The sequence below is a fragment of the Lathyrus oleraceus genome, chromosome 1 (assembly GCF_024323335.1).
Source record: "Lathyrus oleraceus cultivar Zhongwan6 chromosome 1, CAAS_Psat_ZW6_1.0, whole genome shotgun sequence".
NCBI classification, from domain to species: domain Eukaryota; kingdom Viridiplantae; phylum Streptophyta; class Magnoliopsida; order Fabales; family Fabaceae; genus Lathyrus; species Lathyrus oleraceus.
Genome location: NC_066579.1, coordinates 426906949 through 426979037, shown reverse-complemented (window position 1 = coordinate 426979037; position 72089 = coordinate 426906949). Strand labels below are relative to the sequence as shown.

At 39.1% G+C, this 72089-nt stretch overlaps 4 protein-coding genes and 1 long non-coding RNA gene across 10 annotated transcripts; 3 read left to right on the top strand and 2 right to left on the bottom strand.

Moving 5' to 3' along the window:
* Positions 1 to 9603: 9603 nt before the first annotated feature.
* LOC127079373 (uncharacterized) lies at positions 9604 to 12539 on the bottom strand. Of its 6 annotated transcripts, none has more exons than XR_007787924.1 (7): positions 12173 to 12539; positions 11329 to 11400; positions 10762 to 10903; positions 10593 to 10637; positions 10396 to 10485; positions 9999 to 10084; positions 9604 to 9910 (listed from the first exon to the last, which is right to left on the bottom strand). XR_007787924.1 is itself a non-coding variant. In XM_051019758.1 (7 exons), exons 1-5 carry the CDS (start codon positions 12222 to 12224, stop codon positions 10421 to 10423), a joined length of 390 nt encoding a protein of 129 aa, XP_050875715.1. In that variant the 5' UTR covers positions 12225 to 12539; the 3' UTR covers positions 9604 to 9910; positions 9999 to 10084; positions 10396 to 10420. The 6 variants fall into 6 exon arrangements, 3 of the variants coding, with proteins under 3 accessions (XP_050875715.1, XP_050875719.1, XP_050875726.1); XR_007787926.1 differs by having other exon boundaries at positions 10593 to 10648; positions 10766 to 10903; XM_051019758.1 differs by having other exon boundaries at positions 10593 to 10648; positions 11329 to 11403.
* A 25624-nt stretch (positions 12540 to 38163) lies between these two features.
* Positions 38164 to 39922, top strand: LOC127079362 (uncharacterized). Its single transcript, XM_051019756.1, has one exon. The coding sequence runs from the start codon at positions 38372 to 38374 to the stop codon at positions 39482 to 39484; it is 1113 nt and encodes a 370-aa protein (XP_050875713.1). The 5' UTR covers positions 38164 to 38371; the 3' UTR covers positions 39485 to 39922.
* A 3699-nt stretch (positions 39923 to 43621) lies between these two features.
* On the top strand, positions 43622 to 45374 carry LOC127079354 (uncharacterized). The gene has a single exon (XM_051019750.1). The coding sequence runs from the start codon at positions 43874 to 43876 to the stop codon at positions 45002 to 45004; it is 1131 nt and encodes a 376-aa protein (XP_050875707.1). The 5' UTR covers positions 43622 to 43873; the 3' UTR covers positions 45005 to 45374.
* A 6633-nt stretch (positions 45375 to 52007) lies between these two features.
* On the bottom strand, positions 52008 to 53389 carry LOC127079348 (uncharacterized). Its single transcript, XR_007787919.1, has 3 exons — positions 53217 to 53389; positions 52739 to 53141; positions 52008 to 52312 (listed from the first exon to the last, which is right to left on the bottom strand). It is a non-coding gene; the product is annotated as an uncharacterized LOC127079348 (long non-coding RNA).
* A 2532-nt stretch (positions 53390 to 55921) lies between these two features.
* LOC127079340 (15-cis-phytoene desaturase, chloroplastic/chromoplastic) lies at positions 55922 to 57731 on the top strand. The gene has a single exon (XM_051019740.1). It carries the CDS (start codon positions 56177 to 56179, stop codon positions 57587 to 57589), a length of 1413 nt encoding a protein of 470 aa, XP_050875697.1. The 5' UTR covers positions 55922 to 56176; the 3' UTR covers positions 57590 to 57731.
* The last annotated feature ends 14358 nt before the right edge of the window (positions 57732 to 72089 follow it).

The following is a 72089-nucleotide window of genomic DNA, read 5'->3' as shown; positions in this document are numbered from 1 at the left end:
CAAGACCTTGGGTAGGTATAACTCTTAATTTCTTACTCACAAATCGAAATACTTTTCACACCTCACACCTTTTCAAAACATCTTTTAGAAAATCACCACTTGGTATACATTCATGCTAGAATCATTACCGAGTTATATTTTTCTAAACAACTTTCAAAACTAAACGAGATAACCACTTTGTATACATTCACACAAGAATCATTACAAAGTTAAATTCTCTTTTCAAAACATTTTCTAAACAATTCACAACCACTTTTTCCAGACAAACATAAGTGATCAAGCAATTAAGAGCCCATGGATAACCATGGATACAAAGGGTGCTAACACCTTCCCTTTGTATAATGTACCTCCCGAACCCAAAATCTAATTAAGGTCTTTCCTGTTCTTTTCCACCTTTCCTTATTGGATAAAAGAAAAGTCGGTGGCGACTCTTGCTAACCGCGACATTTGCTTTCCAAAAGCAAAACACACAAAGTCAGTTCACCGTATGACAGAACTGGCGACTCTGCTGGGGAACCTTAAAAAGAGAGGTTACCTTAAAAACAAGATCACTTATTCAAATTGTCTGATTTACTTTTAAGGTATTGCTTGGGTATTTTATGCTTGAGTGAAAGATCCTACACCCGGATCTAGTGTACCTTAGGTAAGTAGCAATAGATCATCGCGACTATCCGGCGTATACTGGAATGGTCAAAATGATGGCTACGGTTAATGCGACACTTTGGATGTCCTGATGTTCCTCATGTTTACTTGAGGAAAAATTTGGCTTCCGCGTGGTGTCATCAAAGCATTAACGAGACCTTTAGAACCCTAATTGACTCATCCTAGCCATTAGAAAGTAGTGAGATAACTGACTTCGGTTCCGACTGGGGTTGGTTGAGACTCGATACTACACTCTTTGAGATTGGACTTTAGGGAAGCTTCGGTCAGCCACTTGGTGTTGCACTGAGGTGGACTTAAAGGAAGGTCAATGATTTGAGATCCTTCTAGAACCCGGTTACTATTCTACGACAGGTTGAACCAACCAAACTTCAGTGGGGAGGGTACTTACCTATGGAACGCATGCAAGCCTTAAAACCTAAGAATGATTGTTGTGTGGCTTGTTTGTGCTTGTTATTTATTTAACATCATAACATCATAACATCATAACATCATAACATCATAACATCATGGCATTGTACTAACCATTTCGAGGACTTAGGGATTTAACTTTGCTCTGTTTTGTAAAAAAAAAAAAAGGAAAAGAAAAGAAAAAAAAGTTTCCTTTTTTGGTAGTTTACGCAAAGTTAAATTCCAAAAGTCCTTGAAAACATTTCATACATTGCATAGCATGACATAACAGGTATTCTAAAGGATCTATGTTCTCACGGTCTTCCTATTGCAAACAGAAAAATGGCTCTCGAACAAGCTGTCAAAGATCTCCAGGCTCAGAATGCTCAACTCCAAGAGATGATCTTGAACTTATCCAAGGGGCAGGAAGAACTGAAGGCTCTCTTGCTCGAGAAGAAGAAAGACCAGAAACCTGTGGGTTACATTAACCCGGGAAGAAGGCGTAAAGGACAGACTGCAGGAGTCAAGATTAGAATTCCGAAGGATCAAGAAGAGGGGATAGATTCAGAAGATGAGAATGCTGATCCTTTCAACCCTGAGGACGACGATGAAGATTATGAAAATAAACAGTACTCTCCAAAAGATGACAAGTATAAGTTGCTGGAAGAACGTATGCTAGCTATGGAGGGTCATGAGGCGCCCGACTTGGATTTCGAAAGCTTAGGTCTGGTCTCTGATGTGGTCATTCCCCGCAAATTCAAGATCCCCGCTTTCACTAAGTATGATGGGGCATCTTGTCCTCAGATGCATCTGAGAGCTTATGTGAGAAAGATTCAGCCGTATACCACTAATAGGAAACTATGGATCCATTTCTTCCAAGAGAGTCTGTCTGGCACACAGTTAGAATGGTACTATCAGCTCAAGAGCTCTGACATCCACACCTGGACTGACTTAGCGACAGCTTTTTACAAGCATTACCAGTATAATTCTGAATTAGCACCTACTCGGCTACAGTTGCAGAATATGACTATGGGATCTAAAGAAGGCTTCAAAGAATATGCTCAGAAATGGAGAGATTTGGCTGGCAGAGTCAAACCCCCTATGACTGATCGAGAATTAGTAGACATGTTCATGAGCACACTGACTGGTCCATTCTACAGCCATCTACTGGGAAGTTCTTCATCAGGTTTCACTGAACTTATATTAACAGGTGAGCATGTGGAACGCGGCATTCGAAATGGAAAGATACAGGCGGCTACCTCTGATCCTCCGGAGACTCCTAATGACATCACTGCCCCTCTGCCTAACCATGACGAGACTGTCAATGCTGTGGAAGATGCTGATAACGATTGTGACTTGGATAGTTGGATTTTCCCAACAATTGGTGACAGACTCAATAATTGGAAGGCTGAAGACACTATCCTGATTTCCTTTAGTCAGGAGTAATTGTTATTGCTTATTTTAATGTATTAAATTTTGTTAAAGGTTTTGTCATTTTTATAAGCATATTCATATTCAATAAATCAATGGACTTTTTGCATTCAAATATTGCGCTCTTTATCTTTCTTGTCATTTTTCAAATAAGCTATGTTTTCTTGCACACACTCACGTAACGAATTGCCGATCCATATCCACTCTGGATCCTGTTGGTAATAATTCTGCTACTGTGCATTATGACATTGAAAATCCGATCTACCAAGCCGAGGATGGAAGTGAGGAAGTTTGTGAAGTACCTGAGAACTTGCCAGACTGTTACTGCAAGAAGGAAAGACCATACAGCCGCAGGAATAATCAATTGAAACTGTGAATCTGGGTACTGAAGTAGACAAGAACATTACTGAGGAAAAATCAAGAGATAATATGGAATGATGAATGTCAAGAAGCTTTTGACAAAATCAAGAAGTATCTCCAAGAACCTCCAATTCTGATGCCACCAGTTGAAGGAAGACCTCTAATCATGTATTTGACCGTGTTAGAAAATTCAATAGGGTGTGTTGGGGCAACATGACGAGTCTGGTCGAAAAGAGCATGCAATATACTACCTTAGCAAAAGGTACCGGCTGTGAAACAAGATACTCACAGCTCGAGAAAGCTTGCTGTGCTTTGGCTTGGGCTGCTCGCCGACTAAGACAGTATATGTTGAATCATACCACTTTATTGATTTCTAAGATGGATCTTATCAAATATACATTTGGAAAACCCGCTCTCTCCAATTTGAACAACAAAATGATTACTGAACTCTGCACGCAGTTCAAAATAAAACACCATAACTCTTCTTCGTACCGGCCAAAGATGAACGGCGCCGTGGAGGCTGCTAATAAGAATATCAAGAAGATCATGCAAAAGATGACAGTAACGTACAAAGACTGGCATGAGATGTTACCGTTTGCTCTTCATGGTTATCGCACTTCAGTACGAACTTCGACAGGGGCAACTCCCTTCTCTTTAGTCTACGGAATGGAAGCCGTCCTACCGGTAGAGGTTCAGATTTCCTCTCTAAGAATCATGAAAGAGACAGGTTTAGACGAGGATGAATGGATTCAGACTCGACTCGATCAGATAAATTTGATTGATGAAAAGAGACTTGCGGCTGTTTGTCATGGGCAGATATATCATAAGCGCATGACCCAGGCATTCAACAAAAAGGTCAAGAGACAGGTGTATCAAGTCGGCGACTTGGTGATCAAGCGTATCATTCTACCACAAGGTGATTCCAGAGGCAAATGGACCCCCACATACGAAGGGCCATTTGTAGTTAAGAAGGTATTCTCTGGTGGAGCCATGATACTCGCTACAATGGATGGCGAAGACTTCCCGCATCCCGTGAACACGGACATAGTTAAAAAATACTACGCATGTACACCCGGCAAGTCGAAAACCTGAAAAGGCGGCTTGGGTAAAAAAGGGTATCCTGGTGGACTGAAAACCTGAAAAGGCGGTCCAGGCAAAAATTAGGGATTAAAGCGTATGACTATGTCCCGTTCTCGGTCAGCTTCACCCAAGTTCAGGGAACTGAACAAGCCAATCACTTCTATTCGACAGCAGGAGATGAGAGGCTTGAAGACATAATGACAGTAGTGGAATTAAAATCGATGGGACTTTTTTCTGCATAGCTTTCTCTTTGTTTCCTTGACAATTTCCTCTTACTAGGATTTCTGTCTCCTTGTACACGAATTGCCTGTTTATAGGCCCTCTTTCAAAATCGATACAATTTTACTTCCAAAGAAATGTTTTTGTTTTACTTCCTCTGTTTTGTTTGCATAAATGTCCATTGATTTAGTTTGAATTAATATATGCATTTGAACATGATTGATGTTTACCGAAAATACAGGCATAAAATAGCAACCACAGTTACTAAAAGACTTTAGGATCGTGGATAAGGTCGAACCATGCTTTCCGATGAATCCGGTTACAAATCCTTTCCCCAACAAAAACCAGTTATTTCCCAGAAGAGGTCGACATCACCAGACAGACTAGTCATCTCTTCTATCCCCATCCAGGCTCTGTTGAGTGTTTCCACCATCAGACAGAAATCAAGTATCCCCAGCTAAGAAAGGGCCATCAATACAAATATCTCCAACCAGAATATTGGGATTTATTTTCCCCTGGCAAAAGTTTCAGACACATAATCCATTCATGCATCATTTCGCATCATATACATGCATATAATGTTCGCATTTATTTCAGACGCATAATTCATTCATTACATCATTTCACAGCATACGCATGCTTACATTGTTCGCATTTAGTTTCATAAGCATAAAACATCTCATGCATCATGACATGGCATAAAGCTAACTTTATTTTTCAGGTTAATTATCCTCCTGATACAGTCAAAGTAAAGATCCATTCAGACAGATATCCTCATCGATTACATTCGAGATTCAGATACATCTTTCAGATATAATCCATGTGAATATTCATTCTAGCTAGCTCTGACATCCTCCTAACGAGGGCATCTTTAAACTCATCCCAGACATTTACTGCAAACACAACAAATATCATCGGATATAACCTAGCTTACGGTTCATTCTGATTCAGCCCAACATAGGATTCCTTCAACTATTTCAAGACGATCTAGCGTACGACCCATTCAAATGTTCATCTCCTCAGATGCTACCCAGTGTACGGTACATTTCTGAAGTGTAGTCTAGCGTACGACTACCCCTTTCATCGTCAGATTCAGCCTAACGGACGACTCATTTTGCTCAGAGACGGTCTAGCGTACGACCCGTTTGGATGTTCATTCCCTCAGATGCTACCTAGCGTACGGTACATTTCTGAAGCGTAGTCTAGCGTATGACTACTTTCTCCTTCAGATACAGCCTAACGTACGGCTCATTCTGCAACTCCAATACGGTCTAGCGTACGACCCATTTGGACCCTCAAATCCTCAGATACTGCCTAGCGTACGGTACATTCCGGGGTGTAGTCTAGCGTACGACTACTTTCTTCTTCAGATACAGCCTAACGTACGGCTCATTCTGCAACTCCAATACGGTCTAGCGTACGACCCATTTGGACCTTCAAATCCTCAGATACTGCCTAGCGTACGGTACATTCCGGGGTGTAGTCTAGCGTACGACTACTTTCTCCTTCAGATACAGCCTAACGTACGACTCATTCTGCAACTCCAATACGGTCTAGCGTACGACCCATTTGGACCTTCAAATCCTCAGATACTGCCTAGCGTACGGTACATTCCGGGGTGTAGTCTAGCGTACGACTACTTTCTTCTTCAGATACAGCCTAACGTACGGCTCATTCTGCAACTCCAATACGGTCTAACGTACGACCCATTTGGATCTTCAACTCAGATACGATCTAGCGTATGATCCATTCTGATTCTACCTTCGTCAGATACAACCTAACGTACGGCTCATTCTGCTACTCCAATACGGTCTAACGTACGACCCATTTGGATCTTCAACTCAGATACGATCTAGCGTATGATCCATTCTGATTCTACCTTCGTCAGATACAGCCTAACGTACGGCTCATTCTGCAACTCCAATACGGTCTAACGTACGACCCATTTGGATCTTCAACTCAGATACGATCTAGCGTATGATCCATTCTGATTCTACCTTCGTCAGTCATCCGCCTAATGAACAATTCACTCTGCTATTCAGATACGGTCTAGTGTATGATCCATTCTGATCTCTTATCCCCAGCAACGTATAACACACCTTGACTCCCCAGCGAAGTCGACAGCCTGATGGATGACTCACTGTACGGTTTAGCGTATGACCCGGTGACTTCGTCTAATGTACAACGCACTCTGAAGCTCTCATCATCAAACTTCCTGGATGGCATCTTAAAGCCCATCTCCATCAAGACTAATTGACAAGTGCAAATTTTTGGGGCATTCTAGTGTTCAATAATCTTCCACCTCCAGACCACGAATGGCATACATGCCATCCTAACTCTCTCGGTTCAAGAATATCGAACAGGGGCAGCTGTCATACCCCAAAATTTGCCCGTTAATCTTACAAAACACTTTTCGAAGCACTCCAACTCATTGTTCAAGACACTGATCTCAAAGGAATAAAAGCCCAGCTCACAAGTGGCCCAATCCAGAAAATGGCCCAAACTGGTATGCTCGCTAGGCGAGCAAATCCTTCGCCTAGCGAACCCTTCGCTACAACGCTCGCCTAACGAAGCTTGCGAACACCAGAAATTCTGGGCTTCATTCTGAGCCCATTAGGTCACAAAAAACCACTATAAATACCAACACTTCAGTCAGGAAAAGGGGACAGAGGAAGACGGACAGAAACCCTGGCATAGAAACCCTGGAGACTAACTCAAAGAATTCCGAGTAAAGAAATCCTGAAGGCCGCTCATCCGCACCGAAGTTACCTCCGCCCAACTCCATCTGATACCAAGAGTGGTCAGTCCCTTCAACATCGCAGCTCAGTTGCAAACAGGTTTGCGCATCACTACTATTTTATGCTTTTAATCGGTAATCTCTACATACATAAGGCATCATGATTAAATTTTCGGATATGTAATTTGATTTCATATGTGAATTTAAGTATGCCTGAATATCCTGAATGTTTGTCCATGCTATTCCTGTAATTAAATTCCATAAAGTTCAGGGTTCCGGAGATCATGCTGCTATCAAACTCAAAACCCGTAGCCGCTCGCTAGCACATCGCTAAGCGAGCCTGTAGCGAGCACTCGCTAAGCCTTCGCTAGGCGAAGCAGGAGCGAACGTGACAGTAGCTGACTTGTCTGTTCTGATTTTTTTTGCTCATCTGACATGTTTTATCATAGTCGTGCATTGTTTATCTGATCCTACTATTGTTGTAATTTCTTTTGTGGTGTAATTCTCGATTGCACCCTGATTTGGTATTCTGACATGTTTGCTGAGTTTTGTAAAGGTTCACATATCCCCGGAAAAGATAGCTTGGTAGGTATTCCACTTTATTTGTGGGATACCCTTGTGGAGATTCACCCTAAATCACTTAACTGACTTTAATGTATTAATTTTAATGTGGAGACCCCCCCCCTAAATTACCTAGCTGATTTTAATGTATTGATTTCATTGTGGAGATTCATCCTAATTACCTAATTGATTGTAAAATATGGCCTTTGAATATGTGATCTTGGACCTCTCTTTGTTGCCCTACGGTATTACGGTATAACGGTCATGTCCCGCGAATGTGGGGATATACTTAGCAAAGACCCTTCGATTAAATCATCATAAAATAAATCATAGTCCCTCGGATGTCGCCTTCGAATATATGATTTTGTCCCTCGATGACCCTTCGGTGTAGTCTACGGTTAAATAATGAGTGTCCCTTCAAATGCTAAGGTATCCTTACAACTGTTGCCTTCAATGACCAATCGATGACCCTACGATGACCCTTACATCCAAAGGATAAAACTACTTATTTCTCAATAATAAGGACGGTTTTACCCTCACAAGGATAGGAAATGCCCATCAAGACCTTGGGTAGGTATAACTCTTAATTGCTTACTCACAAATCGAAATACTTTTCACACCTCACACCTTTTCAAAACATCTTTTAGAAAATCACCACTTGGTATACATTCATGCTAGAATCATTACCGAGTTATATTTTTCTAAACAACTTTCAAAACTAAACGAGATAACCACTTTGTATACATTCACACAAGAATCATTACAAAGTTAAATTCTCTTTTCAAAACATTTTCTAAACAATTCACAACCACTTTTTCCAGACAAACATAAGTGATCAAGCAATTAAGAGCCCATGGATAACCATGGATACAAAGGGTGCTAACACCTTCCCTTTGTATAATGTACCTCCCGAACCCAAAATCTAATTAAGGTCTTTCCTGTTCTTTTCCACCTTTCCTTATTGGATAAAAGAAAAGTCGGTGGCGACTCTTGCTAACCGCGACATTTGCTTTCCAAAAGCAAAACACACAAAGTCAGTTCACCGTATGACAACGTCGAAGACTTTGCAGGTAATATTTTTTTCTCTTGTTCTTAGTGCCACTTCTTTTTCTTCTTTACTTCTTGGCCTTCTTCTGTGTGCATTATTGTTGTTGCTTATTGTTGTACCCCAAAATTTGCCATCATTTTTCCTAGTTTTTTATCCAACCACTTGACTTGGGGATCAGTTGCATACATTAATAAATCATGCATATGCATCATTCATTCCATTTTCTTGGCTTATGGAGCTAGGGTTTGCAAGGTATGACTTGAATTTTCATCAAGGTAGGGGAAGTGAAGCCCTGATTTCTGGATGGTGGAGGTATGGATTCAACAAGGGGCTACCTAAGCCATCCTCAGGGGTATCCAAAACCCTAACTATTAATGGTATGAAAATGGGACCTTTTGGAGCTTTAGTAGGCCTTGTCTCAACTATCAAAACCCTAATTGGGGTGGTCACACATTGAATATTTGTTTGTGAAGCATCATGATTGATTCAAAGACCTTGGTTGAAGGGCATGCCTCGTGAAACCCTAATCAAGTAAGATATGGTCCTAAGGTACCTTATGGCTTGTACTTTCATTTGGATGGCCTCCAAACCCTAGTTTCATCCAAGTATTCACCCATTGGGTGTTTGACATCTTTGCTTGATCAAAGTTCCCCAATAACCTCTTGTTTCTTGGTTAATTCATGTTGCTGCCTTGGTTTTGGTTCCATTCATTTGTGCTTGAGCCCATGGATCCCAACTTAAGTCTTTAGTCCCACAACTTCCATTCTTGCCCCCATTCCATGGCATTTCATCTGGTTATTTCAAGTGCCTAGTCCATGCCTTGCTTGATTTCATCTGGTCAATGTTACTCAAGTCCCTTTCATGACATTGGTGTTTGGTCCATGAATCATTGGTTAGGTCATAGTTCATTGTACATTTTGGTCCTTGCTAAGATCTTGGGTTCATGCTCATTGTCCATTCTAGTTAATTTGGTTCATGTTAATGGTTCATTCAAGTCATATCCTTGTTCATCAGTCATGTTCAATCCATCTTTAAGTCATTCACAATTCATGTCCAAGTCATGGTCAAATCCAAATTCCATTCAAGTTTCAAGTATCATGTTCATGGATAAAGCAAATTCAAGATTCAAAACCTATCAAATTTCATTCAAATGCATCAATCCCATTCATTCCATCATCACAAATGTCTCATTACATACAAAAATGCAAAACATTACATGTTGACCAAATGTTGACTTTGGTCAACAGTTTGACTTTTTGGTCAACAGTTGACCAAAGTCAACTTAAATTCTTTTCTATCCTAAACCACCAATTGTCTAATCCTAGTCCTAATCCCATTTTACACTTCCATCTTGATTTTGTTTTGGCCATTTGCACATGATCTTCAATGCCATCATGCCATGAACTTGGTTTGAGCAAATAAACCTAGCAAAATAAAGCCATGTTGCAACATGTTAGACCATGTCACATGAGGTTATACCAAGGTCAAAATGGAGGCAATGTTGGTAAGCACCTGTAGAACCATTGACAAGTCAAAGTATCCTATGAATCCATACAGACCATGACCAAAGTGTTCATGCAAGCAAGGCAACAACAAACCTGCATCATGGCAATAAAGCCCATCAAATCATTAGCATCATGTACACAATGCAACTCCACACAATAATCCATAACAGGACCACATCAAGGCAATGCATTGAAACTTGAAGTATCATGTTATGGAGTCAAAGTCAGAACAGGTTGTAACCATTCCGCAACATGAATACATGGCTGCAGGAGTACAGTGTAAATCTTGGATCAATTTAAAGCACATCACAATAAAACAATACCAAACATTGGATCTGCAACATCACATTGCAAGCCAACAGACCAAGTCATGGACAAATGCAACATAAAAACCAGTTACAGACCTTGGGATCAACCTGTAGATGGATATCAACTCCTAGCTTCATTCAATCCATTCAACCATGAAAGGCACATCCATTCCAAGTTGTAAACAACTGTACAAAGTTACAAATCATGCATCCATGAGTCAAAGACGATTGCAGCTGACCTGCAATCAAAGCCAAAAGCTCACCTGACAAGCTAGGAGTCATGAACCACTCACCTGAAGCATGCCTTAAACCAATACAATCAGCTTCATGTGGTATACCTGCTACCAAACTAATCGAATGTCATAACCAAGTTGCCAAAAAACCATAATCCAAGTCCAAAACATCAAATGGTCATACACACACATAAAGGACAAACCAAGACCAAGGTTGCAAGGCATTCACCTACAGCAAGATGAGCAATGCAAATTTTCCAGACATCCTGCAGCAGAACCATGAACCAAGTGAAACAAGGCCTCACCTGCAGCAGAGTAAGACCTGTTTGAAATACTAGAGAGTAGACCAAGCATGAGCCTGTAGCCTACAACTACAACCAAAAAATTGAAGTTCAACAAACTTGAACAACAATAGGCTGCAATGCACTAAAGATGGACCTACAATTCAATCAACACATGCTACAGTGAACAGAATACCAAGCATGCCAATCATACATGACGAAAATAATCCAAACATGATTTTAAGCATACATGTTAATGGCCATATGTACAAACCACATGATAATGCCATACCATTTCCAAGCCATTTGTGTTCAAAACCTTCAAAGCCAATCATTCACATGTTTAAGAAAAACAATACACAATGTAATATGTCACACATCATTCATACATCATGCAGTAACAATGCAAGCCTAGTAATCCAAAATAGAACTACACATGGTCAGAATGGCTACACAATGAACTTTAAGGCCAAGGCTCCATGCTTCGACCAAGATAAAAGCTGCAAAACCTTAACTTATTCCCATCGGTGCAAGTAAAACCTGCAGTGAAAAACCAAGCCAAAACCATTCACCAAGCCTTGATTCACCTGCTGCAACCAGATAAGCCATGAAATGCACAATGCAATCCACAAAAAATCAACATCATCATAATGTAACAAGTCACCAACTCAGTCAGTTACATCACTAATCATAACTCAATTTAACTGAGGTTGATTCAGCTCACAAACCTAATGCCATGTTGTTTAACTGAAACTAACCCACTAATCATTACCACGTATTAAAATACCACCTGAAACAGTTTCAATAGGTGACTAACCTAACTCCATGTAATGGTAATTCAAACAGGACACTAGATAAACCAACTCATTAACAACTAAGAGAAAAACCTGCTCAGCAGGTCATCATTCATGATTAAGTTCAATTCCACTTAAACCAACCTGTCATAACCAGTAAAAGAAAAACAAGTTCAAATTCATTAACCATTCCTAACTAACTGAGTCAAACATAACTAACTGAGTTAACTGCTAACTCAGTGAGCCAATTCTAACCAACTCCAAGCCTCATCTAACAGATTCCAAACCTCATTCTAAACCTAACTATAATCCAAACTTCATCCCTGTTTAAATAGGATCATCATCATCATTCTAACACTTTTTGCATCACCTTCAAACTCACTCTCACTCTGCAAAATCTCTCTCTCACCACTCACTCAAAGCTCTTTTCTCCTAAGCCGTTGAAGCTTCAAATTGCTGGAGCTAGACCACTATTCATCACTCCAAATTTCCAGAAGAAAGAAAAAGAAGAAGAAGAAAGAAGGAAGAGAAGATGATGAATTGTGAAGAAGAATCAGAAACTCACCTGACAGTTTTCCGGCCTCCTTCTCCGATGAGTCAATCTCTAATCTTGGCATTTTCGCATTTTTTGGTCACTAGAGTGTAGAGTGTAAGGAGAGGAATCCAAGCCCTAAGGTTGTAGACGTTGAATCACCTTAGTTTCCACTTAATTTGCGTAAAAAGACTTAGGGTTCTTCAATGGGAATCCTTCGATTAAGATTATCCAGGAAAATTTCACTAAACCACCCCCAAATACATCACCAGTGCAGCCTTGCGCGTCTGCTGGTGACTTCAACCTTGGTTTAGGGAATCACCGTCGCCGCCGGCAGCCGCCGGCACGGTGTCTCACGACGGACGACCGGTGGAATGAGAGATGAGTGAGAAAAGGGGTTAACGCGCGCAACTGAACTTGGTTTAAATTGGTTGACTTGCTTGAAGTCAACTTTGAGATTTGGGTTTACCCTTAATGGGCTTAGTTCCATCCAGGCCCATTAAATTATGTTTCACACGCTACCATTTCACATACACCCCCCTGTGAACATTGAGCAAATATGGTAGTGGGCTTAGCGGAAAGCCCATAATTCGTTTTTGCTTATCACTTTGTTTTGTGGGCACACCCCCCTGTAGCCAATAATCTAGTTTTGGGCTTAGTTGAAGCCCACATAGTAGAACTCATTTTCTAACCCCTTCCAGGTGTTACACCTCCTAGCCAATTTTTGTTTTATTTTTTTATTGATTTCTAATTTTGTAATTAGCTTAATCAGATAGATTAGGTTAATTAGATTAATCTTGTGATAGGAATTTAAAATCTTGATTTTTAGAACATTAGGTTAATATAGTTAATTAGATCAAAAATTAGGTTTAATTAGAAATAATTGGATTTTTGATTAAATTTAGAACATAGTGTAATTTCCACACAATAAGTTAAAATCAAGCTTTAGGATTTAATAAATTTTTAGGCCATGGTTAGAATTTGAGTTGTGCTAATATTTGAACACATTTGGTAAATGACCATTTTGCCCTTTAGGGGGAATTTTAGGCATTTTACCCATTTAATAACATGATCCCTTAGGACTAGAACTTGACATTAGGATTAAATCATTTCCTAACAATTGTAAGTTCCCTTAAGGCTTTTATATAAACTTTTGACCGAGACTTTGATTAACAGGTGCATGCTCCCCTAGGATTTTAACATAGGTTTTTCGTCAACCTTAATCAACCAATGCATGATCCCTTAGGATAATTTCTAACAATTACTAACTTCTAGATTAGGATTAGCCTAGTTCCCCAAACAAAAATAAACCCATGATTAAATTGATCAAAAGCAATTTTGATCAATTAAATCCTTTGAACTTGTATAATCCCACAGTCTAATCTGAGTGACTAAAAGACCCTTGGTCACTTAATAAGACTTTTCTTCTAAGTGGTGGAGCTCAAGGCCTCAAGTCAAGATCTTCAATCAAGGCATCCTTAGTCATACCAAGCATCGGATTATACAAGCAATCAAAGGTGGCATCTTCAAGATTTTGTTAAATAAAAATTGGGGTTGTGTGGCATGAGCCTTAAGTAATAGAGAAGGAGTAGGACTGAAGTATTCCTACCCCCATTCCAAGTATCTTTGGGTATGAGACGTATGACCCAGTGCTCATCGTATTCGCCTCTATTCATAGACTTTAACACAATTCTAATCATACGAGTGACAAGTCTCTCTCACTACAAAGTAATGCAACAAGCAAGGACTACATCAACAACTTATCAATCATAATTCAAGTTGTACGACACGAGCCTTAAGCAATGGAGAAGGAATGGGACTGGAGAATTCCTACCCCCATTCTGGATATCTTTGGGTATGGGACGTATGACCCAACGCTCATCGTATTCGCCTTTATTCATAGACTTTAGTGCAATTCGAATCGAACGATTGATAAGGTCTCAATCAATACAAGAAACAACTACAAAGATTCTTTTCTCTCCACTTGAAAGTTAAGACGAGAGTTACATGCCACGAGCCTTAAGTAGTAAAGAAGGAATGAGACTAGAGCTTTCCTACACTCATTCTGGATATCTTTGGGAGCGAGACGTTTAACTCGTTGCTTATCGTATCCACCTTTACTCATAGAATTTAGTGTGATTCTTATCAAATAACTATAAAGTCTATTCCATTCTCTCTTTCACATCATTAAATCATATATTCTTGTCTCCTTAATCACCTTATTTTCAGCCCTAGTGGGTTGAACTACGAAAGCTCTGATTTCCTTATTGCACAATAAGGGTACGTAGGCAGGAGAATTCAGATTCTTCGTGAGCTATCTTATTTATAAATCTACTTTATCTATTGTTACCCAATTTATCAAGCAATCCTTCTTCATTCATTAAATCAATACCATCTTTTTGAGATCAATCATACTTCTCCTTGGACTCCTTGCCTATCCTTTTAGGACGTCTTAAGGACAGTCCATCTCCTAAATCGGGAGTTGTTTGGGGGTTTTGCCCAAACACTTAATTCAGTATTTCTTTTTGGCTTTACCCTATAGTGGTGGCCTGCTAGTCCAAGTATTGGTAAATGCCTACCTTTCTCTTTGATTCAGAGTCTCTCCTTCTTGGATCCAAGATACTATCCTTATTTGATCTCAAACTATTTGTTTCCCCATCAAGTGATATACTATTACTTGTACTACAATACTGCAATCATTCTTTGAATTAGGGTTGTCTTGTGAGTCCCCCTTGCTTAGACAAATGTCTCCCTCTCTCTCTATTGTCGTGGTTCTGAACTACGATTGCTCTGACTTTCTCATTATACAATAAGAATACATAGACACGAGGATACAAATACTTGGCGAGCATACTTCTAATTATTCCTCCTTCGCCTTAGGGAACCATTCATATCGTCCATTATTCATTACCTACCTTCGATCATAAATCGTTCATCCAGTGACATATTATTCCTTTGACATCAAAATACATTTTCTTTGGGATTCCATATATATCCTTTTCAGACGTATAACGAATAGTCCGCATTTCTACCTAGAGTTGTTTGGGCTACAACCTCAAACACTTAATTCCTTCTTTTTTTGGCTATACACCCTACAGGGGCGGCCTGCTGGTCCACATATCGGTTGAAGCTATTTCCCTCTATGGTACAAATCTCATTTCTTTTATGGATTCTAATACACTTTCACCTTGCGATTTCAAACAATACTTCTTCAGTCACTTATCACCGAGTATTCAATTAGGTGACTTTGGTCACCTCATTCTGTTCATCTCCATGATGCACTCATATTCAACCTTCATGCACTCCATATGATATACCAGTAACCTTTGAGCCAAATACACTACCTCTTTGTGTTCCTTCTTGTGTCACCTTGTGAACCAAGAGATGTTTGGGACTGTGCCCAAACACCTATTTCTTCGTCTTTTCGGCTTTACCCTATAGTGGCGGTCCTATTAGCCCACGTACTGGTAATAGCCACCTTACTCTTGGGTTCTTATTTTCACCCTTGTTGGAGCTCAAAACACTATTCTTTGGTTCAGACTATATTTCTATCACACTCCTTCCCATCTTCTGTCTCTAGTTCCTTGAACTACGAAGCTCTGAATTCCTCATTGCACCATGAGGATACATAGGCATGAGGGCCCTAATCCTCACCGAGCACTTTATCTATTTCCTTTTCCTTTTCCCATTCTTTTACGGGTAATCTTTAGATATAACACCTATTCGAGCGAGAACAATCAAAACGGTTCCCATGGAGTACCATGAATGTTTGGGGTGCTAATACCTTCCCATTGCATAACCGACTTCCTTACTGTAACACCTCAAAATTTGCCCTCCTCTCTTGGGACTAGCATTAACATATTGCATTACATTTTTAGGTCATTAGGCATTGCATATTGCATATCATGTGGTTACATTGTGCAAGCTATCCTCTCAAGTCTTGATCAGAAGATGAGGAAGTCAAAGTGCAAGCCTAGGGGTTTTACTGATTGATCACTGGCCATCTGAGGTTTGGGCTGTGAATTAAGGTTTTGTGATTCTCCAAGGATGTTGGACTTCATCTTGATTGCAATGATACATCATCATCATCATGGTTGGATGTCATCAGAAGATTGAAGAAGATTCCTTGAGATTAGGGTTTTGACCACTGGTCGACCCTAATCAGTTGTATTGGGCCAATCAGGGCTGGATCAGGAGATGGGGTTTATGATGGTTATGGGGGTTCATTATATGATTATATTGTGATTATTGAGGCTAGGGTTTCACCCTTGAGCCATTTCAGTTGGAGATTGGGGTTCAATTTGATCTGTGCATTGCCAAATTCATCTATCAGATGAAAAGTCAACTGTGGTCAACTGTACATGATCTGATGGATGTGGAGGTGGAAATGAGTTGGATACACTTCATTCATGTTGGAACAAGTGTTATATGACATCTCAAAGCTTAAAAATGAAGAAAATCAAGTCAGGACAAAAACTGCCAAAAATAGAAAGTGACTTGTAACTGAAGTTTCCAAAAATGGAAAGTTTAAAACCTCAAAAACAGATGTCCAAGGAAGCTTCAAATGAAAAATTGTTCAACATGACAGATGTAGATCTTGTTCTCACCTTTCCAAAAAGTCCAAGAACTTGAAAATCCAATGTGTGGTTTGCAAGATATGGCTCAGTGAATTTCAGAAATGACCCGTAATCAGGAGGCCATAACTACCACATACTTTGTCCAAATTGCAAGTTCTTTATATGCACAAACTCCATTTGACATGTACTTTGAGGGTGCATCATTGGATTTGTTCAAAAATGGCCAAGGCAAAAAGTCACTTTTCAACTGGACAGCTGAATTGGACCAGGGGCAAAATCGTCCAAATGTCAAAATAATTGGAATTTTTGAATGGGACTTTTTCCAACACCTCAGGAATGGCATTTTAAGTGTGTTTGAGTATTCATTTTGTGGTTAATGCACATGGTTTGAGTTTTGGGTTGAAAAATGAAATGTTAAAAATGGATCAATTACCACACACATGTGATTTTGAGAAATACTCCACCAATGGACATGAAACAAGTTTCTACACATTACATATGGCATTTGGGGATTGCTTGAGCTGTCAAAACAGCTGGCACTAGCTGTCATAGTGCATTTACCATTTTACCCTCCATTTGCAAAATTACATTATCACTTAACATGCTAAATTGGTTAATTACATGATTAGTGATGGATTAGTGCAACATATATATTCTAAATCACTTGCTAATCATAACAGAAATCACATTCTCCAAAGTTGGATCTAGAAACTCTCCAAATTCTCTCCATTTTCTCAAGAACAAAAAAACTTCAATTCCAAGTTTCTTCACCAAAACTCAATCAATTTCCATAATTCCTTTTGCATTCATCTTCTCTAATCATTATCTTGGACTGTTTTGGAAAGTTGGAGCATGAAGTGCATCGAATCGCAGCTGTCCAATATCACTCCATCCATGGTGAAATCGAAGTTTGAGCAATAGGAGCGAAATTGAAGGGAGCTGAGCTTCACATCATCTTTCCACGAGCTTGTACCGTTTCTGTTTCAGCAAAACACGCGCTAACTACACTGTTTTCACACGGCCATTCCAGGTATGTTGGATTTTCGATTCTCATGATAGGCTTAATGATTGTATGCGTTAGAAAGGCCTTGCTATGTAGATCATGGATATGTGTTTGGTTTTAGAAATAGTGACCTGTAGGGAGAGAAATCTGGAAATGAAAGTATGAGCATAAACCCTAACTCACTCGATTTGGAAGATATAGGAACTGTTAGGACAAATTGAAGTGATATTCGGATTGTGTGTGGAAAGACGAATCCAACGGCTATAGGCTTGTCCATTTTCGTTAACTTTTGTTGTTCTTCGTTTTTTCAAATTTTCTGGAAAATTCGCGTGAGGAAGAAGATGAAATAGTCGCTTTGATCCAAATTTCAGTTTGAAAATTCAAAAAAAACTGTTTCCCGCCGGCGCCAAAAGATTTACAAAAATGCCATTGATGATTTTTAGTTAATTTCATTTAATTATTAGAAAATATTTAACACATTAAAAAATTCAGAAAAAATAGAAAAAAAATCAGAAAAATATGGAAAAATTGTGTTGACTTTGTCTTTGAGTGTAGGATTTTTTTGACCTATTGGTCAAAGTTGTGCTTGGCAAATATTTTATTTGGCATAGGCTTTTCTAATGTATGTCACATTTTGATACATTTTGGCAATTTGATCATGAAATACTCATATCATAAAATAAATGGCTGAAAATTTTTGTGGTGGTTCTTGACTCATTGAGGATTATTTATATGTAAATTTCATGAATTTTTGATACCTGGTCAGAGAGCAGCAAATTCTGGAACTTAGGTGTGACAATTTGTGTCACACCTCTTGATGTCAACTTGTTGAATTTAATTGGATAACCTATGCATGTTAGAATTGAATGAAATTTGGCATGGTGAATTGTTGATATGTTAGGATGTTGTATGAATTTTTGTAGAATTTTTCACTGCCTTTTCTAATTGATCATGATTTTTCATTTCTGGTTGTTGAAATTGCAAGCTCATGTGATACATGTTGGTAGATTGATTGGGAAATCCTCATATTGTATTGTATGGCCATGAAATTTGATATGCATGAACTAGACACATTGTGTGACCTCCCTGTTTTGGTCCCATCCATTTCTTTTTTGTTTTCATTGAGATATGAATTTTTGAAGTGGATGTATGCATTGATGTTGTAAATTGAAGCATGAAATGGTGTCTGTTTTTGTTGATTTTCATTGACATGGTTTCATTTTCCCAATTGAGCTCAAATTTGACATGGTAGACCTTGATTATCCCCTGTTTAGGTGTAATTAATTTGAGAATTTTTGGATGTGTTTTGGTATAGATTTGAATGCAATAATTCTGTTTGCATGTTTGATGTTTCTTTTGACCTCATTTTGTGTTGTTTGTGCATGAATTGAACATGATGGATGATATAAACATGAGACCAATGATGTTTGCTCTTGTTTGATGTTAATTGATGTTGGTTGATGAATACCTTGCTGTTTTAGATTTTTTCTTGCTTTTGGACCCTAGGCTTAGCCTAGTGGTCTAGTTGCTAATGTTTGCTTGATTTTTCAGGATCAAAAGCATAATGCACATGGAGAATGATCCAAATCAATTTTAAATGATGTGGTTTGATGTTTGTACACTAACATAACATTGTTTTGTAGGTGGTAAAGCTTAGGCTTAAGCTTTGAGCTTGCCTTGTGTTGTGTATTGAGTTGTATAGTTTGATTGATTGAATACTTGTTGTTTATGGTTTGTCTGTTTGAGTACTAACTGTGTTTGATTGTTTCCAGGTACTTTAGTTGCTCAGTTCCTTGTGAACTTTTGCTTTGCTTTGCTTAAGCAACTTGCATAGAGGTATAACTTTCTAACTTCATGTAGTCTGGAGACCCGGTCTGTTATTTGACCGGGCAAATTGTCTGAAGTCCTCCTTAAGAGGCAATGATTGTGGTTGTTTATTTTTAAGCCCAAGCAGGAAAAGTCCTTCAAGTAAGGCAATTGGTGGAAGGTAGGGATAAGCAGTCTATCCCCCACTATTCTGTGAGTCTTCTCCTTGCTCCCATTACATGGTTGTAGCATTGAGATCTGAGCCCAAGATCTTGTGCAGTGCACATTGAGTCAGAGTCTCCGAGTATAGAAGGGTCCCCCTATTCTGGACCCATGCTCATTTGTCAGCTCTCCCTGGTTAGGGATAAGAGCTGTGAGGTCTGATCCTCACTTCATCCTTTCATCCGCTTCACCTTAGCCTCGTAATGGCAAGGTTAAGAGCAAACACAGCCTGTACAGACGATTGCTTAGGCAGTCAAACCTGATTGATTGAGCCCCTTGTTTGGCTATAGTGCGTGTTATGTGGATATCTGATTGACATGCTTGTTTGAGATACCTGTTCTCATTTGATGATATATGATTGTATGCTTGTGTGCTAGCTTCTTTCCTGGTTAGGTTAGTTTGCTTATGCAAGTAGGATAGAAAACCGAACTTAGGGTTAACGATGCATGACAACATTAGGCTCGAGTCTCAGCTCCCTAATTGTGTATCTTTCCCCGGTTTCTGGTTAGCAATTTAGTCCCTTTCAGGGGAACTACATCGCCCTGATCCTTGTTCCAGACGAGGTATGTAGGCAGGTGGTCATGCGAGACCACTCCGGGCAACCTTTTTCTTTTTTGCGTGTGTTTACTTGTTATCTGACTGTGCTGTTTGGTGTTTTGGGTTCGGATGCCGACGTAAGCCCAGTGATTGGCAGTCGGGCTCCACGTTTGCCCTTTTGAGAGTGTTTTGGTTCGGATGCCGACGTAATTCCATCCAGTGGTTGTCGGGCTCCATGTTTGCCACCCTTGCTTGTTTGTATGTTTTGTGTTGTTTGGCGTGCGTAAGCCGAACTACAGTGGCTCTGATTCTTGTTCCAGACAAGATATGTAGGCATAAGGTGCGATACCTTATCGAGCCCGTTTCTCTTAACCCCACCTGCGTTCCCCGTGTGTGTGTGTGATGTTTAGCAACCTTTTCTTTATTCTAGGACGTGGATCCCGTCGAGTACGACGGACGTGAGGGGTGCTAATACCTTCCCCTTGCGTAACCGACTCCCTTACCCTTTCTCTCTGGTCGCGAGACCATGTCTTTCCAGGTTTTTCTGATCGTTTCCTTTCCCTATCTTGGGATAAATAACGCGCAGTGGCGGCTCTGTGTGTTTTATTTTTAGGCTCGCCGGTTGATTTTTCGCAGGATGCGACAGCTGGCGACTCTGCTGGGGACTTCACGATGTAGACCTATGCTGGTCCATCGTCCCTAAGCGAGTCCTTCCTAGCGTTCTAGGATTAGTTTAGGTTGCTTGTGTGTTATTTATTGCATTTATTATTCTAACCGGTGTGTATCTATATTTGCATTAATGTCTACATGCATCATACTATCATGTTGTTGCCGTCCTCTGTGCAGGTGGTTCCCTCTGTGTGGGGTGGGTGTTCTGAGTGGGGCTAAAACCCAGGCCCGAGTATACACCTAGGATTAGCGTGGTCTCGCGTCGCTCACATGTCGGTTGGGCATGATGTTGCGACGTGACATACCACAAGCCGGACGAGGTTCATCTGAGAAATGCTCTTCCAGTGGGATTTTCCACTTTGGTTGGGTTATCTCTTTTGAGCTGTTGACTCTGGTGACCGATCATTTCCCGGATCTTTGGTTTAGACGATCTCAGGAGAGCTACAATGGCACACCCGAAAGGGCAAACCCATCGAGTATCTCTGCCCGATTGTCGAGACTATTATCCGCCTTAGGATAACCTGATTAGAATTTACCTGTGAGGGGAGGGATAATTCTTTCAGATGCATGTTCAGATGGTGACTCAGATGGTGACTTTTGTTCCGTGGGTCCTATTTATAAGTCGGATTTATGGTCATTTATTGCCGAGACGCCGGAGTGCTGTCCGTGATTTATCAGTGGGGATCCGTTTATTTCAGGATTCCCCGGGCCGAGATATTTATCAGTGGGGATCCGTTTATTTCAGGATTCCCCGGGCCGATTCAGATGGTTGTGGGTGTCTGCTCAGAGACTGGTGATGATGATGATGTATCTTTCTTCCGTTTATTTCGGAACCCGAGGGTCAGAGTTGTGGTTACAGTTCCCTCAGATGGTTATGATCAGTTCAGAAACCAGGCTTCAGTGCAGATGATCAGATGACTTAGAGGATGGCCCATTGCATTCATTCATCAGCATCATTTTGCATTCATCTGCACCAAACCCACGTCTGGCCATAGGGGGAGTATGATGGATTGAGAATCTGGTTGAGAGACATCCTGATGCCAAAATGTTATTGTCGAAATTTTATCTGTCTCGAGGAAACCAGGATCGAAAGACAGAAGCTTCCTCGTATGGATAGACGTTGCATTCATGCATATTAACCTGTTTGCTGTTTTGCAGGAATCATTGCTCGCGCTCGTAGAGTTGTACCCTTGCACTCAACTCGTCCTCACAGATACTTCACCAGACGCAACACTCCTCGACTGATGGATCCTCCCAACGCTGACATCCTCGAACTGAAAGAGAAGATGGGAGAGCTGATCAATGTCATGCAAGAGTTCGCCTTGGGGCAGAAAGTAATTGCCGAAAAGGTGGGGAGGATTGAAGACTGGCTGAAGATGGGGAACATGCAAGGAAACGCTTCGTCGTCTGGACCGAAGAAGCCATTTGGTAATGACCAGCACAAGGATGAGGGTGAATCGAGTGCTGTGTGCGCCCAGAGAGGACACGGTAGGGGTCGTTACTACCAGCACACCGCTGCGGTAACTATTCCTGCTGACAATCAGCCTGCACAACAGCAACAGCAGCGTCAGCCATTTCAGCAGAGGTCTCAGAGGGTAGGCTATCCAGTCAGGAGGAGGATGAGTGATCGGCATTTTGACAGGCCGCCTGTGACATACTCTGTCCTATTGAAAAAGTTGAAAGATATGGGGCTGGTACAGTTGAGGACTTTGGCACCTATGGGACCTGATCAAAGGCCAGCCAATTTTGATGAAAATGTCAAATGTGAATTCCATTCGGGTGCTCCCGGGCACAGTGTAGAGGACTGCAAAGCTTTTAAGCACGTAGTCCAAGACCTGGTGGATTCAAAAGCAATCAACTTTGCTCCATCTCCGAATGTTAATGTCAATCCCATGCCGACACGTGGTCAGGCGATGGTGAGTGCAATTGCTGAAGATTCGGATCACGCCTGTGCAATGGGTGGAGAGAACAACAGTGACTGCAAGTTCAGTGGTTGGATAAAGCCGTGCGTATCAGGGATGGGAATCCAGAACTGCAAGGCCTGAAAGGATCATCACTGTCACTCGTCCGGAAGAGTAATATTTCTTGTTTTCAGTTTTATTTGCACGAAAGCCATACGTGTTGCCCGACACGTAATGGTCCATTGTAAGGGCCACCTCATGTTCATAATTTGCATTTTCTGCATCATTAATAAATGGATGTTTTTCAGTCAAAAAGCGGTGTTCCCTGTTTTTCATTTATTTTTGCAGTTTAAAAACAAATAAAAATGGCAATGTTTATTTTCATTTTTCTTTTTGATTTGTCTCGTTCCAAATTCGAAAAATAATTCTCCGGATCTCGTTGATAACAATTTGGTTACCCCTCATATGACTTCGACAATTCGAGCAATCGTGCCGAAGAAGGAGGCGAAGAAGATTGTGATCTGCTGGAATTAGCCAGGTTGTTTAAACAAGAGGAGAAGGTGATTCAGCCGCACGTGAAGCAGGTTGAGATTGTTATTCCCAGCACCGCCGAGGTCGGAAAGGAAATGAAAATTGAGAGCCGCTTCGGAGGCAAATCGGGAGTAGAATGGTAGCCTTGTTGAAAGAGCATGTGGACGCCTTCACCTGGTTATGTCAGGATATGCCAGGGTCGGATACCGGTGTCATTGTGCACAAGCTGCCATGGAGAGAAGACTGTCCTCTAGAGAAGCGGAACGCCGGTGCTACTTAGCAGAGAGCCATGGTGACTTTGTTTCATGACATGATTCATCATGAAATCGAATGCTATGACATGATAGCAAAGTCCCAAACAGAAGAGGGGCATCTGGCAGATCTGGCCAAGTCGTTTGACCAGTTGGGACAATTCAAACTGAGGTTGAATTCAAGCGAGTGCACTATCAGAGTGCGGTCCGGTAAGATGTTGGGGTTCATCATAAGTTGTAAGGGAGGAATCGAGGTTGATCCTGCAAAAAAAAAAAAAAAAAAACGAGAAATGCCTGAACCGAGAATGGAAAGAGAGGTTCGTGGTTTCTTAGAAAGATTGAACTACCTGTCATGGTTCACATCTCATCTAACAGCCACATGTGAACACATGTTCAAGATGTTGAAAAAAGAAAAGATCAAACGGTCAGGTGAAATAATGATTGCCAAGGGGCATTGAAAAAATAAAAAGAAAAGTTGCAGGAGCCTCTGATTCTGATACCTCCTGTGGAAGGAGCAATTGTTAATCTGGTACTTGACGGCCTTCGAGGGGTCTACGAGGTGAAGTGGGTCAGCATGACAGGTCTTGTCGAAAAGAGCATGCAATTTACCTAAGCAAAAAGTTTGTCGACTGTGAAACAATACATTCACTGTTCGAGAAAACTTGCTGTACTTTGGCATAGGCTGCTCGCCGACTGAGACAGTATATGCTGATTCATGCCACTTTGTGGATTTCCGAGATGGATCCGATCGGGTATGTGTTTGAGAAGCCAGCATCGACCGGACGGGTTGCGGGAAAGCAAAAGAATGTTGACTGATTTGTGATCCGCTCAGAAAGCAATCAAGGGGTGTGTTGTCTGATTACATCTCTCTGCAACCCGTTGAGGTTATCAACCGATGAAGTTTGAGTTCCCTGATGAGGACATCTCGAGGTACTCAAATCGAAAGATTGAGAGTGACCGATCCCGGAGGAGGGGCCTGACCCTGAATCCGAACGGATTCTGATGTCTGATGGGGAGGTTAAGGTGAATAAGCTTTTATTGCCCGGCTAACGTTTGAGTGTACCCACAGTGGTGGCCGAGTACGAAGCTGGTATCCTGGGTACTGTACCGCGGTACGTACGTCTGCTGGGGCACACGCCTTTCTCACTTAGAAAGCTTGATTGAAGAAAAGAGGCTAGCAGCCATCTATCAGGGGCAGTTATATTAGCAGGGAATGAAGCGTGCTCTTGACAAGAAAGTATGACCTCGGGTATATCACGTGGGTGATATGGTGCTGAAAAGGATCCTTCCTCCTCAGAACGATCGAAGGGGCAAATGGACACCGAATTATGAAGGTCCATTCGTGGTCAAGAAGGTTTTCTCTGGAGGAGCCTTGTTGTTAACGACCATGGATGGTGAGGATTTTCCATCCCCTGTGAATGCGGACGCAGTTAAAAAATACTTCGTATAAAAAGACCCGCTGGACGAAAAGAACAAAATAGTCCAGGCAAGAATGGGCATCCCGGCGAACCAAAAACAGAAGGAAAGGTTCGGGCAAAAATTAGGGATATAGATGAAAAAATGTACACCCGGCAAGTCGAAAACCTGAGATAGGCGACTTGGGCAAAAAGGGGTATCCCGGCGGACTGAAAACCCGAAAGGGCGGTCCAGGCAAAAGAGGGATTGAAACGAACAACTGCGTCTAGCATGATCGTTTGCGCTTTGGTTAAAGCATCATGGATAATACCCGGTGGGGATCAGTTGGAATCGTCTTGTTCAGAAGGCAGAAAGCACGGAGAGTCTGAGGACATATGGGGTGTAACTGAGTTGGAACTCGATGAGATCACGGGTTTCACATTGCCATTAGGATAGATTTTTCCTTTTGTGCGCAATTACCTCTTTTCAGGAATTGCTTCCTTTTGTATTGCTCATTTGAGCCACTTTTTTTCAAATCAACAAAATGCACATTCAGTCAAATAATTTTGTTTTTGTTTTTCATTACCGTTTTGATTGCAAGAACATCCAGATATTTTTGATAAAGAATTTTGCATTTTAAGACATACAGGTTTCCTTCCAATGCATGTTTATAAGATTGAAAGCTTGAAATCTTATTTGGAAGGTTGAGTGACCCAAGTGTTGAAATCTTGACACGCCCGGGGCACGGTTTTATCTGACGATCTGTTTTGCAGGTACTGTTAGATATTTTCACTCACTTGCAGGTGGTGATGCGGAGGCTTTGTAACAGATCCCCAGAGAGTTCGCTCAGGAACGAATGAATGAAAAACGACGAAGTGACGTTGAGGCGTACGACGATCCTTGATGATAATCAAGAAGACTCTTCAAAATCAGAAGATTTGAAAGTTTGTGGAAAATCCCCGCAGAGTCTGATCAGGGGCAAAGCAAGTTAGAGAACGGTGAAGAAACGACGAGAGACGTCCGACGACCTTTGGAATTAATCAAGAAGACTCTTCAAAAGTCGGAGGATTGAAATTTCTGTATACATCCCAGGAGTACGCTTTCCGTCGAGCGCGGAGCAATTGGGAATATAAGATGATGGAGCAGAAAAGGTCCAGACGAGTCTGGGAATTCTCAAAAGTGGAAAGCTGATACGAGATTGGGAGGTGGATACCGTGGTTCGATGAGTCGACGGGTGTTCTGTACCTACTTTTCTCATTTCCCAGCTAGGTCCCCAAGCAGAGTCGTAGGGCCAAACCTTCCAGCAGATCCAATGTCTGTGAATTCCCCAGCCGAGTCAGGATGGTGATCTCCGGCAGGTTTACAACGATGTTTCCGCAGCAGCCAGATCTGAAGGTTGTTACTCCCCGAGTGGAGCGGGTTTCAATGAAATATATCTCCAGCAGTGTTCATCCTACCAGTGGATTAGACAAGTTCCCGTAGCGGACGGATTTTGCATCCCCAGCTGAGTTGATTCTACCTGTAGATTGCATGGGTTATCCCCAGCGGAGTAGCATTTGTTTCCCTAGCATGGTCAGGATGGTTGTCCCCAGCAGGTGATAGATTGATGCTTCCCCAGTTGAGTCTGGAGATTGCTGTTTCCCCAGCGGAGTATTTGTGAGTATTTCCCCAGTGAAGTCGGCAGGTATCTGTGAGGGTTTCCCAAAGCAGAGTCGGGATTGATATCCCCAGCAAGTCAAAAGACTATATCCCCACAGAGTGTTGGTGGTGCTTATTCCCAGCAGTTTCCCAGGCGGATTGGGTGCAAAGGAGGTTCTTCCCCAGCAAGGGTTGCCTATTTCCCAGCAGCAGTGCTATTCCCCAGCAGGGTGGAGATCGGAGTATTGACGAGTTCCTCAACAGAGTGTCTCGTGCTCCTCAGAAGAGTCCCTTAAGGGGGACGTTTTTATGCATTCATCATGTAGCGTAAGCATAGCATATTGCATAGAAAAATAAATCGCGTAGCATTTCCATAATTATGGAGCATTACGCAGAAAAGATCATGCATCATTGTTGCAAGCATAGAGCTAGTCTCAAGCCGTGGTTACCGCTTGAGAAGTGGTTGTGTCGGACAGTGAAGGTGTTACTCCGAAGAGTTTAGCCTCATGATTGGATCAGAGATGTACCCCAGTAGTGCGATACTGGAGGAAGCTTTTCCGTCGGGCCGAGATGGGAATGAAGATTGGAGAATGTTACGCGATCAGCGCGATTCGAGCCGTGGTTACCGCTTGAGGATTGGTTTTGCCGGACAGTGAAGACGATACTCCGAGGAGTTCAGCATTGTGAGTTTGGAGCAACAGTATTTCCCAGTCATCAGTAAGTGTCTGGTCAAGCTTTCTTTGGTGTCAGTAAACATCATCATTCGATGTCCAGTAAACGTCGAGTTATTTCCCAGTCATTGTTTAATGTCTGGTCGGTCATCCTTGTTTGATGTCCTGTCAACATCCTTGTTTGATGTCCTGTCAACATCCTTGTTTGATGTCCTGTCAACATCATTGTTTGATGTCCCGTCAACATCATTGTTTGATGTCTGTCCGCATCATTGTTTGATGTCTGTCCGCATCATTGTTTGATGTCTGTCCGCATCATTGTTTGATGTCTGTCCGCATCATTGTTTGATGTCTGTCCGCATCATTGTTTGATGTCTGTCCGCATCATTGTTTGATGTCTGTCCGCATCATTGTTTGATGTCTGTCCGCATCATTGTTTGATGTCTGTCCGCATCATTGTTTGATGTCTGTCCGCATCATTGTTTGATGTCTGTCCGCATCATTGTTTGATGTCTGTCCGCATCATTGTTTGATGTCTGTCCGCATCATTGTTTGATGTCTGTCCGCATCATTGTTTGATGTCTGTCCGCATCATTGTTTGATGTCTGTCCGCATCATTGTTTGATGTCTGTCCGCATCATTGTTTGATGTCTGTCCGCATCATTGTTTGATGTCTGTCTGCATCATTGTTTGATGTCTGTCCGCATCATTGTTTGATGTCTGTCTGCATCATTGTTTGATGTCTGTCCGCATCATTGTTTGATGTCTGTCCGCATCATTGTTTGATGTCTGTCCGCATCATTGTTTGATGTCATGTCAACATCATTGTTCGGTGCCTGTAAACATCGAGTTTCCTCCCGGTCATTGGTTAATGTCTGGTCGAGCTTTTTTTTGGTGTCAGTAAACATCATCGTCCGATGTTCAGTAAACGTCGAGTTTCTCCCCAGTCATCAGTCAGTGTCTGGTTGAAGGTGTACCCTCTGACGTGTTGCCCTTAGAGTGGTGATTAGTGAAGTTTCCGACTATCAGGTTGAAGCACTAATGGTATTCAGGCCAGTTTTTCGGAGTTCAGACCGAAGTGGTTTTCGGACCAGGTAGAAGAAGAGAAAATTTTCGGGGTTCAAGAAAAGCAAAAAAAGAATGAGAATCCCGAGTGGATGTGGTGATCAGGCCATGGTTATCCCTGAGTTACCATTTATTTTGGTATCCAGGTCGACGTTTCAGAGTTTGTTTCTTCGCCGATGCTGACAGGCGTTGTTAATTATTATCCCATCAGAGTGCAAATTGTTCGTCTGTTCTTGGTATTCAATCACTCTTCATCCTGATTATCCGAAAGCCGAGGCTATTTCGTATCGACAGGTTCACAGTGGATTGAATAGGGGCAGCTGTAACACCTCAAAATTTGCCCTCCTCTCTTGGGACTAGCATTAACATATTGCATTACATTTTTAGGTCATTAGGCATTGCATATTGCATATCATGTGGTTACATTGTGCAAGTTATCCTCTCAAGTCTTGATCAGATGAGGAAGTCAAAGTGCAAGCCTAGGGGTTTTACTGATTGATCACTGGCCATCTGAGGTTTGGGCTGTGAATTAAGGTTTTGTGATTCTCCAAGGATGTTGGACTTCATCTTGATTGCAATGATACATCATCATCATCATGGTTGGATGTCATCAGAAGATTGAAGAAGATTCCTTGAGATTAGGGTTTTGACCACTGGTCGACCCTAATCAGTTGTATTGGGCCAATCAGGGCTGGATCAGGAGATGGGGTTTATGATGGTTATGGGGGTTCATTATATGATTATATTGTGATTATTGAGGCTAGGGTTTCACCCTTGAGCCATTTCAGTTGGAGATTGGGGTTCAATTTGATCTGTGCATTGCCAAATTCATCTATCAGATGAAAAGTCAACTGTGGTCAACTGTACATGATCTGATGGATGTGGAGGTGGAAATGAGTTGGATACACTTCATTCATGTTGGAACAAGTGTTATATGACATCTCAAAGCTTAAAAATGAAGAAAATCAAGTCAGGACAAAAACTGCCAAAAATAGAAAGTGACTTGTAACTGAAGTTTCCAAAAATGGAAAGTTTAAAACCTCAAAAACAGATGTCCAAGGAAGCTTCAAATGAAAAATTGTTCAACATGACAGATGTAGATCTTGTTCTCACCTTTCCAAAAAGTCCAAGAACTTGAAAATCCAATGTGTGGTTTGCAAGATATGGCTCAGTGAATTTCAGAAATGACCCGTAATCAGGAGGCCATAACTACCACATACTTTGTCCAAATTGCAAGTTCTTTATATGCACAAACTCCATTTGACATGTACTTTGAGGGTGCATCATTGGATTTGTTCAAAAATGGCCAAGGCAAAAAGTCACTTTTCAACTGGACAGCTGAATTGGACCAGGGGCAAAATCGTCCAAATGTCAAAATAATTGGAATTTTTGAATGGGACTTTTTCCAACACCTCAGGAATGGCATTTTAAGTGTGTTTGAGTATTCATTTTGTGGTTAATGCACATGGTTTGAGTTTTGGGTTGAAAAATGAAATGTTAAAAATGGATCAATTACCACACACATGTGATTTTGAGAAATACTCCACCAATGGACATGAAACAAGTTTCTACACATTACATATGGCATTTGGGGATTGCTTGAGCTGTCAAAACAGCTGGCACTAGCTGTCATAGTGCATTTACCATTTTACCCTCCATTTGCAAAATTACATTATCACTTAACATGCTAAATTGGTTAATTACATGATTAGTGATGGATTAGTGCAACATATATATTCTAAATCACTTGCTAATCATAACAGAAATCACATTCTCCAAAGTTGGATCTAGAAACTCTCCAAATTCTCTCCATTTTCTCAAGAACAAAAAAACTTCAATTCCAAGTTTCTTCACCAAAACTCAATCAATTTCCATAATTCCTTTTGCATTCATCTTCTCTAATCATTATCTTGGACTGTTTTGGAAAGTTGGAGCATGAAGTGCATCGAATCGCAGCTGTCCAATATCACTCCATCCATGGTGAAATCGAAGTTTGAGCAATAGGAGCGAAATTGAAGGGAGCTGAGCTTCACATCATCTTTCCACGAGCTTGTACCGTTTCTGTTTCAGCAAAACACGCGCTAACTACACTGTTTTCACACGGCCATTCCAGGTATGTTGGATTTTCGATTCTCATGATAGGCTTAATGATTGTATGCGTTAGAAAGGCCTTGCTATGTAGATCATGGATATGTGTTTGGTTTTAGAAATAGTGACCTGTAGGGAGAGAAATCTGGAAATGAAAGTATGAGCATAAACCCTAACTCACTCGATTTGGAAGATATAGGAACTGTTAGGACAAATTGAAGTGATATTCGGATTGTGTGTGGAAAGACGAATCCAACGGCTATAGGCTTGTCCATTTTCGTTAACTTTTGTTGTTCTTCGTTTTTTCAAATTTTCTGGAAAATTCGCGTGAGGAAGAAGATGAAATAGTCGCTTTGATCCAAATTTCAGTTTGAAAATTCAAAAAAAACTGTTTCCCGCCGGCGCCAAAAGATTTACAAAAATGCCATTGATGATTTTTAGTTAATTTCATTTAATTATTAGAAAATATTTAACACATTAAAAAATTCAGAAAAAATAGAAAAAAAATCAGAAAAATATGGAAAAATTGTGTTGACTTTGTCTTTGAGTGTAGGATTTTTTTGACCTATTGGTCAAAGTTGTGCTTGGCAAATATTTTATTTGGCATAGGCTTTTCTAATGTATGTCACATTTTGATACATTTTGGCAATTTGATCATGAAATACTCATATCATAAAATAAATGGCTGAAAGTTTTTGTGGTGGTTCTTGACTCATTGAGGATTATTTATATGTAAATTTCATGAATTTTTGATACCTGGTCAGAGAGCAGCAAATTCTGGAACTTAGGTGTGACAATTTGTGTCACACCTCTTGATGTCAACTTGTTGAATTTAATTGGATAACCTATGCATGTTAGAATTGAATGAAATTTGGCATGGTGAATTGTTGATATGTTAGGATGTTGTATGAATTTTTGTAGAATTTTTCACTGCCTTTTCTAATTGATCATGATTTTTCATTTCTGGTTGTTGAAATTGCAAGCTCATGTGATACATGTTGGTAGATTGATTGGGAAATCCTCATATTGTATTGTATGGCCATGAAATTTGATATGCATGAACTAGACACATTGTGTGACCTCCCTGTTTTGGTCCCATCCATTTCTTTTTTGTTTTCATTGAGATATGAATTTTTGAAGTGGATGTATGCATTGATGTTGTAAATTGAAGCATGAAATGGTGTCTGTTTTTGTTGATTTTCATTGACATGGTTTCATTTGCCCAATTGAGCTCAAATTTGACATGGTAGACCTTGATTATCCCCTGTTTAGGTGTAATTAATTTGAGAATTTTTGGATGTGTTTTGGTATAGATTTGAATGCAATAATTCTGTTTGCATGTTTGATGTTTCTTTTGACCTCATTTTGTGTTGTTTGTGCATGAATTGAACATGATGGATGATATAAACATGAGACCAATGATGTTTGCTCTTGTTTGATGTTAATTGATGTTGGTTGATGAATACCTTGCTGTTTTAGATTTTTTCTTGCTTTTGGACCCTAGGCTTAGCCTAGTGGTCTAGTTGCTAATGTTTGCTTGATTTTTCAGGATCAAAAGCATAATGCACATGGAGAATGATCCAAATCAATTTTAAATGATGTGGTTTGATGTTTGTACACTAACATAACATTGTTTTGTAGGTGGTAAAGCTTAGGCTTAAGCTTTGAGCTTGCCTTGTGTTGTGTATTGAGTTGTATAGTTTGATTGATTGAATACTTGTTGTTTATGGTTTGTCTGTTTGAGTACTAACTGTGTTTGATTGTTTCCAGGTACTTTAGTTGCTCAGTTCCTTGTGAACTTTTGCTTTGCTTTGCTTAAGCAACTTGCATAGAGGTATAACTTTCTAACTTCATGTAGTCTGGAGACCCGGTCTGTTATTTGACCGGGCAAATTGTCTGAAGTCCTCCTTAAGAGGCAATGATTGTGGTTGTTTATTTTTAAGCCCAAGCAGGAAAAGTCCTTCAAGTAAGGCAATTGGTGGAAGGTAGGGATAAGCAGTCTATCCCCCACTATTCTGTGAGTCTTCTCCTTGCTCCCATTACATGGTTGTAGCATTGAGATCTGAGCCCAAGATCTTGTGCAGTGCACATTGAGTCAGAGTCTCCGAGTATAGAAGGGTCCCCCTATTCTGGACCCATGCTCATTTGTCAGCTCTCCCTGGTTAGGGATAAGAGCTGTGAGGTCTGATCCTCACTTCATCCTTTCATCCGCTTCACCTTAGCCTCGTAATGGCAAGGTTAAGAGCAAACACAGCCTGTACAGACGATTGCTTAGGCAGTCAAACCTGATTGATTGAGCCCCTTGTTTGGCTATAGTGCGTGTTATGTGGATATCTGATTGACATGCTTGTTTGAGATACCTGTTCTCATTTGATGATATATGATTGTATGCTTGTGTGCTAGCTTCTTTCCTGGTTAGGTTAGTTTGCTTATGCAAGTAGGATAGAAAACCGAACTTAGGGTTAACGATGCATGACAACATTAGGCTCGAGTCTCAGCTCCCTAATTGTGTATCTTTCCCCGGTTTCTGGTTAGCAATTTAGTCCCTTTCAGGGGAACTACATCGCCCTGATCCTTGTTCCAGACGAGGTATGTAGGCAGGTGGTCGTGCGAGACCACTCCGGGCAACCTTTTTCTTTTTTGCGTGTGTTTACTTGTTATCTGACTGTGCTGTTTGGTGTTTTGGGTTCGGATGCCGACGTAAGCCCAGTGATTGGCAGTCGGGCTCCACGTTTGCCCTTTTGAGAGTGTTTTGGTTCGGATGCCGACGTAATTCCATCCAGTGGTTGTCGGGCTCCATGTTTGCCACCCTTGCTTGTTTGTATGTTTTGTGTTGTTTGGCGTGCGTAAGCCGAACTACAGTGGCTCTGATTCTTGTTCCAGACAAGATATGTAGGCATAAGGTGCGATACCTTATCGAGCCCGTTTCTCTTAACCCCACCTGCGTTCCCCGTGTGTGTGTGATGTTTAGCAACCTTTTCTTTATTCTAGGACGTGGATCCCGTCGAGTACGACGGACGTGAGGGGTGCTAATACCTTCCCCTTGCGTAACCGACTCCCTTACCCTTTCTCTCTGGTCGCGAGACCATGTCTTTCCAGGTTTTTCTGATCGTTTCCTTTCCCTATCTTGGGATAAATAACGCGCAGTGGCGGCTCTGTGTGTTTTATTTTTAGGCTCGCCGGTTGATTTTTCGCAGGATGCGACACTTACCCAGCATATCTATTTCCCCCGGGTTTTATTGATGTTTTCCCTTCCCTTTGGGGATAAATAAAGTTCGATGGCGACTTTGTTGTATGTTCGAGCGTACGATACGTTCGGGTATATTTCCGCTAGCCTCACTTATGTGATGAACTTGATGCATGTGCTTATTGTTGCTTTTGTGAATGAACTTGATGCGTTTGTATTTGTGATTTGTGGATGAATGAAGATGAGACTGAGAGAGAGTGGTAGTGGAATCCTTATGAAAAACGCAATGAGGTGCTATTTATATAGAATCCAAAATCTGTCAAAAATTAAAATGAAATTCGGATGAAATGCAATGTTAGTTATAAATGCATGATTTCTGTTATTTGCAATTGGAATAAGTTAGTTTATCTTGAAACAGTTAGGAAATTCAGAATGAAAATTGAAATGATAATTTAATTATTTTTGAAATTGAGTTAATTATATTTGGTTTTGAACTTCTGTTAAAACTCTATTGATGTAGATTCTATTAGCTGTTAGTTTTAGGTTAGTTAGGAATTTGCTTATGGCCTGTTAGTATTATGCAGATTTGCAGGTTCTAAATCAGTCTGTTTATGGCAATTGAATTGAATAGAAACTCCTAGCTGCAGTCATGACATTTAATCCTTTTTTCTGTTAAAAACTATTTCATGTTAATTGGTTTGAATGCAGAAGAAGAGTTAATTCAGTTAACATATGGGACATTAGTTACCCTGAAACAAAATGATGAATTGTTGTTGCGGATTTGTTTGGATTGTGACATCAGTTTTTTGTTATGAAAATCAAGTGTGGATGTGATAGTTCAAGTGAGTTTGGCTTAGTTTAGTTGTAATCCATGTTAATTCTGGTTTTGGATTTTGCAGACCGAATTTTGCAGAGTGATGTTAAGGTGTTCCTAGTGTCATCATAAAAATAATGCAGGATGGTAGGCAATGCTCATGTGTGGAATTTGGTTTGCTCAATCTATCATTGATGCTGGATTAATGTATTGGCTTGTGAACTCATGGTGCGCTCGGAATGCCTTGAAGACTTGAATTATGGAATGTTTTGTCATGAGCTATTGCTTGGAATCATGGACTATATTGAACTAAATCGGGAAATGGGTTGACATTTAGATTTAAGACTTGTTATGTATATTGGAGATATGTCTTAGAATGTTGATTGAACTTGAATTGAAATGTGGGATTGTAGTAAATTGAATGTAATAAATATGGATGGATTTTGACTTTGTTATGGAAAGATTTTGAATTGAATTGGAAAATGGTTATGGATTGACTTGAATGTGAGATGGAATTTAAATGTTAACTTTGAATGATTTTAAATGGTTTTTAATGATCTAAATGTTAATGAATGAATATTTAAAGTCATGAATATATTGATGTAGTTCAAATGCTAAAAAGTTAATAAACCTTATAAGTCAAATGTTAACTTATATTCTTTATCATGGCATGAAAATGATGGATGAAGAAAGATGTCATTTGAGAATTGCTAGATCATGTTGACTTTGGTCAACTGTTGACCAAAAATTCAACAGTTGACTAAAAGTCAAAATTGCCAAAAATGTTTAATTTGCAAACATGGTTTATGGAAATATGAAATAAATTTGCAAAAGACATTGAGTCGTGAATGATGAATGTGGATGAAATTAAGACATAAGAATATAATAAATCAAGAATCCAATGGATGAATCAAGACATGAATGTGCCATAAACAAAGAATCAATGGACTAAGGCTATGAATGCAAACATGAACAAACTTGGATGTAATAAAGCATTAGGTCATAATGACCATTAAACAAAGGTCTAGTAATCAAACCACAATGACCAAACTAGTTCAATCCATGAATTAAGGTTCTTCATGGTCAAGTCAAGATCAAGATATGAACCAAAAAGATTAGATGTCCATACTTCTAAAACTAGGAATCCATATACAATAACAAGATTAAGATGCATGCCATAATGTTTGGGTTTCCCTAGTTAGGGTTTAGGCAACCAAGATATGGCCTAGAGAGCATCCACTAGGTCCCATAACCACATCAACAAGAATTAGGGTTTCAATCCCAACATGATCAGATGAAAAGCCCAATCACATTCTAGGAATTTGACCCATGCACAAACCCTAGTCTTGCAAGCTACTGAGCTCTGAATCTATAGATTAATAAATGTCAACATGAATGAATGCATATGGATGAAGCATGAATATGTACAAATGAATCTCAAGTCCAAGGTTGAGTGAAAAGATAAAAAGGGGAAAACAAATTTTGGGGTACAACAGTATGGATTATGAAAAAGATGTGAGAATTGTGTGATTTCCTCTTAGAAACTTAGTTAATTAAAAAGTGAATTATGATGTAATATATGCTTGGAATAATTATGTAATATATGTATGAAATAATGATGTAATAAATGAGAGATATTTTGGATACTCTAGAAACATTGATTTTTGTTTTATGATGCATGAAAATGATTAATAAATAAAATAGATATTTTGATGATAAATCAAATGATCATGAATTTATTTTTCAAAATGCATAATGAAAAAAAGAATCAATTTTAATCAATCTCTTCAACTTGTAAAATGTTGACTTTTTTACAATAATGCATATATGCATGGTTATGGTGACTTTATTTGATGATAAAAATGCATATAGCTAAAAATGAAACATTGACAAATGGACATGTATCAGATGAATTTAAATTGCCTGAACAAAATTGGGGTGTCACACTACCTTCATACAAAGTAGAGCTATTTTAGCTTCAACTATTAAAGTAGTGGATGAAATGAATGATACATCACAAATCTTCTTCCAGGTAATCATTCTATCTCTATATTTCCCCTTTTTATTTTCTTACAATTTACTATGTTTATGTTAACTCACAAATTTCAACTATGTCAGTGACCTAAATGAGTTTTTGAGTTGCGACTCGATTGACATATCTGAAGCTAATGATATTGATGGTTTCGAGCATTTAACTACTCAATTCTTGAACTGTTTGAAAACATCAGGCTTGCCAAATAATTTCATGAAACTAAAAATCGGAATATGTACCATGTTGATAAGGAATTTGGATCAATTTGAAGCCTTTGTAATAGTACAAGATTGATGATGACTAGACTAGCAAATAATGTCATTGAAGGAAAAACTATTTCATGTACCCATGTTAGAAATACTATTTATATACCAAGAATGTCTTTATCTCATTCTCAATCTTCTTGGCCATTCAAACTTATTAAAAAACAATTTTGTATTATTGTTTCATTTGTAATGACGATTAACAAATCTCAAAGTCAATCCTTAAACTATGTTGGTTTATATTTGCCAAAGAATTTGTTCAGTCACGAACATTTTTATGTAATAATATCAAGTGTCAAGAGCAAGACTGATATGGTAATATTAATTCATAATAAAGATAAAAATCCATTATCTCAACCAACAACGGTGGTATTCAAAGAATTTTTTTACAATGTTGTTTAAAATTTCATATATTTAATATTTATTATTCATTTACCTTTACTTTAAAGAGTACTAGTACCTAGGGGTGTTCGCGGTGCGGTTTGAACGGTTTTGACGCTAAAAATCATCTGAACCGTAAGAGAAAAAAAGCATGCAGTTCGGTTTGGTTCGATTGACTTTTAGAAATAAACCAATGCGGTTTGGGTTGATTCGGTTGGTTCAGTTTTTTACAAGATTTTTATTGAGCGATACATACACCTATATAGAATAACATAATTTTGTGTTTAGTCATTCATATTTTACCAAATAACAACAAAACTCATCATATTTAGACAAAAACTTCTTATTCAATATACAAAAATAAGATTAGAAAAAAGTGGAATAAAAAACATAAAATAGTAGCATAAAATAATATAAAAAAATATTATAATAAAAAAAAGCGGATAAAATTAGAGATTAGAGAAGATGAAAAAAAAAACATAAGAGATGCGAGATTAGAGAAGAAAGATGCGATAAAAATGTAATTGAAAGAGAAACAATAACATAAAATTAAGAAAATGAAAAATAAAGAACATAATAGATGAGAGATTGGAGTAGAAAATGTGAGATGTACATGAAAAAGAAGATGAGAAGAATGTGCGATACTGCTAGAAGAGATTTGAAAAGGTTGAAACTAAAATCATAAGTGTGAGTAAAAGAATATTTGTAGGGTTAAGGTATAATAGGTTTGAGTTTTGGGTTGGATGTGGAATAAATGAAGTTTATGTTGTAACATAAAATAATTTGATTTGGTTTAGTTCGGTTTGCAAAATACAAACCGCAAACCAAACCGAATAGCACGGTTTTATTATAAAATAATTCATACACATCCGAACCAAATACGTTTTTTACGATTTTAATTTAATTTAATTTAATTTGCGGTTTTCTATTGAATTGGTTTGGTTTTCAACATCCCACTAGTTTCTTTCATATAGTTCTATCAAGTTCTATCAAGTGCAATTTTATTACAATGACAATTTTGCTTCAAAAATGAAATAATGATAAGAACATTGGTGTCTCTAATAAGGCGACATGGGTTAAATAGATGGAACGATGACCCATTTTCACAAACAACAAACACGGCGGCGCAACCGCAACTCCGATAGACGAAGCAACAACAATGGTATGAATCCAATTATCTTATCACTGAAAACCCATCATCATGTTTTCATATCTCCGCCTCTGCCATAACCCTAACCTCACTTTCATAAAACCCTCTCCCATTCTCCATCTTCTTCTCCAACCCTTCTCTTCTTCCGCAAACCACTCTTTCACACTCAACTACCTCATCCAAAACCTCGCTTTCTCTCCCGAAACCGCTTCCAAAATCTCCACCAAACTTCTACTCAACAACTCACAAAACCCCGATTCAGTCCTCGCCTTATTCAAATCCCACGGCTTCTCAAATTCCCAGCTTTCCACTCTCATCAAAACCTGCCCCAATCTTCTCACCTACCATCCCAACAAAACCCTTCTCCCCAAACTCAATTTCCTTCTCCAAAAGGGTGCTTCCACTTCTGACTTAATCGACATCATCACCAAAAATCCAAGGATCTTATATCTAAGCTTGCAAAATTCCATCATCCCATTTTATGATTTAGTCAAAAGATTCTTCCTTTCTGATGAATCCACTATCGCCTCTCTCAAAGTACGCTCTTGCATGATTTATTCTAAAACCCCATCTCAGAATATTCAATTGCTGCTTCAAAATGGGGTTCCTGAGTCTAAAGTTGGTATTTTGTTTCGAAATTGGTATACTGTATTCACTCAGAACCCTCCGGTATTTGAGAAGGTAGTGATGGAACTAAAGGAATTGGGATTCAACCCCAAAACTACATTTTTCACTGTGGCATTGCGTGCTAAGATTAACAGCAAATCGAATTGGGAAAACAAGATTGATGTGTATAAGAAATGGGGTTGGTCGCAGGAAGATATTGTTTCAGCATTTTTGAAGCATCCATGGTGTATGTTGGCATCTGTGGATAAAATTGAGGCAGTGATGAAGTTTTTTGTTGATCACATTGGTTGGGAGTCTCTTGTGCTTGCCAAACATCCAATACTTATTATGATGAGTTTGGAGAAAAGGGTTATTCCTCGGGCTTTTGTATTGAAGTTTCTTGAATCCAAAGGTTTGGTTAAGGATGCTAAATTGGCTAGACCTTTCAAAGTTTCTGAGGATGTGTTTTTGAAGAAGTTTGTGAATTGCTTTGAGGAAGAAGCTTCTAATTTGTTGAAGTTGTATGAAGAGAAAAGAGAAGTTTCACGTAATGTTTGAGAAACGGTATGTGACTGTAATTTGGGAAGCTACATCAAGGATCTCAGCAACCATGACGCAATGTGACTGCAAGTTTTGAAGATAGGTGAGATATGCAAGGGGCCTCAGGCCTCTCACGTCTCTTTGACTTTTTTTTTCGGTTTGAAATAGTCAACAACTTTAGTCAGTGTTTACTGCTAGTGTAAGTTTATAAGTCTTTCACTTGATCACCTATATGATTCCTTCATTGATTAAAGGAAAAACCACAACCATTTAGACTAGAAATACTTGTTGTAATTGGACAACTAATAATGTCTTTTGCAAGCAACATGAGTTATACCTTAAACTCACTATTTGTTGCACAAATGATGTTCATTCGCGTGCAAACATGATATATAGCCTTATAATACAATTTTGGTTGTGGCTTTGTTTATACCAAAGTTTATTGCCTAGTGCCTACTACTGTGTGTAAGTCATTTTTCTGCTGATTGATTCTTGAATATTTGGAAGGGAATGTTTAACACATATAGAAGAACATACAAAATAAGAGGTTTGACTTGTTTAGTGAGCTGCTTTAGTTGTGCATATGCTTAGAAGCCAATGGCAATGTATTGAACTGCAACGGATATAAAGGAACATAGTAATGGAACTGCTGTAAAAAATCTCATAAAACTCCCATTTAATATATCTCATGGTTACCTAGTTGGTTAGTTCTCTGAAAGAAAACTGTTATGAAGATGATTGTGAGAAAGAAAGAATAATTGAATTGTTGTATATGCCATTAATAAGGTCCATTAAATATGTCAGACATTTTTAAATCACGAATGCTTGAGCAATATAAGACATACTAGTATGAGATGGTTAAACAACACAAAAGCCTAAAGGCTGAAATCGTATTTCATCAAAATTCACTACATACTATTACAGTTTTGAGATGTTTAACATGACATGATACTAATCCTTTTTCTCTAATTTGATAATCTTCTTAAGTTTGGTTGAGGAACCATCCAGATTTTATCTTTTTTTGCAGTGTGTGATTGGATCTGAGTTATACTTGGATGTAATTTTGAGATCCTGTTATTGGAAAATTGAGAAAAATAATCAATAACCCTAGAACAACAGAATAATAAGCAAAACGATAAGTTATAAGGATACTGTAACAACTTCCCATTTCTTCAGCAGCATCATAATTTGCCTCATTAACAGACTCTTTAATCTTAACAACATTAAAAGAAATTCCAGTATGTAATTTGTTTATACATGAAGGTGCATAAAATCAATTAGGATTAACAACACATATAAACGGTGACAATACTTGCCATTGCTGTGGTGTTATAGGTGTCCGAGATATTGTTACCTTGGTGTCAAAAGCAGAGAATGATCAACACAACAGTTTGATGAAACAAAATCACGTTGGAGAATAAATATCTGGTTTTTTTTCCATGGAGCCTTTAGTGAACGACTCATCCCGAAGAATCATGACAACATAGCAACTTTTCCACGAGAGTTGACACTTAACTTTAAAAGCAATCTTCGAACCCAATAAAACATCAAGTGCTAAGGGGAATTCTAAGGGATCATCAATTCCGGCCTACATAAGCAAGTATCAACATTAGCAAACATCAAAGTAGATTAGGCCACAATTAAGTATTAGAATTTGAAATCAGGAATAAACCTTAATCATTATATCGTGCATTTGAGCAGCAGATACACCAAATAATTGTGAGCATAGCCTTTCACAGAAAACAAACTTACTACATTTACATTTACCATAATGAGAAACTTCATTTTCTATTTTATACCTAAGGTAAGATGAGTAACGGTGTTAAGAGACATATTTACATGAATATTTGGATAAAACTATCTATTATATCACAAGTTATGTTACCTAAAGATTCCTGCCTCAGTGGAATGTCCAACTTCACACAATAAAGGAGCTTTGTCACCGCGAGCAACCTTGGGGCACTAATGACAAGCCTGATAATACCAACCATATTGAGATGCAATGAGTTTTTTAGTGGTAGTTACGGTAGCACAGAATGTAATCTGCGTGATTTGGAAACAACAAAATATGTGAATGTTCATAATCAATTAATGTATATTCAAATTGTTTCAATCATGAAGAGTAATGTATACATCACAAAGTTTAATAATCTCATTGAGGTAACATAATAACCTTTGAAAGTAATTTTTGAATAGGAGATTGGTGAGAATTTTTAGAGTTTTGTGAATAGAGTTGAGAATGAGAGCTTAATTGGCCCAAAACGTTGACCAAAGATTCTTTAGGGATGCTGCATCAAAAAGTCACAAAAAAAGTTAATAAAAAATATAAAGAAGTTGTCGGTTGTAATGAAACAAAATACATTCCATCGATGGCACCTGTCAATAAACTATTCGATTGAAGGCAAATCAACATTGATGTACAATTTGATTACGTTGTACATGTTTGTAACAAAAAATAGATATTTTTCTACATTATATAAGACATATGTTTTAAGTGTATAATAGTTTCTCACCAGTTGAAGATATATGTTAATAGCAACAAAATTACAATTATCTTCTTCTTTGACTTTCACGTACTAAAGCAAAATAATAGTTGGGCCAAATGTATTGATCCGCTATTGGTTGAATTTGATGAATTGGTAGGCATACGACTCCCAAAGAGTATAATTGATGGTGTTCTTGCTATAAATACTGTGAGAATGTATATTACACTGTGACATAAGAGAAAGTAAATTTTGAGGCAGTTCAGTGTGGTATTGGGAGACAAGTAAGATACACATGGTCTTTCATTATAAAATTTACTTGCTGTTTTTCCCTCCTGATTGGGTCTATGTGAAACCTATACTATCAACCATTCCTATGATGTCTGGAAAAAAATTGTAAGAATTAAAAGGTATAACAGAAATGTTAAGAAAGGATTTAAAGGGTAAGCGCATAAACATCATTTGTCACCTATGAGTACATCCTTCTTAAATCGTCTGATCATGATATCAGCAAAACTGGTAAAGTTGTTTGTTTTAGCTGGAATGACATGTTTGTTAACATCATTCACGAATGTCCCTCTAATGAACTTCACCATAAACTTGTGGCACGAAGACCAAATAATTAGCCTGAACCTTGAAATTTGATATAGTGTAAGCGTGGTCTACCGTTAACTTGTCATTTAATGCTGACATATACGTTATTGGCACAACGACATGTATATCACTCCCTTGACAAAGAAAGGAAAGTGAAAAGCCCATCAAAAACCAAACTATTAACACCAAAATGATGTTAAAACATTTTGAATACTATAGTTGCATTCAATGGTGTGATAACAAATCCAGATTGCAAACACACAATAACACATAAGATGCAATCAAAGAACACCATAAAGAATGCACATCATATCTAGTAAAAGTACTCTATCTTTACCCGCTCGAATGGTGTACAACAAAAAAGCATCGAACTATGTTTTAACACTGAGACCTACGTTGAAAAGTGGTGTGACTCACTTACACACCAGACAACGTCAAAGAACGCCATAAAAATGCACATGATATGTTGTAAAAGAACTCTATATGTATCATATGGAATGTTGGACAACAAAAAGCCTTTGAACAATGATCTAACATAGACACTGTTACATTCATAAGTGGTGTGAGTCACTAATGAACACATATGATATTATATTACGAAGTGTCCACCATGTAAGCATTAAAAAAATCGTTTTCTCATCGACTCCTTACAAATCTTACATCTATGCGAAACCCAAGAAATAAATCAGTACATAAATGTTTGATTTTCCTTCAGCAAAAAAGACCAAATGGACAAAATAACTAAAAAATGACATAAAAATAAATCAATCCAGAACAATAAATGCAGCATGCCGAGTAAGCAAACTTACATCTTTGTCTATGACGATCATTTCAAAGTGCTCCTTGTTCTTGGAAACAACCGACCATTTATGGTGTACCTTAACATCGACCTTCCATAGTTCTTTCATGCCGTTGATGTCGTTGATCTGAGGAAAAAATGGAAGAAGGTTGTGTTATGGAAGAAGTTGTGTTTGCTTAGTCCAAACCAAATGAAATCATATGACTTGAGTATACATCTCTAAATGGAAATATGAGAAAATAATAGTATAAAATAGTTGTAGCCATTTGGAAAACACAAAAGGTCCGGGTAAATTCAACTGACCGATTCCATTTTATCACCCAATGAAATGCGGCCCATTGAAATAACGCCGAACTTTAAAAACATTTTTTCACAGTAACAACACTGATTGAATATTCATATCGCAGAAACAGCGAGAGAGCAACAAACACCAGAGTGCAACTCTTGTTCTTCTTACTGCAACAACAATGGTATGAATCAAACTACACTCTTAATACTGTCTTTATTTATCAAACTTACAATCCTATCATCATGTTTTGTTACAATATTCGCAGATCATTGCTCTACCGTAATAACCTCACTTTCACAACTTCCTCTCCCATTCTTCATCTTCTTCTCAAACCCTTTTCATCTTCTTCTTCCAAAAATCACACTTTCACACTCAACTACCTCATTCAAAATCTTGCTTTCTCTCCGCAAACCGCTTCCAAAATCTCCACCAAAGTTCTTCTCCACAACTCACAAAACCCCGATTCAGTCCTCGCCTTATTCAAAACCTATGGCTTCTCAAATTCTCAGATTTCCAGTATCATCAAAAAGTGCCCTAAACTCCTCATTTTCAATCCCAATAAAACCATTCTCCCTAAACTCCATTTCTTTCTCACAAAGGGTGCTTCTACTTCTGACCTTATTCAAATCGTCACCAAAAATCCAAGGTTCTTATATCTAAGCTTGCAAAATTCCATCACCCCTTCTTATGATTTAGTCAAAAAATTCTTACTTTCTGATCAATCAACCATAGCCTCTATCAAAATTTACCCTTGCTTCATTTGTTCTAAAACCCCTTCTCAGAATATTCAATTCCTCCTTCAAAATGGCGTCCCGGAGTCTAAAGTTGTTACTTTTTTGTTGCAAAATCGGAATAACTTACTCACTCAAAATCCTCCGTTGTTTAAGAAGGTAGTGGTGGAATTAATGGAATTGGGATTCAACCCCAAAACAACTTTTTTCACTGTGGCATTGGGTGCTAAGATTATGAAACCCATATGGGAAACCAAGATTGGCTTGTATAAGAAATGGGGTTGGTCTGAAGAAAATATTGTCTCCGCATTTGTCATGTATCCATGGTGTATGTTGACGTCTGAGAGTAAAATCGAGGCATCAATGAGTTTTTTTGTCAATCACATGGGTTGGGATTCCCTTGTGCTTGCCAAAAATCCGATACTTCTTTCGCTGAGTCTCGAGAAAAGGGTGATTCCTAGGGCTTTTGTCTTGAAGTTTCTTGAATCTAAAGGTTTGATTAAGTATGCTAAATTGGCTGCACCTTTCAAAGTTTCTGAGGATCTGTTTTTGAAGAGATATGTGAATCGATTTAAGGAAGAATCTTCTCAGTTGTTGAAATTGTATGAAGAGAAAAAATATGTTTCAAATAAGGCTTTATGAAAAGGTTTGCGATTGCGACGTAATAAGGGAAGCGACATCATCTGTTTCCGCGATCATGACACAGCGTGGCTGAATTTAGAACCTTGTTTTGAAGATAGCACAGATATGCAAGCTGTGTCTCAACTGGTTAGCTAGAAATACTTATTGTAATTTGACAACTAATAATGACTTTTGAATGCAACATGAGTTATGTATTTTGGTACACATCAAGGTCGATAATTAAGGTCTTCGATAGTAACCTTAACTTTCACTATTTGTTGCACAAGTAATGTTCATTCATGATTAGACATGGTATGTAGTCTTACAACACAATTTTGTTTGTGGTTTTGTTTATACAAAAGTTCATTGCCTACTCTGCATACTTTGCTTATGATCTTAATCTCAACTTGCATACAAATTATAACTGAAAGAAGGTGAGAAGGTGAGAAGGATGATGTTTATTTGGAAAGAAACAAGAATACATCTATTTTCTTCTTTATTGTTCTTAAAGCAGTTTTATTGATAGGTTTGATGGCTTCATATATGAAGATGATACTTATTCTTATCCTGTTTGTTTGTGCACTGCCCTTTTTGTTTCGATACAAATTTGGTCAGAAGTCGACCAACCTCACTGTCTGCTTATTGTTTTAGTTATTCAATCATATGTCTTCGAGTTGAGTAAAGGGAAGCAGAGATTGAACTATTATTCCTCATAAAATATGAGATATTGATGATGAACTGTGTTATGGTAGGAGCGTAGGACTGTGTGTGACTCATTTTTCTGTTGATTGGCTGTTGAGCTGCTTTAGTTGTACACATGTTCGTTAATCACTTATTGAACATGTTTAATTGTTCCTAACTAATCACTTATTGAACATTTTGAATTGTTTCTGATGAATCATCCATTGCATATCTAAAAAAGTGGTTATAAAATTATATTAATGAGAATCAATTTGGATGCTGACATAAGTTGTTGCATTTGATGACCAGAACTCTATTGGACGTTACACAATCATATTTACTGACCAATTGTCTACAAGAAAAATTTCTTGCATATGTGAACACACTTATTTAATCATATAAGCTTGTGTGATATGACCCTATAGAGGTAGCAGAGTATAGCAGTAAAAATGTAGCAATGTCTGTCTCAAAAACAAAAGTTATGCTCCTTCAATCTTCAGGAAGTTGGTACTGTTCAAAAGAAAAAACTCATTGCTGATTCTGGTATCTTTCGTTTTAGATAAATTTAATGATCCGATAAATATATGCTTATCCATCTATTGCATTATGGCGAATGCAGAAGTCACACATTCGAGACCTTGTGGGCGTTTAGTCAATGATCTGATGGTCAATACAAATTTATATTTTATTTTATTATTTTAAAATACGTAGTTTGATTTTGAACTATATAATTTTAAAGAAATTGTTACCAATGTGCTGAATACTTGTACTCAACATATTCTTAGCTAGTTGACATGAACCCCAATTAAAATTGCAGCACATTGTTATCCCAATTTTATTCTGATATTTAAAACTCTTGTGTATTTTCGGCACCCCTGAATTTCGTTTTTGAATAGGCAACGACAATAATAAACTCTAGTTGTAGCAGCTTCGAGTTTTTTTGCGTATCTATATTATATTGTTGTTTGCTGCTCGAATTTTTAAATCTAATTTATCTTTCGAAAATCATTTTAGAAGTGATATGACATGGTTCTCCACAGTTGAAACAAGTCAAAATTGCACCCATGCATTCTGCGACGTGATGTCCCTGCTTCCCACACTTGAAACACGTAGGGATTGTGCTCTTGTACTCAACAACACGATGACCTAACTCTCCACATTTGAAACATCTCAGAGAAGAAGAAACTCCTCCCCCTACTTGTTCCACTCCCACTTGTAGCCTCCTACTGGGGTTTTCAATTCTCCTTTGCAACTGGAGTCATATACGGCTTTCCGTGATTCTAATTCCCATTCTTCTTCTCGCTCACACTCTTGTAGTAAACATATATGACTCTACTATCCTCATCATAAATTCTGTATTTGTTTACCAATACTGAGAAACTACGGATCTCTTGATATCCGATTAACAAGCTTGATCTCAGGACGTAGACCACTTTCGAACTTCAGGCACTTTGAACCTTCAGCATCTACACCATTTCTTTTCTGCATAACTAGCCATAAAAATAAGTTGCAATAATAAAGCAAATATCAGTTTAACGAGTTCAAGCATCAACATCGTTCACACACATGTCACACACTAGGCAATAACTAAGTTCACAAAACCTAGGCGGAATGAACTGACCTACTATGATATCAATTATGTAAAACCCTAAACCCCAAACACTTAATTTATAAACATATGCGGATAATTTACTCAACAACAAGGTGTCACATTTTCTCAGCATAAAACATCTTTCTCAATTATCATATTATGGCAGCGGAAATAAAATAATAACAACTCAATTTCTTTCGTCTCATAAAATCAAACTCAACTTCATTTCAAATCATAAAATAAATAGTTAAATAATTCTCATAACACAGAATAAAAAGGTAACATATCTCAGTGTTACACCATTAGAGCGACACGCAAAAACTAAAATAAACTCAAAAACAATAAATGATGAAGAGGCTATTATGCCATCCTCCAAAAACACATCAACAACTAAGACTCATCTACCTGAGTATCTGCACCACATGCATAAAGAAAAACACAGATAAACAAACAAACAGGGGTGAGAAATACATAAAACAACAATAATAGTTCAAATGATATCACTCATCAATCACACAAATCCTCCACAATAATAATTAGTCACACATGCGGTTATGTATGCAATGTATTTTAACTCCTCCAATGCATGTGGTACTAAGGTTTTTGAATATTAGAGGTATGTTATTGATTAATCCACTCATCAGTGGTTCATCTCTGAACCTGGTTCCATCTTTGAACCAACATACTCATCACAGGTTCCACATTTGAACCTAAGACTCGTCACTGGATCGAAGTTCGTCACCATTAGGCTCGTCAAAGATTCCATCTCTGAACCCGAGACTCGTCACTAAAATGAAGTTTGTATCCTATCTCTGATATACATGATGCATGGATGCAACAAACAAATACAATACTCTTCCCAAACCTCTAACTCCCATACTCGTTATTAGTTCCTCTATGAACCTAAAGCTCAACATGAACATCGCCAATATAAGGCCACAACAATGGTTCCTCTTTGAAGCAAACACCTCATCATAACTCAACATGATAAGTAAGTTATATAATTTCTTGACAATGCTTATCAATAGCATCAAACAACCATCAACATTCAACAAGGCATATTCATAACACAACATAGCTCACAATTAACTCTAACAAATTTTACTCATAGGTTAAGAGTCACCAGAAATATTCTAACCTTAATTCAATTACTCCTCAACTCAACTCTGAACATATCATTTGACTCAAACTCAACTCATTTAATTCAACACAACTCTAAGCATATCAAACTCAACTCTAAAAATATCAAATAGGTCAAAACTCAACTCACTTAATTCTCAAACTCAACTCTAAACATATCCACATCATATTTCACACAAATATATCATCAAAATATTGGGCTTGTATCCTAACACATTAACAACTTAATTCACATAACATCTTATCAAAACATCCCCAAAATCATGTTTCCTGCTAGTCATATATCTGATTCGAATAATTATTTAAAATATCAAACAAAGACGGAATCAGGAAAATGAATATGTTTTGGAAAGCTTAGAGAGACTATTATAAGACTATAATTTTTATTTTTGGACTTAGGGTCCCAATTGGCACAGTTTAATCAAACAATGAAAATTGGTACCGACACAAGCATAATATTTCGTCCGACTTATAACTAGTATTTCTCCTACTAAACTTAATGAAATAAGATACTTATTAAGTCTAATATTTATTAAAAAAATTCTATTTTATTATGATATAATTTTACTCTTAAAGGACTTACTAAAATCAAGTTATGGATGAAACAAGACAATCAACACAGGACTGGAATTTGACTACACTTCTGGTATAAAAACCAGATAACTACTACTATTGTAGCGTTCCCAGACCCAATTTTCCCATTTCAAAACAAAGATTATCGATTTAGTTTTCTAATGTAACTGACCGCGCCTCAAACAGAGTTACAAAACTCAAGTTACACATGAAACAAGACGATCAATCCCCTTCCATGTCTATCTGCGATTTTCTGCATTTTTCTCTCTCATTGAAACAGACCCAGAATTTCAACATTTGAGTTCCAACTGTCCCAAAATACATAGAAACTTATAGTGCTTGAATTATATGGAAATTAACACATCAAAACACCGAATTAACACATAACATAAGCATATGAACAACAACGTCTTAAGTTTCCTCATGGCATATAATCATACGAAATTCATATCAACAACAACAATTAAGCAAGATTAACACAACTAAAATGAACTTACATCAATATAATTATGGAGGTTTTGCACAAACATCCCACAACTCAAATCTCACACCAATGGAGGAAGAGGAAAAAGGAAAAAAAGAAAGAGGAGAAAGATTCCTCTCTGTCCTATACACTTAAACACTTATAGTATGAACAATTCCCCCTCTCCCATCCCTTACGTTGAATTCGAATAAACTTGAAGCTTTGGCTATTGGTTTCTCTCTTCTCCTTCCAAAAGCTTCATAGTGTTTGCTCTTCTCTCCCTTGCCTCTTTTCACAATTTTTCCCATACTACCAAACCCTCACAACTTTTCTCCTCTAAATAAATAAAACTTAATTCTATTTTAATTTAATTAATTTTCCTCAACTCTCTATAATTCCACTCAACTCTTTAATTTCTTTAAAAAATTATTCTATTGTCTCAAAACTCATATTCTCATATTTTCTCTATTATTTTAATAAATAAAATCTAATAAAATCTAGCTACCAGTAAACTACAAATCCTCACCTATGCACTAAATTTAATACCATAAAACTCTATCCAAAATTCACCAACTTAAATAATTAAATTAAAAATACTTCAAAACTTGATTAAAAATAAATATAAAAAATCAGGGCGTTACACATGTTGGAACAAGATTTGCTCATATCCCTTGAATTTTGATTATAGCAAAGTACTTAAAAAATAATTGGGTATACTAACATATGTTAAAGTGCGCAAGATCATAAAACTTAAAGTCTACTCAGAATTGACTCTGCTGAAAGCATTTGTTGACAAGCTGAATGTCTCAGATTCTGATGGATCAAAATCTGATGGTTATGAAGGATCAGACTCTAAAAGTGGTGCTTCAGCTTCTGAAGGTTTAGACTTTGATCATGGTTCTTCTGCCTCTGGTGACAGCTCAGACTCTGAAGACCTCGACTTGAAAAGCTCAGCCTTTGATTCGTACTCTATCTCCATAGCATACCTATTTTATCAACATCATACTTAGGGGAAAAGTCAACTAGAATCACTTAGTGCAAGGCTCAAGGAAAGCTTATGTGACTTATCTAGTTCGCATCCACGTTTGGAGTCTCTTGTCTGTGTGCTTGAGCAGTGAAGTCTCTTTCTGGTGTGATTGAGCAGAAGTCTCTTGCAAGATTGCTTGAGCAGAAGCCTTTTCTGGATTGATTGAGCAATTAAAGTCTCTTTCTAGTATGATTGGGAAAATTTGTAATCAGTTTGATTATAGTAGAAATCTCTTGTTTGACAAGGGGACTGGACTACACTCAATTTAGGAGAGGAACCAAGATAAACTTTGTGTGTTGATTTGTTTATTGCTTCTGAACTTTATTATTATTCCGCTGTCATTGACATTCTGATATCAGACTCTGAACTTGTTCAGATTCTGAATTTGTTCATCATTAATGAAAAAAATTCTAAATACACAATTCAACCCCTCCCTCTCCCCCCTCTTATGTATTTTTCTCACCTTCAGTTGACATCAGAGCATGGTCTGTGCTAAACACTTTACAACGATACAGAAAAAGACCTGAAGAGAAAAATATATTAAAAATGTTTGGCTCTCATTCTAGTATTTTGTCAGGTAATTGTGGTATACCCTTTGACTATAATATTACTAAGAAAAGTTGTTACTCGGCTAGGCCACATTCATTCAATGGTGACTCTACTCAGCTTGAATGATGGAAAAGTAAAATGTATACTAATATCTTTGACCTTGATGATGAGTTGTGGGATATCCTTGAAGAAGGCACTAACATTGATGTTAATGGTGTTGGAATGGTAAAATACAGAAAAACTCTCACACCTGATCAAAAGAGAATTTACAAAAAACATCATAGAGTTAGAGACATTTTGATAGAAGCTCTACCTCATTATGAATGTATCAAGATCATTGATAAATCAATTATTAAGACTATCTTTGAGTATTTATGTTCCACTTATGAAGAGAACCAACAAGTCAAAAAGGCTAAGACCAACCTTCTTGTACAACATTAAGAGTCATTCAGAATGAAGGATGATGAAGATATTGAAACCATGTTTTTTAGGTTTCAAGTTCTTGTATTAGACCAGGTTCCGAGCAAAAGTTACACTACATCTGACCATGTAAAGAAGATTTTGAGAAGTCTTCCTTCTAAATACATACCAAAAGTCACAACTATTCAAAAGGTGTAAGACCTGAATACAATGAATCTTGAAAGTCATATTAGAGCCTTCAGAACCATGAGATGGTAAAAGACACCTTAGTAAAACATATATCATTTATTGTACCATTTATTTTTTGTTAGTCAATTTTCTCATCCAAAGTAAGATATGTGAATACAAAGACAAATTTTAACACATAATAGAGGGAAATAAACAATTATCCTAGTCACCCTTAACATAAATTTAAGTTTTTTCTTTTTTCAACTTCCTATTTTTATTACTTACTACTAATTCAAATATTGAATAATTGAAATTTATCAATCATTTTTTCGAATATGTGAAAATGAAATAAATAATTATCCTAATCACCCTGGCCACCTATTATCATATAATTAATTAATTAAATAACTAATTAATTAATTAAAATCTTTAAAATTAAAGCTCATTAAATACACACAAGACATCTCTATAGTCCATATAAATGGTAAAAGAGTCGTACACCTTTCCATCCCTACTTTTCTTGTACTCAAACAAGAGATATGAGAGATTAAATGCTGTTAGTTTGCCAAGTCTCTATCCCTGAAAATACTCCAAAGTCCAAACAGGAGGTGCTGCAGTGAAATCTGACAAGTGACTTCCCCCTCCACTGACAACCACATGAATTGTTCTGTTCACAGTTCCAAAGTAATGATATTTTTCTTTATTCACGCATTGGTTCTGCATTAAAAACATTTGAATAAAATACTATAATACAGGTTATACAAAAATAAAAAGCAAACCAGCAATAAGATGCTACTTGATATATATATATATATATATATATATATATATATATATATATATATATATATATATATATATATATATATATATATATATATATATATATATATATATATATATATATATATATATATATATATATATATATATATATATATATATATATATATATATATATATATATATATATATATATATATATTACATACATATATATGTATATATATATATATATATATGTATGTATATATATATATATATATATGTATATATATATATATGTATATATATATATATGGACATGATCCTTGCAAACTTTCCTTTCCCATGGGCTCTTCAAATGAGCCTTCCATGACATACCAAAAGTTAGAAGAGTAATTGAAGGGACGATGTGCTGCGAAGATCAATCATGGCTGTTGTTTTTGATCTACATTTGCAAGACAATTCTCAATGAATTGTACTGTTCTGAGCCTTCTTTCCAATCATGCCATTGTCTGCTATACAGAAACGAAACTTGCCATAATCCGTTGCATACCAGAATTTGGCTCTATCTCAGCAGGAAAATAGTACCTGGCTTCTGCAGTAACTCCTGTTCTGGTATTAAATCAAAAACCAATACTATATTATATAAGGGCCTCCATTATTCTTCGGTTAATGTAAGGATCATTTTTTATTAACTCCTTTACTCCTTTCTTCAACAACAGGGTGTTTCAAAAACCAATACATTATACTTCGGTTAATGTAAGGATCATTTTTGATTCACCTATAAATAAAATTCATCAAACATCATTCAAATGTTTAATATTAATATAAATAGTTAATGATCAATTTCAACTACCTCAGTAATGTCTTCATGAAGCAAGAATATTGAACAACCAAACTTTCTTGCAAACTGATAATGTAAGTTGCATTCATCATTTTCTCCTCATTGATAAAAAAATTGAATGAAAAAAAATATGAAACTGGTTTTTGTTAATACAGTTACACATTTGAAGTATAAGGAAAAGGAAAACATACCTGTTAGTTCTTTTGTTATAAGACCCCAATTTACAGCTCTAGGTTGCACAGAACTAAGAAGCTCCAGGAAAAATATTCCATCTGATATACTTTTATCCTGAAACTTTAAACAACTATAATCAACCAAATTATGTTGATCTTTTCCAGCAATATTTACAGCACCAATAGTTTTTTATATTCCTGCACAATGTCATTTCCAGCAATATTTACCAAGGAAAATTTAAGTTGTTTCCCTATTTTCACAACTTGGTTACAATTCTCAACTTTTTAAAATGGCATCTCAATAGGAGGCTTGTTTGCAATCTTTCAATTAACAATCCCAGGTGATACTTTGGCAAGAGTTTCTAAAAGTACCCACCTGCAATATTAAAAAAGTATAATCACCTCATTGTTCGTTTTTTAAATACTACGGTTTAGTTTACGAATTTACTCCTGAATTGTAAGTTACGTTAGAGAATCCGTTATATTTTTGGCTTGTGAATGTCTAGCTTGTGTTAGAGTGTAACCAACCATAGTGAAAAACCTGAAGTTGTTTTATTATACATGCAATTTTATTAAAGCTGATGTAATTTTCCTCTTAAACAAGTTCCACATTAATTTTGTTTCAAATATTGGAAGAGTTTATAATGCTACTAATTGACCGGTTGGACTATTGGTGTATTTAATGAGCTTTAATTTTAAAGATTTTAATTAATTTGTTTAGAAACATATTAATTCAACTTATTAAATATTAATTCATTTAAAAACATATTAATTAATAATTATCCTAATCATCCTTGCCACTTAATTAAAAAATATTTTTTTATTCCAATCATCAATGTCACGTCTAGAGGAGGGGCAACAAAAATCCAAATACCATCAAAATTAAGGGACCAAACTAGCAGGTTTTGTAACAAAGGAATCAATTGTTTAAAACGTCCAATTTGGGAAACAAAAGTACATTTAATATTCCAAGAGAAAAATGGACCAGATCGTTCGATGGAAACAATTTTATAGTATAGTTTTTATATTATAAAATTGTTTAGGCGGATAAAAACTATACTAAAAAATTGTTTAGACTGATAAAACTATACTAAAAAATTGTTTGGGCGGGAAAACAATATATTATACATTTAATTATAAATAAACAAAATTAATTACATAATAAAATATATTTAAATAAAAACATAAACAAACAATATTTACTATATTAAAAATAATTATATTAAATAGTAATTTTTAATTAATTTATATATTAAAAATATAATTTTAATTAATTAAAAATAACTCTAAAAAAAAGGGCCTCCATTTGAGACGACGGACCCCAACTGGGACTCTGACGCGACCGCCATCCCAAATGGAGTGTGTAAAAACAATATAAAAAAAATCCACTAAAGGACAAAAAAAACATGACATTTTGAGAATTATTTTTCAAGAGATGGTTAGGACTTATTTCAGTTTTGTGACATTTGGATCAAAAACTCCCCGTGTTTGGCCAATCACGTTCATGGTTTCCACGTGAATAAATGTGATATGAATAGATGCATAAATGCATAACAGAACTCAAATGTCAATGGAAAAAATGGTTGAAGCAAACGGACCTTGCTATCATATATGGAACTGTTGAAGAAATTTCTTGCACTTGAGCTGTGAATTGATCTCACTGTGAGATGTATCCATTTGCATATGGCATATCTCCTAGGTGGAAAACAATGTCAATATTTTCTACATCATTGATGAGTTTGTGTGTGGTGTTAAGCAAACCAGGTTGATAATCAGCATATTCATTCGAACCATCACGCTCAGCTTAAAGAACATGCAAAACCAAATAAGTATTTTCCAATCTCTCCATTGTAGTAATAATCATGCTTCAAACTCTAAATATTAAATGCTACCTTTCCCATGTCACTGAATATGATTACACGTTGCAATGAGTTCTGTCCAGGATATGGAGATGCCTTGAATGAATACCTCTTACTTCATACATAAGAGCCGTGATAAGAAATATCCCAACCTATAGGTGCACCTGATGGAAGAACAAGAGAGGTTGATAAGCTTTCAGAACAAACTCTACGAACCAATTAGTTATAGTGTCATTAACATTAAAAAAGTCTAATCGACACCTCAAATTTGGCCAAAGTTCTTTAAGGAAACTTGTGTGTATAAAACCAGGGTCGCGCCAGCCAACGGTTCGTGCAGGTTCACTTGCAAATCAACAAATTGACCTCATTGTTAGTATGAAAATGATATAGGAGTACTATGTTATGCTTCCTAATGAAAGTGAAACATTGATTGTTCTATTAAATTGTTATAAGTTTCATGCATAAACATGATAATGTAATAACACTTGCCACACAAGCTGTTACGATTAAATGCCAATGTTCCAGCAGCAGATTGTATCTGTCTTCCTCCCTTTGGACCCCATTCCACAAAGGGTACAGCTTCATCTTAAAAGCATGTTATGTTAGACAATTCATACAGCAATATCATTTACAAAAACTTTACTATGATAAAAATTTATGGTCATAACTCAGAAGCAAGTAGATTAAACTTACTTCATTCCAAGACTTGCCATGAGCAAGTCGGGGATACACGGGCGCTTTAGGATTTGCAAATGCCATGGAGTTGGAAACTGCCACAAGTTGAGGCTGTAATTACGCTCTAGTCCTTATCAAGATACACATGCATCACACTTGTGGTCACCAATCAAAAAGCAAAGTCCACCATAATCTAAGGCCTATAGTGGTAAAATGCGTCCAATAACAACTCAAACTAAAACCAAAAACCTTATCCAATTTTCCAATGTCTATCATCACTCTCTCCCTCCCTTCCACAAACCCCTCCTTCTTTTCTTCTTCTCCCAAACCATTCAAATTCAATCCCAAGTCCTCTTCACAACTTTCACCCACTCCCTCTTCACTATCCAAAACTAGTGGAGTCATTATAATAGGCGCCGGCCTCGCCGGCTTAGCCGCTGCCACCCACCTCAACTCCCAAAACATCCCTTTCCTCCTCCTTGAATCATCTGACGCCGTCGGTGGCCGTGTCCGCACCGACATTGTCGACGGCTTCCGCCTGGACCGCGGCTTCCAAATCTTCATCACCGCTTATCCAGAAGCCCAAAAACTCCTCAATTACCAATCCTTAAACCTCCAAAAATTTTACTCCGGAGCTAAAATCTTCTACGACGGCAAATTCCACACCGTGGCAGATCCACTTCGCCACTTCTTGGATTCCGCAAAATCACTCACGAATCCCATCGGTTCCATCTTTGACAAATTACTAATCGGAACCACCAGAATTGGAGTCCTCACAAAATCAGATGAACAAATTCTTACTTCAGAAGAAGTCCCCACAATTGACTTACTAAAGAAGCTAGGGTTTTCCGATTCCATCATTACAAGATTCTTCCGACCTTTTTTCGGCGGAATCTTCTTCGATCCAGAGCTCCAAACAACTTCAAGACTATTCGATTTCATCTTCAAGTGCCTCGCACTCGGCGAAAATACTCTCCCGGTGAACGGCATATCGGCGATTCCTGAACAGTTAGCGGCAAGGTTGCCGTCAGATTCAATCTTGTTAAACACGAAAGCAGTTTCCATTGATTTTGGTGGCTCCGAATCGCCGCGCGTGAGGTTGCACAACGGCGACGTTTTGGACAGCGAGTTAGGCGTGATCGTGGCCGTTGAAGAACCGACATTGCCCAAGCTATTGCCGGGGAGAAAAAACCCGGTTCCTAAAAAACCGGTTCGTAGTACAGTTTGTTTATATTTTACTGCAGAACCGGACTATATCCCGGTTCGTGATCCGGTTCTATTTCTGAATGGGTCGGGTAAGGGAATTGTGAATAACATGTTCTTTGTTACAAATGTAGCTCCGTCGTATGGCCCGCCAAACAAGGCATTGGTTTCGGTATCATTGATTGGGTTATTTGAGAATGAATCGGAGGATGAGTTAGTGGATAAAGTGGTTCAAGAACTTTCAGATTGGTTTGGAGATAGAATGGTAAAAGAATGGAAGCATTTGAGGACTTATCGAATTGAGTATGCACAACCTAATCAATGTCCACCCACGAATTTAAAGAAAAACCCGAATCTTGAACCGGGTTTATATTTGTGTGGTGATTATTTGACTTCAGCTACTTTTGATGGTGCTTTGGTATCTGGGAGGAGAGCAGCTGAATCACTCTTAAAGGATAGATGCTTCATTGGCTAATGCTTCATGAGTTAATTATTCGTTACTTTTAGAGAATTCTTTCATATTCTTTGTTTACATTGCAACTGTATGAAAAATGTAACCTTTTTGTGATAAAAACACGAGAAAAACCTATATATAGCTTACATTTTAAAAAAACACATGATATATCATTGTTGTAAGAAGAATATTGGATTGGGATCCTTACTAGGATGCCAAGGTCTCTTGGAGCCAAGCTCACTCCCTCTTGTGAAAGATAGGGTGGATTAATCCTCGTCGAGTTGAACAAGACCTCAATTAATGAATAGTTGAAATATTGGTTGGACTTATCTCACTTTCAACACAATAGGGTGATTCACTCTGGTCATCCCTTTAACAAATCATATCCTAGAAATGTCTAGTTGATTTTGTAGGCATAAGAATTGATCTCCCAGTTACTTTCACCACCATAGTTACCGTCTATAAATACTTAGCTAAGCAGTTGAGTAAACCATTTTATTTTTTTACATATTAGAATATTAAGCCATCTTGCGCACGTTATCTCAAATAGGATACCATATATTATTCTCACTACAAGTACAATTGACGTATATCACGTGACCCGTTAAAACTAATTTGTACCACATTCTTATCTAAAGCACCAATATGCCCAACCATTATTCCATAACGGTGAGACGTGTCAGCAAGAGTAACAACAGTGACCAATAAGCCATAACAGAGATGCATGCTGCTATGGAAAAGTTATGTTGCCACAACGAAACTCTGCATGACAATATTTTGCAACTTCAACAACAATGACAATAAGACGTCTACCAACCAGAGGGGGCTGATATCCTAGATCCCTAACCCCCTATGGGAAGAAATATGGGGAAATGACAATACTAGTAGCCTTCGACGGGAAAAGTGACTCACTAAGCATATTAGTGCGATCAACACTTAGATGACAATAAGATGTAACCCACTAAAGTGTAAGCCTCTTTTCGGAACACTCAATGTGGCGGTCTTGAGATGGTGTGTGAATCTACCTAGATTCTTTATGACTGAAGTTAGCGGAAATATACTCGAACGCGTCACACGCTCGAAGGTACAACGGAGTTGCCGTCGAACTTTATTTATTCCCGAAGGAAAGGGAAAACATCGATAAACCTCGGTGGAAGAGAAATGAGTAAGGAAGTCGGTTATGCAAGGGGAAGGTATTAGCATCCCTCACATCCGTTGTACTCAACGGGAACCGTTTTGATTGTTCTAAGATGGGATGAGTGTTATATCTAAAGATTACTCACAAAAGAATAAGGAAAAAAGAATGGAATAGATATAATGATCAATGAGGATTAGGGCCCTCATGCCTACATATCCTTATAGTCCAATAAGTAATTTAGAGCTCCGTAATTCATAGAACTAATGGTGGGAGGTGAAAGAAGTGTGATATCAATTGTGGTTTGAACCAAAGAATAATGTGGTTTGAGTCGAAAATGGATGAAATCTGAACCAAAGAGTAAACTGGTATGAACCAATATGTGGGGAGCCTGAGGCACGTAACCATTGTATATGGTTGGGACGAAAATAAAGGAATTAAGTGTTTGGTGTCAAGGCAAACATCTCTCGGTCCAAAAGCAGACACTGGATGAAGCTCACAGAAATGGTGTATTTGGCTCAAAGAAAGAGTATATCACATGGAGTGAATGATTGGGTAGAAGTGACTGAAGGGTATAGTTTATAACCAAAGGTAAAGATATTATTGGAATCCATGAAGAAAATGGTGTTTGAGACCAAGAGTAAAGCTGACATGAATCAATATGTGGGGGGCCTAAGGCATGATGCCACTATATGAAAGGGCAAAAAACAAAGAGAATTAAATGTTTGGCAATAATCCAAACAGATCTTGGTACAAAGGTGGACAATTTTCCTAAAAGGGTATATATGGAATTCCAAAGAGATATGGTATTTGGTTTCAAAAAGAGACAATATGTCACTTAAATGAATGGTTGTTATTGATGGTATATGATGGATCGTGAAAGATATGAGTGGTGCCCTAAGGCAAAAGAAAGAATAATTATGCTCGCCAAGGATTCGCATCCTCGTGCCTATGTATTCTCATCGTGCAATGAGAAAGTCAGAGCTACGTAGTTCGTGGAACTATGAAAATAGAGAAAAGAGAGATTGTATGGAAGTGATGAAAAATATAACTTGCACCGGAAGAAAATGGTAGCGTGGGAACCGATAAAGGTAAATGAACTTTGAACCAAAGAGTAAAGGTAGCATTAACCGATATGTGGTATGGCCTAAACATTGACCACTATATGGTATAATTGAAAACAAGGAGAATTAAGTGTTTGACATTAAGGCAAACATCTTTTGGTTCACAAGGTAGACTCTGATTAAATCGTCCTAAAAGGTTATGCATGGGACCCAGAGGGAAATTATATTTAATACAAGGAAACAGTATATCACTATAGGGAACAAACATTCTGAAACCAAAAGAGAACAGTATATTGAATCCATGAAGGAATAAACTTTGAACCGAAGAGAAAATAGGCATAAACCAACAATTGAGGCCTAAGGTATGGTATCATTGTATTAGAATAACCAAAAACGAATTTGTCGATGAGATAAACATCTCTTGGCTCAAAGGTGGGCATCGGTTAATGGCCCAAAAGTATATAGGGAATCCAAAGGAATAAAGTATTTGGTTACAAAAGTATGGTATTGATTGATGAATGAGAGAGAATAAATAAATATGAATGAAGAATTAATAATTAGGGTGCTCACAGAGAATCTGAATCCTCGTGCCTACGTATTCTCACAGTGCAATGAGAACGTCAGAGCTTCGTAGTTCGGCCTACGACGGAACAAAGACAATAATAGATTTCTAAGGAAAGAGAGAGATGATAATGAAAGATGAAGAAGACTTGGAAGTTATTGGATATGAACCATACTAAAGTCTATGAGTAAATGTGAATACGGTGAGCAACTGGGTCATTCGTCCCGTACCCAAAGATATTCAAAATGAGTTAAGGAATTATCCACTGGCACTCCTTTTTTATTACTTAAGGCTCATGGCATGTGATTCTCATCATAACTTTCAAGTTTTTGAGGAAGAATCCTTGATGCTCCTTATCGTGGAAATTTGCACTCTGCCGGATATGATACAAGAAGAACCACGTCATTTACTGATGACGCCTGCAATTGACAACTTCAGAAAGGCGAAACCATTTACCGATGGTTAGAAACTGGAAACTTGATATTTACCGATATCAACTTCAGCAAGACCATTTACCGATGGCTGTTGGGAAACAACTCTGATGTAAAAGGAAGCAAGACCATTTACCGATGGCGGCTTCAAAGAAACTTGACATTTACTGATATCAACTTCAACTCGACCATTTACCGATGGCTACTGCAACTAGGGATCCGATATTTACCGATATCGAAGAAAACGGAGCCATTTACCGATGGCGTCTCCACTTGAGGAGGAACAAAATCTTTGTGGTGTAATCAGACAAGACGTTTACCGACGACTTCTGGGGATCTTGATTTTATCAACAAGGAAACAAAACATGACCAGACATTTACCGATGACTGGGATGGGACTCGACGTTTACCGACATCGAAAGATGATGTTTACCGACATCAAAACAAATGACCAGACATTTACCGATGACCGGGGAACACTTTACTAAGGAAAAAACAAATATTTGCAACTGGAAACCAGATAGGACATTTACCGATGACTCTACTGGGGATTTCTAGTTGGGGATTATCAGACATTTACCGATGACTGCAGAAAAGACTCGATGTTTACCGACATCGAAAGATGATGTTTACCGACATCAAAAAATGACCAGACATTTACCGATGACTGGGGAGAGACTCGATGTTTACAGACACCGAAACAATGGTGTTTACCGACACCAAAAAACGATGACCAGACATTTACTGATGACTGGAGAGAATACCCGATGTTTACAGACACCGAAACAATGGTGTTTACTGACACCAACAATGATGACCAGACATTTACTGATGACTGGGGAGAATACCCGATGTTTACAGACACCGAAACAATGGTGTTTACCGACACCAAACAAAGAAACACACGCGGGTGCTAGCATGACACTTACCGGTATCACAAGAACGACTTTTTAGATATGTCAAGGCAAAGTTGACCACTTGCTGGGGGTCTCACTGGGGAGAAACAAACTTTCTGTCACCAACGGGTGAGGTAATAAACCTTTGTGGGGATATCAATCCTGAATGCTGTCAAGAGCAACTGTAGCAGACTTGCTGTGCTGATGTTGAATGAAATGATCCGCCTCTGCCGGGGATACGGTCTGGTGAGGTTAACACATGAATGCATATGTTTGAATTTTTCTATGGCGTAATGCTCCATATTGAACGGAAATGCTACGCGGTTTTGAGGATGCACTGATTACTACATGCAAAATGCAAAATGATGAAAAACTCCGGCTGGGGAGCCAAAACTGATTGGGTACTCCAACTCTGCGGGGAGACTCTGTAGGGAGAGCAACGACCTCTCACTCATGTTGGAGAATAGCACTGCTACTGGGGGGAAGGTAAACTCTGCTGGGGATATCCTTCAGTCCTCAGATAGGATAAATGTTGGAGATAAATTTCGATGAGCCTGCCTCACTCGGGGAGGAGATCGGCAAATACAGGCCTGCTGGGGGATAGGCAATCCTTAGATCTGTTGGGGAATAGAAGGCACTATCCACAGACGTCTCCGCAGGGGAACATAGCTCTGATAGCTTCCAAACTTGTTTGGGGAAAATATCTGCTGAGGAAACGTCCTCACAGATGCCAACCTGAAAAACAGCACAACAAAATGCCCCCAGGGGATACATGGACAAGATACGCTCAAGTGTCCTCAACATTCAAAATGATTTTCAAATGTTTTATCTTTTTGCAAGCTATTGTTTAGCCTTCATGTTCTTATATGCAATGCTTATCAAAAATTCGGACATTTTTGCAAACAAAATAGTAAAAATAAAAACCAAAGAGCTATTTATCTGAATAACGACTTTTATTGATTGAAAATGTGCCTGAAGAGGCAAATACATTGGGAGGCAATTCCTAGAAAGAGGTAATCGCGCACAAAAGGAAAAAACCTATCCTAATGGCAATGTGAACACGGCATCCACTATTTCCCAATTCTGTTATAACTCACAGATCATCAGTTTTCCTCCCAACTCCTTGCTTTCTGAGAAGAATGACTGGACGGATTACATCTTTCGAGATGGCAGACGACAAAGCTTGATGAAGTACAGACAACTCAGACTGTAGTCTTCGCTTTAATCCCTCTTTTGCCTGGATCGCCCTTTCGGGTTTTCAATCCACCGGGATACCCATTTTTGCCTAAGCCGCCCTTGCGGGTTTTCGACTTACCGGGTGTACAAATTCTTTTCATTTTTATCCCTAATTTTTGCCCGAACCTTTTCTTTCTGTTTTTTGGTTCGCCGGGATGCCCTTTTTTTTGCCTGGACTCTTTTTCTTTTTGTCCAGCGGGTCAATTTATGCGAAGTATTTTTTGACTACGTCTGAGTTAACAGGAGACGGAAAATCTTCACCATCCATAGTTGTAAGCATCAAGGCTCCACCGGAGAAGACCTTTTTCACAACATACGGACCTTCGTAGTTAGGAGTCCACTTGCCCCTGTTATCTGCACCGGGAGGGAGGATCCTCTTCAAAACTAGATCACCGATTTGATAGCTTCGAGGACGCACTTTCTGATCAAAGGCTCGCTTCATCCTTCTCTGATACAACTGTCCATGACATACAGCTGCTAGCCGTCTCTCTTCGATAAGGCTCAACTCGTTAAACCTTGTTCGAATCCACTCGGCTTCGTCCAACTTGACATCCAATAAAACTCTCAGAGAAGGAATCTCCACTTCAACAGGTAGGACAGCTTCCATACCATACACAAGGGAGTAAGGGGTTGCCCCGGTCGACGTACGTACTGAGGTACGGTACCCATGCAAAGCGAAAGGCAGCATCTCATGCCAATCCTTGTACGTAACGACCATCTTCTGCACAATCTTCTTGATATTCTTGTTTGCCGCTTCTACAACACCATTCATCTTCGGTCTGTAAGGAGAAGAATTGTGATGTTCAATCTTGAAATCTTTACAAAGCTCTTTCATCATCTTGTTATTGAGATTCGAACCATTGTCAGTGATGATTCTCTCAGGAACTCCATAACGACATATGATTTCTTTCTTGATGAACCGGGTAACCACTTGTTTGGTAACGTTAGCATAGGAAGCTGCTTCCACCCATTTGGTGAAATAGTCAATCGCAACCAAGATGAAGCGATGTCCATTCGAAGCAGTGGGCTCAATCTTCCCAATCATATCAATGCCCCACATGGCAAACGGCCAAGGCGAATTCATGACATTCAGAGGACTTGGTGGTACATGCACCTTATCAGCATAAATTTGACACTTATGGCACTTCCGAGCATACTTGAAACAATCGGATTCCATAGTCATCCAGTAATAACCCGCTCTCAACAATTTCTTAGCCATTGCATGTCCGCCGGCATGAGTACCGAAGGAACCTTCATGAACTTCCTGCATTAACATGTCTGCCTCGGGTCTGTCCACGCATCTGAGCAAGACCATGTCAAAGTTTCTCTTATACAGCACATCATCCTGATTCAAATAGAAGCTTCCAGCTAGCCTCCTCAGGGTTTTCTTGTCATTCTTCGACGCACCTTCAGGATACTCCTGAGTCTTGAGGAAGTTCTTAATGTCATAATACCACGGCTTCTCATCAATCACAACAGACTCGGCTGCAAACACATACGCAGGCCTCTCAAGTCGATTCACCGCAACATATGGCACATGATTCCACCAATGAACTTTGATCATTGCCGACAAAGTAGCCAAGGCATCAGCCATTTGATTCTCATCCCGGGGGACATGATACAACTTCACCTTCTTGAAGAACGTCAGTATTCTTCTGGTGTAATCTCTATACGGAATCAAATGCGGCTGATTCGTATTCCAATCTCCATTGACTTGATTGACCACTAGAGTTGAATCTCCATATATATCAAGAGTTTTGATCCTCAGATCAATGGCTTCTTCTATCCCCATGATACAAGCCTCATACTCAGCTTCGTTGTTGGTGACGTCAAACGTCAATCTGGCAGAAAAAGGTATATGAGCACCTTTAGGATTGATCAATACTGCCCCAACACCGTTACCGTTCATATTCACAGCCCCATCAAACATCAGTGTCCATTTGTCATCCGGATCTGGTCCTTCCTCGACAAGAGGCTCTTCGCAATCTTTCATCTTCAGATACATGATGTCTTCATCAGGGAATTCAAACATCATAGGTTGATAATCTTCAATCGGTTGCTCGGCGAGGTAGTCTGACAGAATACTACCTTTGATGGCCTTTTGTGACGTGTATTGAATATCATATTCTGTTAGAATCATCTGCCAACGAGCAACGCGTCCGGTGAGAGACGGTTTCTCAAAGATGTACTTTACTGGATCCATCTTAGAAATCAATAAGGTAGTATGGTTCAACATATACTGCCTCAGTCGGCGAGCAGCCCAGGCCAAAGCACAGCAAGTTTTCTCGAGCAGTGAATATCTTGTTTCACAGTCGGTAAACTTTTTGCTAAGGTAGTATATGGCATGCTCTTTTCGACCAGACTCGTCATGCTGTCCCAATACACACCCCATCGAGTTCTCAATCACTGACAGGTACATTATCAGAGGTCTCCCTGGAACTGGAGGTATAAGGATTGGAGGTTCCTGTAAATACTCTTTAATCTTGTCAAAAGCTTTCTGACAGTCGTCATTCCACTTGATTGCTTGATTCTTTCTTAGCAATTTGAAAATTGGTTCACATGTGGCAGTTAGGTGAGATATGAACCTTGCAATGTAGTTCAACCTTCCTAAAAACCCACGGACTTGCTTCTCCGTCTTCGGTTCAGGCATCTCTTGAATAGCTTTGACTTTCGCTGGATCAACCTCAATCCCTTTCTCACTGACAATGAAGCCTAAAAGCTTCCCTGATCTCACCCCAAACGTACACTTGTTCGGATTCAACCTCAGCTTGAACTTTCTCAACCGGTCAAACAGCTTCTGCAAATTAACCAGGTGCTCCTCTTCTGTCTGCGACTTCGCAATCATATCATTTACGTACACTTCAATTTCTTTGTGCATCATGTCATGAAAAAGAGTCGTCATTGCCCTCTGATAGGTAGCACCAGCATTCTTTAGCCCAAATGGCATCACCTTATAGCAGAACGTGCCCCAAGGTGTAATGAATGTCGTCTTTTCCATGTCCTCTGGCGCCATCTTGATCTGATTATATCCAGAGAAACCATCCATGAAAGAGAATACCGAGGATTGAGCCGTATTATCCACCAATACATCAATGCGAGGTAATGGGAAATTGTCTTTCGGACTCGCTCTATTCAAATCCCGGTAATCGACACACATTCTGACTTTACCATCCTTCTTCGGTACAGGAACGATGTTGGCCACCCATGGGGGATAACTCGTAACAGCCAAAAAACCTGCATCCCACTGCTTCTGAACCTCTTCCTTGATCTTAGTTGCCATGTCAGGACTCGTTCTACGAAGCTTCTGCTTGACCGAAGGACATCCTTCTCTAAGAGGTAATCGGTGCACCACAATGTCTGTATCTAACCCAGGCATATCTTGATATGACCAAGCGAATATCTCCACATATTCTCTCAGCATCTCAATCAGCCTCCTCTTGACAGAGTCCTCTAGAGCAGCCCCAATCTTGATTTCTCTTTTGGCGTCCTCAGTACCCAAATTAACAACCTCCAACTCCTCCTGATGAGGTTGGATGACCCTTTCCTCCTGCTTCAGCAATCTGACCAATTCTGCGGGGAGTTCACAGTCTTCCTCACTCTCCTCTTCAGCTTGGTAGATGGGATTGTCGAAATCATACTGAGCCATAACAGAACTGTTCATAGTGAATGCCATAAGATCGCTTCTGCATGTTTAATGCTTTGTTTTAGAAAAAGAGTTCAATAAAGTCACAAAAAACAAAAACATTGCCATTTTTATTGTTTCTTTTTGAAAAAGATGAAAACAAAAAAATAGAAAAACAGGGATCACAAAGTTTGATTGCAAAAAATGTCCTTCATTAATGGTAATCATTAAAACATGATGAGGCCCTACAATGAATCACTACGCCTTGGGCAGAACGTAGGATTTTCATGCAAAATGACAAAACAACAGAAAATTACTCTGTCAGAAGAGTAACTTGAACCACTTCTTCAGCCGTCCAGTTGTTGATAGACCCCCCTGGTGCACACGGGCGAACCCAGTTGTCCAAATCACAATCACTGTCACAGTCTTCACTACCGGTTGCAGAGACGTCGCCATGATTCATCAGCCCAGCGCTGGTAAAAGTACTCGGACCCGCTTGACCATTCTGCTCTGCTTGGAGAGGCTCGTAACCAACGCCAAATTTGTCTTCTTTGACAGGCAAGTACACCATCTTGCCCCAGCCTTCAGCTTTGCCAGAATCAACAACCTCCTTAGCCTGCTTGTAAGAAGTAATTGAAGCACCTGGCTTCCTCTGCTCAGCGTACGCCACTTTCTCAAGAGCCACAGTCTCAAACGCCTGGCATAAGGTTTCGTGGATCTCGCCATCCACCTCAACATACTTGAACGAGGATAGATGACTCACCAGAATCTCCTCTTCACCGCACACAGTCACAATCTGACCGTTCCAGACATACTTGAGCTTTTGATGGAGAGTCGACGAGACTGCCCCTGCTGCATGAATCCATGGACGCCCCAATAAACAACTATAGGCGGGCTGGATGTCCATAACATAGAAGATGATATCGAATACCTCAGGACCTATCTTCACAGGCAAGGTAACTTCCCCACACACAGAACGTTTGGAGCCGTCGAAAGCACGAACGATCAGGTCACTGGGAGTAAGCACAAACCCTTCCACATCAATCTTCTTCAGAATCTGCTTAGGCAACACATTCAGCGACGACCCGGTGTCTACCAATACGTGAGACAACACTGCCCCCTTGCACTCCATGGTGATGTGCAAGGCTTTGTTATGGTTCCGCCCTTCAGGCGGTAAGTCCAGGTTGGTGAATCCTACACCATGCCTGGTGCTCACATTGGCCATCACACCCTCCAGTTGATTGACAGAAATCTCCTGAGGCACGTAAGCCAGATTCAACATCTTCAGCAAGGCATTACGGTGTGCCTCAGAGCACAACAACAGTGAAAGTATAGAAATCTTGGACGGAGTTTGATTCAACTGATCTACAATCTTGTAGTCACTCTTCTTGATTATCTTCATAAACTCCTCCACGTCCTTCTCAAATGACCCTTCGGGCGCTTCCTTCTGGACAGGCTCTTCCTCAACCACAGCTTGCTTACCCTTTGCTTTGGCGAGAGCCTCAGCATTATTGTCCCTCAAAGGCTGCGGTGCGAACAGACGACCGCTTCTGGTAAAACCTCCTGGACCCCCTACATTATCCACAGCCGGACCAACAGTTGCAGGAACTCTATTCGGTAAACCAATTATCACTAGAGTTTGATTCACTGGTCTCGTCTGACTTTCAGCCCTTCTGTAACTGCGGTGAACATTATCATACTTCCACGACACGGCCCTACTATTCTCAGCAGCCCTTCTTCCAGACGCGGCGATAGTAGTTGGAGCACTGATGGTTACAGGCACGGAAATGGTAACTGGGGTACCATTTGTTGCAGGTGCACTAACGACCCTTTGTCCACGTTCTTCAGACGGTTTAAAGTAAATGGTGATAGTTGACACTGTTCCACGATCTTTTACAGCCCTACTGAATTGCAAACAACCCTCATCCATCATACCCTGGATACCGGCCCTTAACTGGTCGCAACCATTCTCAGATTCTGTACAGCCCAAACAATCCTCATCACAGCCCGAGTAGACACCCCCATTCAGCAGACGGCCCTTCACAACTAGCAGAGAAGTCTGAACATCATCAACATTAACAACCAGATCTTCAGCTTCTTTCCCCTCAATATTGTTCACTCTATGCCCACCATGCTGAGGCATAGGGTTGTTTACGACGTTAGGCACTGGAGCGAAGTTGATTGCTTTGGCATCGATCAAATCTTGGACCTTGTGCTGGAGAGCCCGACACTTCTCAGTATGATGCCCTGGTGCCCCAGAGTGAAAGTCACAACGGACGCTGGCGTCGTACCCAGGAGGCAATACTGTAGGCGGAGCCATTGTACGCAACTCAACCATCCCCAACCTGAGTAGTTCGGGCAGCAGTTCGGCGTACGACATGGGTAGCGAATCAAAACGTCGATCAGGCATCCTTTGTCTGGGCTGATACGGACGTTGCTGTTGTTGTTGTTGCTGCGGTTGTTGAACTCTTTGTTGTTGTTGACGAGGTTGAGGTGTCGGAATGGTCACTGCAGTAACTTGACGATATTCACTTCTGTTCTGATCTCTGCGGTGTTGAACAACATTAGTTTCACCCTCTCTTCGACGAGGTGCCCCAGCAAACGGCTTCTTAGAAGAAGAGGAACCAGCATCTTGGATCTTCCCAGTTTTAATCAAGCTCTCAGTCCTCTCTCCACAAATGACAACATCAGAAAAACTACCGAATGGGCAGCTCCCCATCCGGTCCATAAACACACCCTGAAGAGTACCGATAAACATATCTGTCAACTCTCTCTCCAGCATAGGGGGTTGAACTCTAGCAGCCAGTTCACGCCACCTCTGGGCGTACTCCTTGAAGCTCTCATTGGATTTCTGACAAAGACTCTACAGCTGAGTCCGGCTCGGTGCCATGTCCATGTTGTGCTTGTATTGCCTCAAAAAGGCCTCACCCAAATCCCTCCAACAGCGGATAGAATCTCTCTTCAATTCCATGTACCAGTCCAAAGAAGCCCCAGATAGACTATCTTGGAAAAAATACATCCACATCTTTTCATCATCGGTATATGCAGAGATTTTTCGATAATAAGCCTGCACATGGGTACGAGGGCAAGAAGTACCGTTGTATTTATCGAAGGACGGTGCTTTGAACTTGTAAGGGATTCTCAAACCTTCCACCAACCCCATATTGGTAACATCAAAACCGAGAGAATTCTGACATTCCATAGCTCTAATTTTCTCAGCAAGGGCATCAACTTTACGATCCCTCTCATCAACCCTTCCCAGAACGTCTTCGTCTTCACTGATCAGAGTGAACATATCCTCTTATCTGTCAACAATCGGAGCAGGATTACGGGCCGGGGCACGGACTGCTCTGGCATTAGCGGCATCTGGAACAATAGGTTGACCGTTGATTCGAATACCCCCCAACTCATCACCTACAACATAGTTGTTGATGGGTACAGCAGCAGCAACATTGTTATCATTGATCGGGCCTCCCTCTGGCGGAGCATGGTTGACCGGTGGAATTGCAACCTCTTGTCTCTGAACCATGGCTCGAAGCTCTTCCTGACCTTGTGCAACCCCTTGCATCATATTCATAAACTGGGCCATGTTAGCCTTCATCTCAGCCAACTCTGCTTGAACTTGATCCATACCTCTCTGTTGATTCAGTCTTGTTGAGTAGCGGTGCGGACGTTGATCAGCTATCCTGCCTGAACAGGAACCAAGAGTGAGAAGTCACGACCAAGAACACCTGTTATGCAAAATGATATGAGTATGGTGCTAATGATGCGTATGATGCACATGATATGTTCATTCCTCAGGCATTCAAAGAGCCTGAGTCATCCTCAAAAGATGGCAACCTGCAGCAAGAACAACATAGAAGCACAGAAACAACATACACAAGAGTGATGAGTACAAGGTGAAACCAACAACCTCATCTATATGAGTAACAGGATCATACAACAAAGTCGACAAAGAAAATCCAAACAATCGGAGTACAACAATGAATCCCATCCAACAAGCCTGGAGGTGATTCTCAACATACACATCAAAGATACAAGCTAAGACAAACGGCCTCCCGGAATGAGAGTCTTCAAGTACTGACACTGGTCTATCAACAGGTCACATTCTGAACATTCTGGCAAAAGAGTGATCTTCTCCTTCAGTTGTCGTCTAAGCTCTACCACTTCTCCTCCAAGGTGGTTCTCTGATGCCTGTCTCAAGTCTACTTCCTTCTTCAACTGGATGTCTTTATCTCTGAGTTGCTTCTCCAAGTCTCTGATCTTCTTCTGATAGCTGGCCTCAACCCTCTGCAGCCTCAAGCACTCTCGGTGTTCTGCATCTAACATGCTCTCCATCTCCTCGTAGGATCTCTTCTTGCTTCTCAGTCTGCTAGCATCTTCTTCTCGCACTCCTCTGAGTTGATGAGTCAAGTTCAACCTATCAGCTTTGGCTTTGTACAGCTCCATCTGGGTATCTTGCTCCTTCTCTCTCAAACGGCGATTCTCCATCAGGGCTTGCTTGTAGTGCTCCGCAGGCACACTCTCAGCAAGGATCAAAGGTGGTTGCTCCTGCAACGGCTCCATCCTATCGTAGGGTAACAACAAAGTTTCTACTCTCTTCTTGACCCAATCAGTGTAATCGGGCATAGCAACGACAAACTTCTTCCCTAAGACAGATCCATCCTTCACACCAATAGACTTCCAAGCTCTCCCTATCTGCTCCAATCTAACCGGGTCACTCTGCTTCTCAAAATACACACTTTCAGCTACCTCAGCCTCAAGTGGTCTTCCCTTCATCACAAATCCCAACTGGCGGAGAGAAAGAACCGGGTTGTAATTGATGCAACCCCTGGTCCCTACGAGTGACACATTACGGAATCCTCCACAGCTCATAATGACGTTACGCACATCCATCCGGTAAGATTGCCACCTGATATCATAGGAGGTAAGAGACATAACCCTTTGAGTCCACTTATGCGTGCTCTGAGCATCCACAAAAGGTCCACTGACTGGCAGAAGAGACAAGAACCATCTGAGCAAAAGCGGGAGACAACACCTGATAGCCCCACCCTTACCATGCCTACTGTGAATAGCATAATAAGTGTCAGCCAACAGAGTAGGAACTGGATTTCCTCCAATGAAAATACTGACTGCAGCATAGTCAACAAAATTGGGCATACTCGGAAACAAGACGATCCCATAGATCATGACGGCCAACTGAGCATGAAAGGCTTCCCAACTTCCCTTCTCTGCTTCTTCTCTAGCTACCCCCAGCTGAAACTTCAAAGGCAATCCTACAACATCCCCACTGGACTTCCAACTATCACTGACTTCCTTGATACCCAAATGGAGAGCTCTGGCAACAACTCTGAAATCAACCTCCTTGGGCACATCCAAGAAAGGAACCTGATACCGGAACGGGACACTCAGCAGAATGGAGTACTCCTCAAGAGTAGGCGCCAACTGATAATCTTGAAAGGTGAAACAATGAAGCTCTGGGTCGTAGAACTGTAGAAGAGTCTGCAACGGCACCGGATCGACTACCATTTTCAACAGGGTCAGAATATCTCCATACTGGTCAACAAACCCCTTC

Coding starts and splice junctions, on each gene's coding strand:
- LOC127079373 (XM_051019758.1), bottom strand. CDS start 12,224: ATGCCAAGATTAGAGATTGACTCATCGGAGAAGGAGGCCGGAAAACTG. Junction 10,904..11,328: donor ACTTGCACCGATGGGAATAA/GTTAAGGTTTTG, acceptor TTTTGGTTGTAG/TTGTAGGCTACAGGCTCATG. Junction 10,649..10,761: donor CATTGCTCATCTTGCTGTAG/GTGAATGCCTTG, acceptor ACATTCGATTAG/TTTGGTAGCAGGTATACCAC.
- LOC127079362 (XM_051019756.1), top strand. CDS start 38,372: ATGTTTTCATATCTCCGCCTCTGCCATAACCCTAACCTCACTTTCATA.
- LOC127079354 (XM_051019750.1), top strand. CDS start 43,874: ATGTTTTGTTACAATATTCGCAGATCATTGCTCTACCGTAATAACCTC.
- LOC127079340 (XM_051019740.1), top strand. CDS start 56,177: ATGTCTATCATCACTCTCTCCCTCCCTTCCACAAACCCCTCCTTCTTT.